Here is a 60,948-nt window from a genome sequence, read left to right on the forward strand (position 1 = left end):
CCCTGAGCTTCCTCAGCCCTCTCTGACTCTTAAGAATGTCATCTTTCAAATGTCATCTCATCCAAACAATGTACATTCCACTACAAAAACATTGGTGAGTAAAATCATTTTTGACTGAAGGTTCATGGGAGAGAAAAGAGGGGGTTATGCAATACCACTAGCAGCAGCTTCCAAAAACCTGCTTGAAGTATTTCTCTCTCCCTAAAGTGTCTCACCTTAAGCAGCAGGCTCACTTCTTTCTCTCTCATCTGTTTGGCTTCTCTCCCCATCTCCGACACACACTCTTCCTCTCTTCCTCCTCCCCCTTCTCTTTTTCCCCATGATCTTTCCCTTTAGGTCTGTTTTCTGTTCTGATGTGGAACATGTGGTCCTCTTTTGGCTTCTTCAATTTGCACCCCTACCTACTCAGTAGGTACTCTGAAGAACAGCTTTTCTTCAGGGGACATGATTAACAGAATATGGGAGAGAGGGAGGAATGACAAATCACTAATCATTTTTCTTTTTACATATTCCTTCTGTCCAAAATTGCATTGGGGGAGGGGTGGTACGGTAATTGAGTGTGCAGTATAGTAGAGAATACACCAAAATGTGGAGCCTGCACCCAAGGGGTCTGCAGGGACAGTCCTTTGTACTTAGATTGTCCATTTGTACTTATATGAATAGATTTGCCTTGGCTTTTGTACTTCATTAGTGCCAAAATGGCTAGTTACAAGTCATTAACAACTCAACTGGTTAAGGCCTCTCTGTGTGACTTCTAAAAGAATGTATTGCAAGTACCCTCTGTGTGATTTTTAACTCACTTAATGCTCACTTGTTTAAGGTGTCTTTTATTGTCTTCCAGATGTAGCCTTTATCCATTAAAAAAAAAAAAGATGTATTGCTAAATCTTCCACTGGATCAGTAAATGCTCAAGATGCAATAGGGCTCCCGCAGGCCTTCCTTTTGCCAACGTGGGCTGCCACTTATATAAATATAGGTTTAAGGGTGCTGGAGAAGGAATTTCCAGCATTACACCATTCAAGCAAGTGTTCAGTGTCCAGCCAAATAGCAAATTCTATATGGGACAGAAATAGATGGAAATGTGTTATTTGTGGTTCAGCTTGCTTTTTTTGACTGAGCAAAGAACTGATTTCATTTTTATAGCTTGCTCTATTCTCCACAGTGAATTAAAAACACAGTATAGAAACTTTAAAAATAAAATTTGTTATTCTCAGTGGCCCCAAAATGAATATTTAAAAGAGCCTAAAAGCGACATATAATGCAATTCACTGTAGTGCTGCTTTTAGTATAATTTGGGTCTTTTTTAAAAAAAGAAACACAGTGCTTATTTACTGATTACAAAAGTAATATGTTTATTTAAAAAAATTGTTAATGCATGAAATAAAAATTATTTGTAATCCCCAAACCCAAAGATAATCACTATTTATATATTGATTTCCTTTTTTTTCTTTTTTTGGGCAGCCAGCCAGTATCAGGATCTGAACCCACAACCGTGGTGTACTATTGATATATTGGGATATTTTCTTTTAGTTTCGTTTCGTTTTGTTTTTCCTGCAAATAGGACGAGTTTCAAGGGCATATGACCTATGTAGTCACACAGGGCCCACTTTCAGGAGGGTCCCACACTGTTTGAGGCTCTACTGTTGCTCTCTTGGAATTCTTAATAATTTCTGAAAAAGGGGTATTGCATTTTTATTTTGCACTGTGTCCTACAAATTATGTAGCCAGTTCTGTCTACAGGCATTGATGAAACACACATACTTATTATATTTATTATAAATATATTTACAAAGAATTTTAATGACACAGATTATATATATATAAAATTCTTTGTAGGGGCTGGCTGGTTAGCTCAATTGGTTAGAGCATGGTGTTATAACCCCAAGGCCAAGGGTTCAGATTCCTGTACCAGCCAGCATTTCCCCACCAAAAAAGTGCTCTGTAAATGTTAATATTTGTATAATATTTTATTACATGGGAACATAATCACTTATTTAACTATGTCCCTATCTTCGGCATCTATGTTGTTAAAATTTTTATTCTGTTATAAATTTTAAAAATATATTTCTTACTCTTTCCTTAAACTAACATCCCAGAAATAAAATTGAAGAGATTAAGGGATGTAACCATTTTTGATCTTTGTATTTAAATCACCAAATACCTTTCCAGAAAGATTAATAACATCAGCAGAGTGTAAGAAAGTCTCTCTTTATACCCTCAGCAGCAAAGAATATTATAATTTTAAAATATTTGGTAATTGAATAAGTTAAAATATTATCCAATCATTTTGATTTCCATTTCTTTGACTATTAGTAAAAGGGCTTTTAAAAATTTATTTATTAGTCATTTTCATTTTTTCTTGGAATTGCCCTCAGAGCCCAAACTTCTCGACATGGTTTTTAAGGCTTTGGTGGCCCCCCACGGTAGCTTTATCTCCCACCACTCCTCTCCTTCCCCCACCCTATTCTAAGCTACAACCATATAGAATTTTATTCAGTTCCTAGAATTTGTCATGCTTCTTGCTTCTGGCACCTTAAACATCTTTTCCTATGTGTCTTGTCTGATTAACTTCTATTTGAACTTCAGTCCTCAGCTCAAACATCACTGCCCCTGAAAGCCTTTCCTGACCCCCAGATTAGATTGGGTGCCACTGCCAGGGGCTCTCAAAAACAACAACAACTTCTTCAACTTTTTATTTTGGAGTAATTTTAGCTTTACAGAAGTGCTGCAAAGATAGTACAGAGAGTTCCCATAATACCCTTCACCCAGCTTCCCCAATGTGACATCTTACATAACCATGGTACTTTTGTCAAAACTAAGACATGAACATAGGTACAATACTATTAACTAACCACAGACTATATTCGGATTTCACTAATTTTTCCGCTAATGTCCTTTTTCTGTTCCAGAATCCAATTCAGGATACCAGACTGCATTTAGTTATCATGTCTTCTTAGTCTCCTGTACTTCAAATCTTACAATACTTATTGCATTTCATTCTAATTGCCTCCCGTTCTAGAATATGAGCTCTGTGAGAGCAGGGACTGTGTATTTTTCACCGTTGCATCCCCGGTTCTCGGTGTCCACAGCAAGCAGATGGTTTATACGATCAAATACAAAGCAAGATTTTTCTGTAAAGAATGTCTTAAAAATGGGGGCACCACCTTCCATGTAGGTTCTTATGAAATCTCTTACAGTGTGGTGCACTTTCTCAATTATTTAATTTAGAGCAATAAAGTACTATTCAAGGAACACACGTTAGCCTGAAATGACCTCATTGAATGCCTGGATGCTTATAGAGAGCATCTGTTGGAATCTGTAAGAATAGAGACAAAGACACTTTAAAACATTTAGTAATCTGTGTTTTGGAGTCTGTGACCTAACAATAGTAAGGACTAGATGTCCTTGTAAACAGGCTTTTAAAAGTAGATGTGGGATAAAAAGGGGATGGAGACAGAGGGACAAGGCTTATTATAAAGTTCACTTTAAAAAGCAATTCAGCTATTCAGGGAAGGAAGTGGAGCACCTCCCTGGTCAAAGCTACAGTCACCTCTTGCCTGGAACTGCTGCAATCACCTCGTAAATGATGTCTCTGAACCTCTCTTGTCTATCTCTAATCTGCCCTCCACCAACATAAAGTGAGCTTTTCAAAATTCAAAATCACCACGGCTGGCCAGTTAGCTCCCTCAGTTAGAGCACAGTGATGATAACACCGAGGGCAAAGGTTTGGATCCCCTAACTGGTTTCTACTTAAAAACCTACAATAGCTTTCCAGTTGATCTTTGAATAAAGATCAAAATCACCAGTGACCTACAAATCCTTGAATGCTCAGTGTCCTGCCTACCTTTCCAGCCTCAGACTGCAAATATCAGTCCAGGCCTTACTAACCCCACTGTGCATGTCCTCCGGGTATATGATGTCAGCAAACAACTGAGCCTTTCTTAACAACCCTTGTTAGAGTTAAAGTTATAGCTATAAAGTCTATCAGGGCAAATCCCGTGTCAATTTTTGCTTCCCTTTGTATTTCCAATAGCTAGCAAAGTACCTGGCACAGGCAATTTGTAAGTACTTGTAATTATTTTAATACATGAGTGAATGAGTCCCTTCAGCAGAGAGTGAATTATCTAACCAGCAGTCTGTCAGAGTAACCTTTAATATTTGTACTTTTCGGCTTCTGGGACCCAAACTTTAGTTTGAGTTCTGGTGTCATGAGAATTGGTCATCCAATTTGGCTAAGACTGTTCAGCTTTACCATTCTGGGATCAAAAATCTATCCAGCTTAAGTGATGCCTTATTTGGAGATCCTCCATTCTAGATATCTACATCAAGCTGGTCATCAATAACCAACATCTACCATCTGAAACTCTGAAAAAGTCCTTCATCTCCACCTAATTTTAACCTGATATTTACCCCATGAGAATTCTCCCCCTCAGCTCTCTTGGCCACCAACGAAATGAGTCCTTTGTAGGTTTCCCAAGTTCTTCCAGTGGTTAAAGGGATTCCAGCCGCCTTGCTTGGAAAGGAGGGCTCAGTTTTCAGTATGTGTATCTCACATAGAGAAGGAACGTAAAACTTGGTGCAGCATATACTTAAAGAAATTTGCAGAATAGTGTTGCTTCTCTGTATCTCATTCCAGTTCTGTAGTTTGTGCCCCTCATGTTGTAAGCATGAAGAGTGATTTGGAGTTACCAGGCAGCTGCATCCGTTATATAGAAGGAACTGCCAGCTCTCTGTAATGTGTACTTCATATAATCTGTTTGTGGAGGAAAACTGAGTTAACAGCAATTATATCTCCCAGGGATATAATGCTCTGTGTAATGTGTCCTGCCTATTACTTGCTTAGAGAAAGTTGTTATTAGAAGTTTTCTCTTGAACAGAGAAGCCATGATGCTTTACATTTCCCATGCTATTTCCTTATTCCCTTACACTAAACCATAGCCATATCTTAGAATATAAATCATTCTCTCACGTGCCTTGCTTTAAAAAACTGTTTCTACTTCAAAATAGTTAAAATTATTAATATCTAGCAAAAGCCAAATAACCATAAAGTGAAAAATTGGTAAAACTTCAAGTAAAGACTGAAAGACTCAGAGATGAGTTATTCTAGTCAGAAAGATCCGTGTAAGATCCATTCATTCATTTGACAAAGTGCTGATCTAGGTGCTGGAGACACACAGTGAACAAGACATATTGGGCCCCTCTCCAAGGAATTTAAACATTACTGGAGAAAATTTAAAAATTAAGAAAAAAAGGGAAGACAAATGATAAACAAATAAATAATTTTTTTTTTTTTTTGGTGTCTGGCCAGTAACAAATAAGTACTTAATATTATGTCAGATAGTAATCAGTCATATGATGACAAATAATGAAGAGGGGATACATAGAGAGTGATGAGATACTCTTCTAGGTGGCATGGTTGGGAAAGGCCTCTCTGCAATGGAAGCCTAAGCAGATAGCAGAATGAAAAGAGGTTTCCACGTAGATGTCTGAGGAATAGCATTCTGCCATGCATATTCAGGTTGTTTGTTAGATCAGCTTTGAACTGAGAATAAATAAATAGAACAAGGGAAGAAGAAAAGTTTTTGCCTTTCTTTCTTTCTTTTTTTTTTCAATCTCAAAAATATGTAAGCCTGGACCTCTCCTAAATTCCTTTTCATGGTTAGTTGTGTTTTTTACATTAATCCACTTAGTCAGTGTTGAAGGTACGTCCTCCTTCTTGAATGCAAAATTATCTCGAATCTTATTTTAGTGCTACACTTTGGTATTATTGTCATTTATTTATGCATCTCATATCCATTTAATATGCTTTGAAAACAAAGTCTATGTATTTTCAGCATTGTATTCCTTGAAATATCTAGCATAGTTCCTGTTACAGAGTAAGCAAATTATTTGTGGAATATAAATTTTTATTTTTATTACCATAGATAATTTTTGAACAAAATTATCTGACTGTTCAAAATTCCTAAACCAACAAGTAAGTGTTTTGTTTGGCCTCTTTGAAATTATTTCTATGGATGCATTGATTTTTTTAAAAAGAAAATATCTGGTCTTAGACAAGTTTACCTAACCTCCCAGAGCCTCAGCATAAAACTGTTAGTTCTGTAAAAAACAGGAATAACAATTCTTATTTGACAGTACTCATTGATGCAAGGATTTTTTTTTTATTAAATTTTTATCTTGTCGATATACAATGTGGTTGGTTATTGTGGCCCATCACCGAAACCTCCCTCCCACCCAACAATGTCCTTTCTGTTTGCTTGTCGTATCAACTTCAAGGAATTGTAGTTGTTGTTATATCTTCTTCCCCCCCCGCCCGCCCCCGGTTTTTTTGTGTGTGTGTTTGTGTGATTTTATTTATTTATTTTTAGCTCCCACCAATAAGTGAGAACATGTGGTATTTCTCTTTCTGTGATGCAAGGATTTTTACTTTTATTTCTCTATTTATGTTTTGGTGGCTGGCTGTTATTTTCTTTTCTTTTATTATTATTTTTTTGGCAGCTGGCCAGTATGGGGATCTGAACCCTAAGAATTTTTAAAAGAACATAAATCATCTGGTACAGGACCAGACATGTAGTAGGATTTAATAAATTGTTGGTCATTCAGTCAAGAAATTAGGAATTTTCAAGGTTGGTCTAAAACCAGGTTATTTGTTTTTGTAAAGAATGTGCTAGTTATTTGTTGATGGCATTTGTTCTATTTCGTACAAGGAAACCATAATATCATTACAATATCTTTTTCTCAATTGGCTTTATTGAGGTATAATTTACATGTAATAAAACTCACCAACTTTCAGTGTGTCATTTTTGACAAATGCATATGGTAACCACCACTGAAATCAATATGTAGAACATTTCCTTCACTATAAAATTTCCCTTATACTTATTTGAAGTCAATTCCCTCCTTCCACTCCCAGCCCCTGACAACCACTGACTTGTTCTCTGCAAAGTATCATTTTTATTTATTAAACAAATATTTATGAGAGCCTTCTATTCGGAAGTCCTTGAGCAAGATATTTCATAGAATACAAAGGTAAGTAATACTAAGTTTGTGTTCTTAAATATCTAAAAATCTAGTCTAGTATTATGTAATTTTGAGATTACTGTCTACATATAATATGGGACTGAATTTCAAAATGAATTATGCCCACTGAAGAAGAATAAGGAAGAAAAAATATTACAAATGTTTCCTGAACTTTTACAACTCTGAACAAAATCATGTACCTTCTTGAATGCCATGAATTATGATTTCTTTTTAAAAAGGCACAAATTTATGATTGCAGGATGTTCCTGATAATTTTTTTTAAAGTAAACTCTTTTAAAAATTAAGTAACATACATACAGAGAAAAAAGTGCCGAAATCATAAATGTATAGCTTGATTTTTCCAGATTATTTAATGTCAACCTAGAGAAGCTCTCTGACCAGTACGGCAAAAAGGCAACATCCTCAAGTCTTTTTATTTAGACAGAATAATTACACTATTGAAAGAAAGAAAGAGATAGGAGAATTATGTTCTGCAAAGGCTCACAAAGAATTGTGGGAACAAGTACTGAAAAAATGGATGTCACATTAAAATTCATGAGGAAATGCCATTTAAGTTCCATGAATAACAAAGTGATTATTATGCAGGATCAGGTTTTTCTTTCATCATTACAGAAAGGCACAAAATCATTATCACGATGTGCCGTGTGTTTTTCCTTTGTTATTAGATGCTGGGACAGGCCTATTAAATGTTCTGTGTTACCCAGGGGAATGGTCACATGGTGAGTAATGGTGGTCATGATGCATGTGGCTTTCCATGGTCTTTGTAAGTGCATTTAGACCACAGGAAAGGAACAAATTTAAAAGGAGGGCAGAGTGTCTTGGTGGGCATTTTCTTGTGATTACAGAGAACTGAGTCTACCCTTAACCTTACTGCCCCTTGCTTCATGCCTTACACCTGCCATTTCCAGAACGGGTAAAGCTGGTACTTGAGTTCAGAGACTTTTTGGTCGATACAATGGGGACTATGGTTAATTTCAAAAGGGGTGATACATGCTAATTGAGGAAAGGCATTAACAGCAGGAGAAAAAATATAATATGGAAAAATAATCCTATAAAATTGTGTATGGGGGGGTCAAAAATTTACCCACATTATAATTCCAATATGCAAAGAAAATGTTTTTTATTTTCTGTAATGGACCTAATTTTCCTTGCAAGCTTCCACCTTGCTCCATAGTGGGAAGGAAAAAACCAACCCAGACTTTAAACCTATCAATTCAAGATAACAACATTTTTTTAGTTTAAATAAATAGTTGCTTTTGAATAATACATATTCTTTTGAGTAAGTGCAAAATCTTTCGCATTTCTTCTCTCTTACCCCTGCTGCTTTTCAAAATAATGTCTAGTTGTACAGAAGGATTTGTGATCTCATGGTGGCAAGGAGAGGAGGGGCCTCAGCTCCATGTGGGGGTCTCAGGATCAAATTTGTCTTTGCAGCAGAGTGGTGTGTTTGTGGACTGGTGTCCTTTGAGGACCACTTTGAGGTGTAGCAAGTATTACCTGGCCTTTGAGCAGTGTTCTGATGTCATCACTGGGATCTATGGTTTGGGCCATCTGCTCTACACATTGTAGCTTCTTCATTTCCACTAGACTCTTCCACATTTCTGTGCTCTCTCACTGTGATCCCCTGTAAGTTTACGTAGTCTGAAGAGCCAGGGTCACTGCCTCAGGCTCATCTATCCATCCACTTCTGTCACTGCTGAAATCTCTGTACTGGATGTTGGATCAAGTCAAATGGAAGCAGGGCATGAACCCTTTTACTTTCAGCTGTCTCCTCATGCTATCTAACATATCTTCCTTCTCTGAACAGTTGCCCTGCAGAAGGGCACTCAATACATAGAGGTCTAACTCCTCTTTTCTCTTTCAGGACCACCCTCCACCCTCTTTTTCTCTTTGGATAGGGCTTCCTCTATATTCTCTTGCCTCACTGGAAGGAAGTGGGCATTGAAAGGCTCAAACTTAATGGTAGGGAATTTTTTGTGCACAAGGGAAGAATCTATTAGGAGTGGTTCCTGATAGAGTAGCTATAAGACAGCTGGGAACTAGGGTTTACAAAATATTTTTTTATTCTCCCTGAATATTGTTCCAGTTTCTTTTGGGTGGAGCATGGTAAAACACTATTTATATATGCCATGGTATTCAAAAATTGTAACCAGCAAGGAGAGAAAAATGAAATTTGTGATTTAACTTGGATTCAATTTCCAAGCCAGTAGAGGTGGGGTAAAAACAGATTAGTAATTCAAGAGAAGGCAGGAAAGTATAAAAAAGGAAGTAAAGAAAAAGCATGGTAAGGGCAGGCTCGTGGCTCACTTGGTAGAGTGTGGTACTGATAAAACCAAGGCCATGGGATTGGATCCCTATATAGGGATGGCCGGTTAGCTCACTTGGGAGAGCGTGGTGCTGACAACACCAAGTCAAGGGTTAAGATCCCCTTATCAGTCATCTTTAAAAAGAGAAAAAGAAAAAAGAAAAAAGAAAGAAAAAGAAAAAGCACGGTAAATAGAAAACATAGTCTTAGTAAAATCTCAGCATTTTAGTAATCCCTAGTGTCTAGGCTGTTTCCCTTGTGTGTGTCTGTGTGTTTACTTTGTGATGAGATTGTAAACCCCGTGGCACTGGATAAAGCTTACAGGTATTTTGTAAGAAACAAGTTTAACTTTGCTTTGTTGAACTTCATGTACTAGAAGAAAAAGCACTTTAAAGGAGATTTTTTATAAAAGCCTACTATTGAAGCAATTATCTATATTTAATAAATAGAAATAAAGTTAGTAACAAATTCAATAAAAAGGCCACAAACAGTTGGTGGAAAGAGCAATGGCTTAGCGATTAAGAAAGCTATACTTGACTTTGCTCTGGCCTCATCTACTTGAATGACCTTGGGCAAGCCACTGAAGTCTTAAAGTCTCAGTTTCCTCATCTCTACAAAGAGGAATAGCACTCTCTACAGTTTAAAATTGGATAATTCTAGATAGTGCAGAAATAGACAGTGTCATTTGAAAATGCCTCAAAATCCTGACACTGCTAAATGGAATAAAATGAGAGATATAAGAACCAAGACACAATTGTTCTTTTTTAATATGGTGTAATATTTGAAAAATAAAGTGAAAATACCTAAAAAAAAAAAAGTTGAAGAAACTCTCAAACAAAATCTATCCCAGATTTTAACTCTTAAGTTCAGGGCTGGCCAGTTAGCTCAATTGGTTAGAGTGTGATGCTGATAAAACCAAGGTCCAGGGTTCAATCCCTGTATCTGCCAGCTGCCAAAAGAAAAAAAAAAAAAAGATAAAATTTAAAAGTGTAAGTTCCTTCCTTGGCTAAATTCTTCACCTATGAAAAAATGGTGATGGAACAATTGGACATATATTTAAAAAAATAATTTTGGCCCATACCTTGTAGATATTAAAAATCAACTCAAGATAGATTATAGACCTAAGTGTAAAACCTAGAACTATAAAATCACTAGAAGAAAACATATGAGAAAATCTTTGGGACTTTGGATTAGGCAAAGATTTCTAAGATACCACATCAAAAGCACAATCTACAAAGTAAAAAAATTGACAAATTGGATTTCATCAAAATTAAGAATGTCTCTTTGAAACACACAATTAAGAAAATTAAAAGACGAGACACAGACAAGGCCAATATATTTGAAAGGTACATATCTGAAAAAGAACTTGTGTCCAGAATGTATAAGGAACTATCAAAATTCTTTAATAAGTTAATAAGCAACATTTTCCCCCTACAAACAAGGGGGCGAAAGATTTAAACAGACACTTTACCAAGAAAGATATATGGACTACAAATAAATACATAAAAAGATGTTCAACATCATTGTCATAGGGATATGCAAATTGAAACTATTATGAGATTCCACTATCACCTATTAGAATGGCTAAAACAAAGAAACTGACAATACCAAGTGCTAGCAAAGATATAGAGCAACTGAAATTTTCATACAGAGCTAGCAGAAGTGCAAAATAGTTCAGCCACTTTGGATAAAACAGTTTGGTAGGGTTTTTTTTGTTGTTTATTTATTTATTAATATTATTTTTTTACATTCTATGATGTTGTTGCAGAGCAGTTGATGGGGAGGGGGAGAGGGGAAGTGGAAGGGAATATGGTGGGAGAAGGAGGAAGGAGGAGGGGCATGGTTGAGGCCTCTGGCAGCCCCCTCATTCCTGCAAGGGAGACCAGAGGACTTCCAGCAGTGGCTTAGTCGTTGCTGGGCTGGGTGCAGATGTCAGGGGGGTGTGGCTGAAGCCCTCGCCCCCCTACCACCCCAGCTCAGGAGCCTGGGGAGCTTCTTGCATCCCAGGCTTGGTGGTCATTGCTGGGCTGGTTGTGGGTGTTGGGGGCATGGCTGGGGCTCTCAGCCCTTCCCCCTCCTTGGCTTGGAAGCCTGGGGGACTTCCGGTCCTTTTAGGTTTTATAGGCGTTCTTTGGTGTTGTGAGACCTTTACTAGTTAATATCAAACTTTGTCTTTGGTCTGTGGGTATTTTGTTTTTTCTTCTAGTTCTGTGTTGTGTTATTTGCTGTTCCTACCACTTAAACTCTGCACTGGAACTAATTTGCTGTCCTTTGCTTGCTTCTAAAATGGGGGAACTTCCTGTGGGGACCAGCACTTGAGCTCTGTGGTTGAGCTAAACTCGCTTTCCTGCTGATTTCCTGGGGAAGGCTATTTGTGCAGCTCAGGTTTTAATGGTTGACTTTATAGATACTTCCAGGTCTTGTGAGATCCAGTATACCTGGGTTGTGTAGAAACTCTGGTCTGGGCCTGAGTCTTTTCAGCAAACTGCACCCTACACAGTTCTATATTCCTGACCAGTCTCCCCTGAGTGGTCCTAAGCTGATTGGGGGACAGATCAACTGTCCTTGCTGTGCCCCAGTGTTCTCCCAGTGGGCTTGTCTCCCCTACTGCCCATGCTCCAAACACTTCCCATGGGACAGGCCATGTGCTGGTCCCTTGCAATGACTCATTGGTCTCTTAGTGGCTCCTTTTTTCAGTTGTTGTGGCTCCTTGCTCCTATGCGGGTCCACAGGAACCCTGTTTGTAGTCTCGCTGGTCTGGGGGCCACCAAGGCCCTCTTCTCCCCTGCTGCCTCCAAGTAACTCCACCCAAAGGGCACAGCTGTGGCTTTTGCCAGCTCCTGCTCTGTGCGCTCACCAGCTCTGGCCTTGAAGTGGCCGGGACTCAAAACAGGCAGAGCAGTTCTTTCTTTCTCTCATCGTGGCTTTTCCTGCCTTCATGCACTCCATAGGTCTCTCCTCCTCTTCCCCTGATCTCTAGCATCCCCAGCTTGGCTGTCACTGCTTTTTAATAGTTGTAAATTGGTTGATTTGTGGGAGAGAATGATGCTGGGGACCGTCTATTCCTCCATCTTGACCGGAAGCTCTGTTTGGTAGTTTCTTATAAACATATTTATCATTCGACCTAGCAATTCCACTCCTAGGTATTTACCCAAGAGAAATGAAAACTTATGGTCACTCAAAAACCTGTATGTGAATGTTTATAGTGACAATATGCATAATCATCAAAAACTAGAAACAATATAAACATCTCTCAACTAATGAAATGATAAATAAATTGTGGTTCATCCATCAATGGACTATTACTCAATAATAAAAAGGATTAAGCTATTGATACACACTACGCCACGGGTTAATCTCAAAGCAATTATGCTGAATGAAAGAAGCCAGACCAAAAAAAATACATACTATACAATTCCATTCATACAACATTTTAGGAGGGGCAAAGCTATAGAGACAGAAAACAGATCAGCTGTTGCCAGGGTCTGGAGGTGAAGGAAGGGGTTGACCAAAAAGGGGTTCAAGATAATTTGTTGGAGTGATGAAACAGTTTTATATCCTAATTATAGTGGTGGTTACACAACCGTATGCACTTGTCAAAATTCATAAAACTCATAAAACTATACACTTAAACTATACCATTTGGAAATTATGCCTCAATAAACCTAACCCCCCCAAAAGACTTTTCACAATACTTATTACAGATTGAATGGTAACACTTAAAATTGTAAGCTCCTTTTTTTCTTCTATGAAAAAATTATAACTGAGAAACCAATAAGAACAATAAAAATTAAGATATTAAAATGAAAAGCACTTGCAATACAAAATCTATGTGGCTTAAGAGAAGTAATACTAAATATGTACAGTATTTCAATGATAACTTATGCTTTGATCTTTTTCTTTTTGATTTTATTTTGATTTTAAATGTAAACAGAATTTTATTTTTCAGAGAAATAGTACTGTTTCATTTTTCTTTCAAATAATGTTGACGCTGAAGTTTCTCTGATAAACCCAGCTTGCCACCTTCAGGCAACTGAAAGATTTACAGAGACCACAGCCAGAGATATAGCATTAATTTTGCATCTTTCTCAATAATCCATAATCAATATCTTGATCACTGTATTAGTGACTCTGTGAAATTCACTCTATATAGAATCTTTCTGTAGCATTTACTGGAGTCTTCCCAACTTCCAAAGCTCAGTTCGAATGATACTAACTTCAAGAAGCCTCTGATTACTCTAGCTAGTTTTCCTCCACTAAATATTTTACGTACTTGATTACATGTAATCTCATTAATAGCAATGACTATATCTTACATATATTATTATGCCTCTGTATGGCTATTAAAAAGGGTGCATATAATAGTTGTGCATTCTAATATTTACCAAATGAATACATGAATGAATAAATAGTAAGCAAGAGTAAAAATTGAGCTTTAATTTAGAAGAGGCCCTATTTTACTAGCAAATTAAGGGGAATTTCACGAATATGTTGAATATTATATGTGTACAGATAAAGCATCAATTTTCATTGACAATAACTAGAAATGTCTCAATCTCTATTAAACTCTCAATCAAATAATATCATTGATGAATGATTTAAAGACTGCTTGGTAAGTGGCCCTGTGATAATTACTCAAATTTTAATATCTGGACACCTGAAATATAATATTAAAAAGAAAGTGAAGAAAGTATGATGACGATATCTTTTACTTTTGGACTGAAAGGTAGATACTTCTTTAAGTTCTATGATATGGCCATCTAATTATTTTCCTCCAAATCCCCAAGTTGCTAACATTCTTTGGGCATGTTAATAGAATATGTACCAGTGGCATGCCGTGCACTACTGTCAACTCAGAAAAATTCCCAATTTTTTTCTGTCTAGTTCTATCTGGTTTAGGAAGTAAGGTACTTTTTTTTTTTTTTCCTTTAAAGATGACCGGTAAGGGGATCTTAACCCTTGACTTGGTGTTGTCAGCACCACACTCTCCCAAGTGAGCTAACCGGCCATCCCTATATAGGGATCCGAACCTGTGGCCTTGGTGTTATCAGCACCACACTCTCCCAAGTGAGCCATGGGCTGGCCCTAGGAAGTAGGGTTCTTCTTCATGCTTACATTCTCTCAGGAATGTACCAGCTCCCACCTGTCTTTTTCAAGGTCTACATGTATCCAGGACTGCTAAATGACAAACTGGTTATAGGTTTTTGTTTTTTTAATATTTTTAAGGGGAAGGAGTGGCCCACACTTGAGGATGGCTCGTCTTCTTGAATCTCTTCCATTAGAACTTTTTTTTAAAGTTTATTTATTATTATTATTTTTTCACATTCTAAGATGTTGTTGCAGAGCAGTTGAAGGGGCCGGGTAGAGGGGAAGAGGTAAGGAAATAGGGTGGGAGGAGGATGGGGGAGCATGGTTGAGGCCCAAGGTACCCCCCTCATTCCTGCAGGGGAGACCAGGAAGTTTCCAGCAGTGGCGTGGTCATTGCTGGGCTGGATGCAGATGTCATGGCTTGGGAGCCCAGGGCACTTCTTGTGGTGGCATGATGGTTGTCACTGGGCTGGTTGTGGGTGTTGGGGGCCATTAGAACTTTCTAACAAAAGATCTTCTTTCTGCCCACTTTGAGGGCTCTTTATTTCTTCTTTCAATCCTTCCTTTCTCATTTCATTCTCCCTTCTCCCTGCCCTCTCCATGGGCCCAGCCTTATCCATCTGAAAGAGGAAATAACTAGTACTTTGAGGAGGCTCTGGTTTTGGCCCTTAGGTCAGCAGTGTCCTTGGATTTTTGTTTCTGCTTTGGTGAGGGCCAGTGAGAAAGAAAGACCCTTGGTTTACTAGCAAGATAGAAAAAGGGGAGAAAAATACAGAAAAACAATCAAACTTAGGGATACAAATCTGCCACAAATGAAAATTTATAATACCAGTATTTGTGTGTGTGAGTGTATGTGTGTGCATGTGTGTATTTGGTGGCTGTCTGATACGGGGATCCCAATCCATGACCTTGGTGTTATAACATCGCACTCTAACCAATTAAGCTAACCGGCCAGCCCCATATAATCCCAACCTTAACTAAAAGTTTGTTCTTTCTCCTCCAGTTCTACACCCTTTCTCAAGATTTGAACTTGCTATTTCTCTCTTATCACTACCTCTCTTTCAACTCTCTTAAATGCCTCTTTTAATTGTACCCCAATAATTTCATCGACCAAATCTTTTCTTTTCATTTTTTTGGCAGCTGGCAGGTACAGAGATCTGAACCCTTGACCTTGGCGTTATCAGCACCACGCTCTAACCAAGTGAGCTAACTGGCAAGCCCTCAAGTCTTTTCTTAATCATCACATATACACTGCAGCAGGGGCATCTTTTTCCAGCTATTCCTTTCTCTTCCTTTCACTTACCTTAGTTGATTCTAACCAAACATCTCCAAATGAATTAAGTACATTTTCAGTTTATTCTCTAATTCTCTTCTTATCCTCTTATAATCTGGCTTCTGTCTGCTTCTCTTTATGGAAACAATTCTTGTTTTGGTCAAATTAATGAGTTTTTAAAAAATCCATGTATTTTGATACCTTCACTCATTCTCTTTCTGTGAGCAGTTAGGGTCTTTTATTATTAGGTTTCTACATATCACCATTTGTCTATTGTTTCAAACTTTCTGGTTGTTATTGTTCTACTTATTCCTTTTAACCATCACAACAGTAGTCCTATACTTTCCTTTCTTTCCTGAAGATAATTTTAAAGTTCTGTTGGTTAGCTGGTTAGCTCAGTTGATTAGAGCAGTGTTATAACACCAAGGTCAAGGGTTCAGATCTGCAAACCAGCCAGCCATCAAGAAAATTTTTTTAAAAAAATTCTATTCCATTTTTGTAAATCTTTAATATTGACTCTCCTTCCTGTCTCTTTTAGATGCTCAGAAACAGATTGCTTGGTTTCAAGAGCATTTTGAAAGACTACTTTATAAAGCAATAGCAGCAGGGTGCAATTCACACTTCTTTAAATATCATTTCTTTTAGGTTTTTCTTGTGACCTAGAGATAACAAGAAATAGATTCAATGTTGTTGGGGACACTGACCTTTCTTCCCACACTCATCCCATGTATTTTCTATTTTTACTCTATATTTGTGTCTTGTTTGCCATTGTAATTTGTAAACTCACTGGGCAGGAAATAATTGTTGATCTTTCAATCTGGAATAGCCCGAAGCACATGGTTATTAATGGTAACACATTTTAATGTCCTTGGTTGTAAAGTGAACAATGTTAAATAGCTTCGTGTTTTTCACTTTTATTTTTTCTTCATTCTTGGCATGCGGGTTTTATTCTGGATATTCTCATCAGGTGGTTCTCATAAGAATGTAGGCAGTTTCATAAGTTACGAACATTGGAAGAAAATACATTATTTAGGCATCAAGATCTAGATATTTCCATTTCCCATTATACTACACATAGTGGTTATTAGTGTGACTTTGAATCCTGGCCCTCTTAGCTCTATGTTTTTTCACCATGGGCAAGTTTCTGAGCCTTGATTCTAACATGTGAAAATTAGGGTAGTAATAACCTACCTCTCTTTTGTGAAGACTAAACGAAATAATTTATATTAAGTGTTTGACTTCTAAGTGCTCAATTTATTAAGTGTAAATTGTAACTATCATTGGTCTGAAATGATTCTACTTATTTTCTTAGAATGTGACTTTATTATTTCATTTATATAGTTGCCCTGTACTGAAATAATTATTGAGGTCATCACTACCATGCCAGTACTACAAATGTGTTTACTTTTTGCTTTTCTGATTTGTAATTTTATTTTAATTTTTTTGTGTGTGTGGCTGGCTAGTTTGGGGATCTGAACCCTTGACCTTGGTGTTATGACACCATGCTCTAACCAGCTGAACTAACGGGCCTGCCATAATTTACAATATTTTGAATTCCAAAATCCAGAAGGTTGGGAGAAACCCTTAATAGACAAGAGAAACCCGGGATGTTCTATTACCAGATCTATTCCTGTAGTACCTAGGTTTTCAGATATAAAGTTGTAACTCACTTGGTGTCATTCAAAATCTGATAGCCTTGTGAGATAGGAGATGCTCAGTTTCCATGGGTTCGGGTTTCAGGACACACCTCTGGGTTTGAAGCCACTCCGCAAGGTCTTAAGCCCCTACTTTAGGCCCTCCCCTAGGGGAGAGCTACTGTTACTTGTTGAACCTACTTTTGATACCACTACAGAGAGATTGAGACCACAAGGGGTGGATTTATGAAAATCCAGTGGCTGAGCATGCTCCGTAGAAAGGAGTTATATAACTCTAGTAGCTGAGCATGCTCAGTAAAAGGAATTTATACAGTCTTATATAAGACTGAACATGCTCAGTGTAAGGGAGTTTATCCTTTGAATGACTTTCCAGTGGTGTTGCTGAAGAGCACTGAATATTCTTGAATGTCTGGTGCATGTGATAGAATTTGACCAATGAACATGACCTGACAGGAGACCAACTGACCATGTGTAAGACTAGGTTACACAACTGGGAACTACCTCCTTAGTTGGATATTCATTAGATAGCATGAATATGTATTAGATAGCGAAACTATGAAAGTGGAATCTCAGCAGAAGGTGGGGTTGTTGCTCATTTTCCTGGGGCCAACCGGCACTTTGCCTGCTGAGGTGTGTATGGTTTACTTTTGTGTAGGGCTTACTGTTAGCAGGTGGCTGCTCACTCTCTAAGCCAGCCTGAACTCTGTACTAAACTTTAAATGTGTATTTCTTACTTTTGTGTTAAACCTGGTGTGGGCCCTGCTCAGTCTCTGGGGCTAGGCTGCACTCTCTCTGTGAAATGCGTATCTCTTATTTTGTTACATTAAACCTGTTCTCACTTTCTACTGTGACTCTGCTCTTGAATTCTTTCCTGTGGCCGAGTCAAGAACCTGGTAAGAGAAAAGGTTGGGTTGAGGCTGACTATCGGGCCTCCCCAGAACTTCTCCTCCAGTATCACTTGCATTTTAGGAGTTGCTGATCAGTCCCATTTAAAAGGAGTTGGGCGTGGGGGAGAAGGAGTTGGTGTAAGAACATTGTAAATAAGCACAGAAAAATATTGAGTTCCAACAAACTTATCTTTTGAAGTCTGGTTAAAGGGAAGGAGCCTTTAGTTGATGGTGAAGTGATAGCTGTGAGTTGTCTTCTCTGGTAGTTAAGTGTTGGTTAATTCTAATAGCAGGAAAGGTTGAAAAAGTCCAAGAAACAGTCTTCTTCACATTCCGTTGATTCTGTTACACTTGACATTATTTTAAAAATCAGCAAGTTCTGGGCTGACCCCGTGGCTCACTCGGGTGAGTGCGGCGCTGGGAGCGCAGCAGTGCTCCCGCCCCGGGTTTGGATCCTATATAGGGATGGCCAGTGCCTCACTGGCTGAGCGCGCTGCGGGCGACACCAAGCCAAGGGTTCCGATCCCCTTACCGGTCACAAAAAAAAAAAAAAAAAAAGAAAGAAAGAAAGAAAGAAAGAAAAAAGAAAAGAAAAGAAAAAGAAAAAAAAAATTGGCAAGTTCTATAACAGAAAGACCTGCCCCTCAAAGTACCTTTACTGAAAAAGTCACCCCACCTCAGATGTTGTATATCTGATGAACTTTTCAGCTATTGTGGTTTCCAAGGAGTGCACATTTATTAAAAGTGAGTTTAATCTCCAAGGAGATCATTATTCATTCAGCCATCCAGCAAATTCAACAAATATTGACAGCCCACCTTTAACTACTGAGCTGGGCACTGGGTGTGCAGAGGTATTCTGAAGCTCCAGCTCTTGTGTGGCTTTACTGTTCAGTTGCGGGAGGGGAAAACATGCAAATAAATTAAAACGCAGAGCCCTACAAAGGAAATGAACGGAGTTGGGGGCTTAAGTTTTGGAAACTACAAAATTATAAGTCCCGCTCCACAACTCAGTCGCTGTGTGCCCTGAAGAGGTCACTTCAGATCGGGAAAGGTGAGAACGAGTTGCAGATCTCCGAACTCTAGGCTGGTTCCAGCTCCTTGCAAAGGGTCATATGATGTCAGGTGTGTGAACGCAGAATAGGATGCAGTCATCACAGTGGCAGAGAAAAGGGATGTCGCTTTGGCACACAAGTGAAGAAACAGGAGGTGGCCTTCAGGCCTCGGGGATGGCTTCGCGGCCGGAAGTGGAGCTCACGTGGCTGTTGGCGGGAAACCCCTGGGTGCGGGGCCTCGGCTCGCGGTTCAGCCGCGCTGGTCTGGGAGCTTTCGGGCCGCCTGGCGCCGCGTCATCTAGAAGCCCCCCCTCCCCTTGCTACGAGTCGCACGCGCGGAAGTAAACACCTCGACGTCATCAGGGAGCGTCTTCGCCTTTCCCCTCCCATCTCCCCAGATCGGTGGACGTGCTCACCTCCGCTCTGGGCCGGGTCTATGTCCCGGTTTCCCGCCGTCGCGGGCAGGGCGCCAAGGCGGCAGGAGGAGGGTGAGCGGTCTCGAGACCTCCAGGAAGAGCGGCCCTCGGCCGTTTCCATCGCTGATAGAGGTGCGGTCCGCGGGACGCTGCTGAAGCCAGCGGGAGTTGCAGCGTGGGGGTTTTCGGGGATGAAAGTACGCCTGTGGCCGGCCGAGAAGAGTGGGGAGGAAGGCGCGGCGTTCTCCTGGCCCTCCAAGTCCGAGGCCAACTTTGCGTCCAGTGAGCACTTTGGCTTAGAGGGGGGCGGTCCCAAACCCAAGTTGGGTGAGAACCTTGCTAGGAGTCAAAAAGTGAGCCCCAACGGCCAAGTGCATTCCGCTCTTAAACAGGCTTATAAAGCCTTTGTTCTCTACCCAGTCATCGCCCCCGCCCCCCTTCGTCGGGCCGCCAGCCTGTCTTTGGGTACAGTATGAAGGGAGCCAGTTTCCAGGAGCCAGTTTCCATGGTTACCCACCACTTGGCCTTCTGGGATATCAGTCACACTCTGAACAGGGACCTAACTTGAACCGTGAATCAGAAGCAAACACGTGTGGCTTCTAATTCAGCTGAGAGTTATCTGCCCTATTCCAGTTTTTGGTCTATTGTTTAATAAAATTGGGTTTTGTGCTTCTGTGTAGGTATGCGTGTATATATGTTGCCTTGTGCTAGGTCTACTTTGTTAGGTACTTTGGGTTATGCGTTAACAAATGCTCAAGTGGTTAGATTTTACTAAAAATTTGTCCTGGGCTTATAACTCTCACTTATGAATTGTACATAATGTGATGTAACTGAGAAGTCATGGACTGATCCCTTCCAGCCTAAAGTTCTATTGCTTTTCTCTTCTCAGTTCTGAGAAATTGAGTCAGAGATCTTTACAGGCTTTTTAATTGCACAATTGTTTTTCCTTTTACTACAGAAGAGAAAGGATGCACCTCACAGGAGGGAGGAACTACTCCAACTTTTCCTATTCAGAAACAAAGAAAAAAGCTTATTCAAGCTGTAAGGGACAATTCGTTCCTTATTGTTACTGGAAATACAGGAAGTGGTAAAACAACTCAACTCCCCAAATACCTATATGAAGCAGGTAATTTTATTCTGGGATAATATTGGGAGTATTTTTTAAATATTCTTTTCTTAAAGGCTTCTGTACTGTATAAATGCCCACTATTTGTTTTACAGTCCCACTTCTTCTCTTGGCACACCTCCCTGTGTCTCCCTTGATTCTTTATGGTCTTATTTCAGATTTAGGAATTAGTGTGGATGGCAATTTTTTTTTCATTTTTCATTACTATAATAATTCCAAATAGAAGAGTTACAGGTAGCTATTAATTTTTTCTATAGAATTAGGTCATCTTGCTATATCAACCATTGGAGATGGAAATAATTTTGAGGTAGAAGGGATATGTTGCTGTACGTTGCTGACATTAGTATTTCTTGGTTCTTTCTCCAGAGCATTATCAGGTAAATATTTTATTCCCTGACTGCCAGCACCAAGCCAGCTAACAAAGTGTCTTTCCTTTTAGTATGAAAAAACTTTCTATTATAAGGGTGGTGAAGAGCAAAGTTATATTTGATATGATCCACATAAAAAATAAAACCTCCAAATTACTTTACTTTTATATTAACTTATTCTAATGTATCAAATCTAAGATGCCATCTATTAAGACTTGCCAGTGTTTTATATGCTGTTAAGAAGGAAAAAGTGCCATCAGTTGTAAGATGCATTTCCAGAGATTTTAAGATGGTGTGAAATGCCTATAGAATCTATGAAAGATTGGTATATTTAAATCCAGTTTTACTTCTGTGGCAAAGGTAAATTTATTTAAGGAAGACTGTGGAGCTTTACGGATTCCTAGGTTTTAAAATTATGGCTTACTGTTTAGAGTAAGTCATTAGACAGAAATTGAAAAAAAAAAAAGTCAAACCTAATTAAAACATGTACATTTTGAATGGTTATTAATATGTATTCTTAATACTTAAATTTCCATGGTGTAAATGTAACATAGTATGTTGTTAATTTGCAGGGTTTTCTTTTGGAAAGATTCAAACAGTTTGTAGAAATAATTTAGCTTTAGTAAGAAGAAGTAATTGCTAACATTGTGTTTTTTTATCTCTGGTTTTAATAGGGTTTTCACAACATGGTATGATTGGTGTGACTCAGCCACGAAAAGTAGCTGCCATATCAGTTGCTCAGAGGGTTGCCGAGGAAATGAAATGCACTTTGGGATCCAAAGTAGGATACCAAGTTCGTTTTGATGATTGCAGCTCTAAGGTACAAAAGTTTTGTTGGTTTTCATTTAGGTACTGTAATCTTACAGAAAGAGTAGAGAAAGTGCCGAAAGATTTTTAACTTCAAAATTCCATATATATTTTAGAGAAACAAACCCTCAGATTAGAATTAATTCTTGTTGTGCATTTCTAATGCTTTAGCTCTGAGTGTCTGATATTTGTCTCATTTTCTTCCTTCTCAATTAGTTTATTAGTGACAATTATGTTTATTTTTCTTAGGATTCTCTCATGTATTTTTAGCTGTAAAGATCCTTGACATGTAGGTTACCTTTATATTGTTTAAAATTTTTATTGTAGTAAAATATACATAACATAAAATTTGCCACTTTAACCATTTTTAGGTGTGCAATTAAGTGGTGTCAAGTACGTTCACAATGCTGTGTAACAATCACCTCTATTTTCAGAAAGTTTTCATTATCCCAAACAGAAACTCTATATCTACTAAACAGTAGATTAAACACCCTGTTTCCCTCTTCCCCAGCCTCTGGTAACCTCTGTTCTACTTTCTGTTTCTACGCATTTGCCTATCCTAGGTACCTCATAAAAGTGGAATCACAAAGTATTTTGTATGTTGTGCCTTCCTTATTTCACTTAACATGTTTTCAAGGTTCATTGAAATTGTTTGTATTCTTGAAGTCAATGGAAATCTGACAACTTAATTAACAAAGTTAGCAAGTATTAAGCATTTTCTATATGCATGCACCAACAAATTTCAAATGTTTTTTCTTAATAGTTAATACTTACAGTTTACATTTTCTCAGGATTTCTTAATCCTGCAGTAGATACAAAATAATCCCTGATTTTCATACGGTCTGTAAATATCAAATATGGCGCAGAGTGACTTTCCCCAAAATACTATCTTTGCCTTCCTAGTGGTCACTGCCAGAGAATTTCTCCTCCTTTTTTTCTTCCCTTGTTTTATGGATATCACTGTTGTTACTTCTAGACTTTGGACATTATTCTCACCTTGTTTGAATGCTAGTCGAATGACACTATTTTTTTAATAGAAGAATGGATAGGGAAAAGGAGAGAGTGAATGGGAAGTGTGCATTTACATTTCTTCTACCTTTTCCCCTGAATCCTCTAAAATAGGGACTGAGGCAGGGAGTTGAATCCCAGTTTACTGTTGTTTCCCCGGCTTGCTCACCTGGAGCCATTGCATTATCTTGCCACTTTCCAATGACTTCATTGTATCTCCTTATTCATGACTTTTGTTCTTTATTCCAGGACACCCATCTTAGTTCTTTGTCTCTGTATAGATCACCTTTTGTAATTTATCATCGTTGTTAAACTATTTTATGAACTCTTTTATCCAGTCAGATTAGTTTGATCATTTATTTTAGGGGAATTTTTTTTATTTTTGCCTTTTTTGGGTTTTTTTTGCAGCCAGCCAGAATGGGGATCTGAACCCTTGACCTTGGTTATTTGGGGGAAAAATTTAGTTGGAGAAGTAGTGGTGAATTTCTGTGATACCATAAGCTGATATACTCTGCTGTTTTAATGTTAGGAAACAGCAATCAAATACATGACTGATGGATGTTTACTGAAACATATTCTGGGAGATCCAAATCTTAACAAATTCAGTGTCATTATTTTGGATGAAGCCCATGAGAGAACTCTAACTACAGTGAGTATTTTCATATATTGATTTTTTTTATTAGCAAGTAGTTTACTTGTTTGGGATAGATTTTTACTGTATAGAAAATTGCCTCCTCTTATATTTTAATCTACTGAAATAGGAACTTCTTAGTCAGGATAATAATATACTTAAAGTAGGTTGGCTGTTAGGTGCACTTGTGACTTATTAGAAATTTACTTTTTTTTCAGGATATCTTATTTGGTTTATTGAAGAAGCTATTTCAGGAGAAGTCTCCTAATAGGAAGGAACATTTGAAGGTGGTGATAATGTCAGCAACTATGGAATTAGCCAAGCTCTCTGCGTTTTTTGGAAATTGTCCAATATTCGATATACCCGGAAGGCTTTATCCAGTCAGAGAGAAATTCTGCAATTTGATTGGCCCACGAGACAGAGAAAATACTGCATATATTCAAGCGGTATTGCCTGGCATTCTTTTTATGTCTTTTTTTAATATCTGTGAATCTCGTTAACTGGGTAGTTTGATAATTCATTTGTCCCCTACTATTTTAATAACGGCTCTCTTGGGTCCTAGGACTTTTGAGAACCAAATTTAATTTTTACGTGGAGCAAGGGGAGGTGGTGATGGGGAATGTCTGTATTTCCACTAGCATATTATGCTTGTGTTTCTTGCTTTAGATTGTTAAAGTGACTATGGATATCCATTTGAATGAAATGGCTGGAGACATCTTGGTTTTTTTGACTGGTGAGCATTCAGTATCAGATTTTAAAATGTTTACTGTTTGTAAGCAAGAAATGTGACACCAGGATAGAGTACTGCCTCTTTTGGGAAATCTGGGCTCTTCTAAACTGTTGCCCTCACTTTTTACGATTATCTGGATAGTTTTTAAATTTATTTGTTTATTTATTTATTTAATTATTTGCCAGCTGGCTGGTATGGGGGATCCAAACCTGTGAATAGTTTCAAATAAAAGATATATAAAACATTAGGTTTGTTAGTAAATATATGTAAAACACACTAACCTTTTAGTAGAAAGAAATTAGGTGGTGAAGTTATTATTTTTATTGGTCTGTTTTATATAGAGCTGTAATCTGACTAAACAATCCTGGGTATGAATGATTAATTCCATCTTAAAAGACATCCCACCAGCTCCTTTCTTATTTGGATGGTGGGATGGTACTGTGTGATAGCAGTATATAAGGTGTGGAACCCAAGTATCATAGACAAGCCTGTGGCATTTTTTGCTCAAAAATAGAACAGTTAAATCCCAGACCAGGGTAACTTTTTAAGTAGCAACACCCTACTGACAGGAATGAATCATTTCATTGCTCATTTTCTACTCTGCTTTGTACTAGTGACAGAAGTGAGACATTGTAACAATCTCTTTGCATTTTGGAGGATACTTAAGTATTTTGAAATATACCTAATGCAGCATCTCCTGGACTTGCTTTCCTGTGTTAACGATTTAGTGAGTCTTCCTCAAATACTGTGTTAATAAGATGAAAGGCTTGAACGTGATAAGAGTTTTATTCCTAGGGTGCTGGCTGGTTAGCTCAGTTGGTTAGAGCATGGTGCCAATACCAAGATCCAGGGCTCAATCCCTGTACTGGCTAGCTGCCAAAAAAAAAAAAAAAAGATTTTTATTCCTTTAGAGACTTAAATTTCTTGGAAACTGGTATTTCTTCTACTTAGAATTTTATTATTGAGATTTAGTACAATTTATGTGTTCATCTTCTTTAGATCAAATAAGAGATTTAAAATAATTATTAGGCAAAACTAATTTTAACCTGAAGTTTTTTTATTCTTAAATTGATCGTTCTATTCAGTTGCTGAAGTTATTTTTCCTTCCCATTTCAGGCCAGTTTGAAATCGAAAAGAGTTGTGAGTTACTTTTTCAGATGGCAGAGTCTGTTGATTATGATTACGATGTTCAAGATACCACGCTAGATGGCTTGTTAATATTGCCGTGTTATGGATCTATGACAACAGGTAATTCCTTACTAGAACAGAAAATTTGACTGATTTTTTAACAACTTTTTATTGAATAATCACATATATATGGAAACATGCACAGATCTTGAGGATTTAGGTCAATAAATTTCACACATTGACCTCACCTTAGTAACCAATACCCAGATCATGAAACAAAACATTAATAGAACCAGTATCCCTTGAGAGAAGTGATTTTTGCTTGAAGTCTTTTCTCATTCACTTTTTCAAGAACCTTGGGTATTCCCCTTGGTATTATTAAGAGTGGGCTATGTCCTCTCCCATCAGAACGAAAATATTGGTGGGAATTATTTGAAATGAGGATTACAGTTTCTTGATAGTAGTACCATAAATCAAACCTAATTTGTCATTGCCACAGAATTTCTAGAAGTCATATATATATATATAGATATATATATAGATATATCTAAGACTAAACACAGTGGATTGTTTTAAGTAGCCATGCATTAGTCTGCTTTTCAAGAATGATTCTGGTTTTTTGTGAATTCAAGCAGCAAATGCAAACTTTTATTCTGATATTTGGTCATTATAAATATTGTTGAGTGAGGTTTAGAACTTGTTTTGTAAAACTTTTATTATAGAATTTGACTAGTAAAATTAAAGGGCAGTTAACATTAGTCTCCCATTTGGAGTTTGACTGGGATTATCATTTAAATGTTTCTGTATTTTATGTGTATTATCTTTTTTGTTGAGTAGGCGATTCTTACCTTTATATTAATAAAAAAAAGTTTTGAAATATATATGTCAGTAAAGAACCACATGCTATTTTGGAAATCTCTTTTATGATGATATTAGTCCTTGCTCTCAATATTAAAGCACAGGTTTCTATTTTAGATTTTTTTTATAAATTCAAGAGAATTCTTAGGGTCATTATTGGAGATTTAAGGTTCTTATTGTTTTGTGGAGATTTGATCCACTGAACCTTTTATAATTTACTTTGTAACTGATAAATTTAAAACCCAGTATGGTTACTTTGTTATTAACTATTAACTAAATATGTATATGCATTTTTTTCTGTATAAAGTAAATAATTTCATTATTCTTTCTGCCACATGGAAAATTATGTTCTGTATCTGCTGTTGTCTCTTGTTTAACTTCCTGAAATCTGATTTTTATACTATTAAAGGTTGCTATTGACTTCCTGTTTCTCAAATCTTTGGCTTTTTTCAAATATTACTCTGTATTTTGATTTTTTGATATGAATGATATTATCCTCCTTCTTGAAATGCTGTCCTCTGGTATCATCTTTAATTATCTGGTTCTCCTGATTACTCTTTCTCGGAGGCTGTTGTTAGCCTTCACTACACTCCCCACTTTTGGTTCACCCTAAATGTGACTCTGTTTTCTTAGAATTCTCTGTTTTGGAGAAGTTGGCTCCTATGTCTCATCTGTCACTTCTGTGGATGACTTGTGAGACCTTTCTCTAGTTCAGTCTCACTCCTGTGCTCAAGAAATCCTGCGTCTCCTCATTGGGCTTTTTGTACATCATATCATCCCAGATCATTCAATCCAAGCAAGTGGCAACTTCCTACTCGTTTTCTTTTACCTTCGCCTCGTCCAGATCATTCATTTTTCTTTTTCACTTATTGCTAGAGTTGGGATCCTCAGTTTGCTTTCCTGAGTTCTTTATATAGCCTGTTTTCCCTCATTTAATTTACCATCCTACCTGCAGTGGTAAGTGTAATTTTCCAAAAGCACAACTCTGATTGTGTTAGTCCTCTGTGCATACCTTCAGCCATTCCCTACTGCCAACTGAATTAAAATACCAATTTAATAACCTGTTGTTTATTATCCTTTTAGCCTGACTTCAACCTGCTTTCAGCTTTAATTCCCAGAGTATGTGGTTTTCTGTGTTGGCGTATGTGTATAAAGGGTAAAGACATGTGACTGGATGAGAGTAGAGCTATTGCTGAAGGGTTTTGTTTGTTTTAGTTTCCCTTCTGATTCCAAGGACACTATGAAGGGTGAACTATTGATGATCCATTATGAGCATAATATTTATCGTAGCATTTTATGACAGTACAAAGAGGTATTCAGATGGAGCTGATGACATGCTGAGTAATGGCTGAGGTGGAGCTGGATGAAGTAGGGAGAGAGTGGCAGGTGCCTGGGAGCTTAGGCTTTCTTTTTAGCCTCGCTAATACAACACAGCACTTATTTTCCTTATTGTTGCTACTTTGGGTGATGGGGAGAGACACTTATAATGTTATTTCCTTTATTTTGTAATATGCTTCAGAGACAGAAAACCACACTTGGGAGTCAGGAGAGGGAAGAAAGTTTTCCCTGCCTGTTGCCTGTAGTAAAGGGCGTTCAAAAATGACCTATATCTAGGTTTAGTGAGTAGGTAGAAATTGTGAGGTGGATATTTTATATTTGCTGTTATTTCTAGGCTAGCCATGAGGGTGGCTGCCTGTTTGAAAAGGGCATCTTAAAATATCTCCCTAATTGGGCCGGCCCGTGGCTCACTCGGGAGAGTGCGGTGTTGAGAACACGAAGGCCCCGGGTTCGGATCCCATATAGGGATGGCCGGTTGGCTCGCTGGCTGAGCGTGGTGCTGACAACACTAAGTCAAGGGTTAAGATCCCCTTACCGGTCATCTTTTAAAAAAAAAAAAAAAAATCTCCCTAATTGACATCCAAAAATTATCATCTGTCAAATGTAGAGATGTGCTATAGAATCCCTTCTGCCAAGGTTATATGATCCTGTTTCCTGGGGCTGGAGTGCCCCTAACCCCCATGCTTTGTGATGTTCTCTCAAGCTCAAAATGTTGGAGTTATTTTTTATTTCTTTTCCTCCTCACCTTTTTTGTGACTCTGTGTTTGCTATTTCCTTAACCTGAACTCTTCTTTTCCCTTTTATTCTCCCCTGACTGGCTGAAATCCTTATATTTCATTTCACTAGTGTAGCCAACTCCATAAAAACCTTTCCTGATTTCTGTCCTCACCACTGGCTTTGATCTCTTCCCCATTAGAAACTCTCTGTGCTTTGCTGTGCCTCTGTGGCACATAACACATTCTACCTTGTGTTATAGTTGTCTCATCCCCTCTACAAGATAATGAACTTCTTGAGGGCAAGTACTATATATTGAGAACATCCTGATTAAATATTTGTTAAACCGAGTTTCCGATTTACTTTCCACTGACATTCTTTTAATGTCTTACATCAAATGCTGTATCTAAAACTTTGTTCTTGCTTCTGTCATACCATCTTTCTCTTCTTACTTCCCTGTTTTTGTTCAAGGTATTGATTGCAGTTTGTGTATCTTGTCATGCACCTAGGGAAAGTTGAACCCCACAAAAATTTAAGAACTGAAATATACCAGTTATTTTATAAATGACAAATATGTGCATGGAATTAGAGAATTTTAGCACTGGAAGTAATTATCTAATTTAGTACTTCTTTGCCTTTTTTGAAGACTTAAATTTTCTTTTAAACGGTAATGAAAACCATGGCTTTTTTCCTCTAGAAAAATGCACATATACCCACATATGTTTTTGCATAATCAGACTTCTTTATTTTACAGATAGAAGCTATGTGATGTTCCTGTGATCACATGGCAAATCTGCACTTAATAACTGGTTATTTATTCAGCAAAGGGGGATAAAACAGTATGTGTTTTTCCAGAATACGTGAAGAAAAGGAAAGGAGCTCTAGCTTGGATTAGTGTACAACATTTTAAAAGAGAAAGACTGCTCATTTAGATAATTACATAAATCCTCAAATAGTTTTTTTTTCTTTCTTTTGTCTGCAAAACAAAACATTACCTCGATATGGCAAGTACCTAGAATTTGACTTTGTCTGTGGTAGTTTCCTTGGATATAAACATTAAAGATGTGGAAAAATAAGGCTAGTGAACTTCACATATAAACTTTTACTTTGTCTGGAGTCTCTGCAAATGGTAAAATTTTATTTCGTCTTATAAAGAAATATGTAATTCATACTTATTTTTTACAAAATCAGCAAATTAAGGAAAATAATTTAAATCACCCAGATCCCACCAACACTAAGTGATAATCACTATTAACAATTTGAAGTATATCATCCTGAACTTTTTTTTACATATTTAAATATATATTGTTTAGTTTTATTTTTTAACAAAAAATGGTGTTATGTTTTATATGCTATTTTATGAGGGGTTTTTTTTGTTTGTTTTTGTTTTTTCTTTTTCAGAAATTTATTATTTTTTTGGTGGCTGGATGGTACAGGGATTGAAACTTAGACTTTGGTGTTTTCAGCATCATGCTCCCACATCTAACCAACTGAGCTAACTGGCCAACCCAAATTTTGCAGAAATTTTAAAAGTGTAGAAAAGTACAAAAGAAATCCATTTCCCACTGTTCAGAATTAACACACTTAGTGTCTCAACATATTTGCTCTAGTTTTCTTTAAGAAAAATTACTTAACTAAGGAAAAAATAATGCTATTTCAACATAAACAGTTCAAAGAGTGTGCAGAATTAAAAAGGTAAAAGTAATCACCTGAAATTCCTCTATTCAGAAGTAACTATCAAGAAAAACATTATTCAGAATCTGTATGTGTGCATGTATGTGTGTGTACACATATAGGATAAGTAGGTAGGTAGATTGATAGAAATACTTTTTATAAGTGAGATTATAGTACTAGTTGTTTTTTAAAAAGTGTTTACTTTTGAATTTACTTGAAGGAATTGTTAAACTTCAAGTAAATTGTTCTTTACCACGTGACATAGTATTTTATAAAAGATTGCTTTAAGGATTAAAAAGCTGAAAAATATTAAGAAGTTGAAGTCAGTATTTTCTTTTTAGACCATATTTGATTGGAAATCTTATCTGTCGACTCCCTGATTTGAAAGATGAGGACCTAAGCACTTTTACTCTTCTATATACTCCCCTTCTGATGTTTGTTAGTTATTTTTATATTGTTCAGATGTATTCATTGTTCACCATCAGTTCTTTTACTATGGTTTTCCCATTCCTAAGTTACTTGTTTGTTAATTTTAGATTGGCTGGATTTTTTTTTTTTTTTAATAGAAGGGCTCATGAGTGCTATATTATTTTTAGTTCTTTAATGTTTGAGAATGTCTGGCTTTTGCCTTTATACTTGAACTACATCTTGGCTGGGTTTTATGTTCTTGGGTCACACTTTCTTTTCCTTAGAACTTGGTAGACGTTGTCCAGTTGTCTTCAGGCATTGAATGTTGCTGCAGAGAAGTCTGAGGCCAGCCTGATTTTTTTTCCCATCCTTGTAAGTGATTTGCTTTTTCTGATTGCCTGAAAATTTCTATTTTTATCCTCAAAGCTCAGTAGTTTTAATTAGGATTTTTTTGATGTTGAGTGTTTATTAAAATTTTCTGGAATTTGATGTGCTCTTTTAAAAAATCAACTTTATTGAGGTATAATTTACATAAAATAAAATATGCCTGTTTTAAGTGTACTGTTCATTGAGTTTTGATACTGTATAAACTTGTGTTACCATCACCACCACAAGCATGATGAAGAGCATTTATGATGTGCTCTTTTAATCTATATATTCAGTTCTTCATTTCAGGGAAATTCTCTTGTGTTGTATCTTTGAATATAGCTTATATCCCATTTGTTAGTTTCTGTACTTTAGGGACACCAGTTCTTCTTATGTTGGATTGTTTCTGTCTTCCATATTTTTAGTTACCTTTTAGTTCGTTTATCTTTTCAGCTGCATTTACTTATTATCTCAAGCCTTCTCAGGGTCAGGAGTTTGATTTTCAGCTGTGTTAATGAGAATTCTCAAGGTATTTTTGACTCACCCAAGTGACTTCTTGAGTTGGGTCAGAGTAAGTTTAGCTTAGCAGCATTGTACCTCTTTGATCTATTCTAGAAACATCTTTTTCCCCCCTTTGATTAACATTTTTTGAAGTTTACTTTTATATCTTTTATTTTTGTTAATTTTTATTTTTTAGAGTATTTTCGATCCACTCAGTTTTTTAAGTTTATTTCACTAACCTATATTCCCTTTATTCACACACAGACACATTTCTGTTTTGGGCTTTTTGGGGCAGTAATTTGGGACAAGAAATTCTCTGAGGAAGACTCAGTTGGCCTTAACATATATTATATACATCTTTCTTAGGAGCTTTACTCCATTCAGAGTGTTGAATGGTCTTTCCTTAATAAGCTTATTTCTTGGTAGACTTTGGAAAATTTTCTGCCTCTACACCAATTTTTCCCCTCCTTGTTAATAACTTCCTAGTACCTTACCAGGTACTAGGATAGGAAGGATGAGGTGTATCAGGATCATTCATAGGTAAGAAAATCAGGGAATAGAGGTAATCAGGAGAATTGCAGTGTTTTAATAAAAGTATTCAATTTTCCCTTTTCTTCCTAGAGAGAGAGAATTTGCTTTAGGAATATAAGTATTTAACTTTTTCCCAACCCTTTATAAGCAAGCATAAAACTTCACGTGTTTATAACAATGTAATATGGTGGTAAAGTGTGTGGGTTGAAATGTACAATATGAAATAAATGCGAGTCTTGTCAAAATAGCCATTTCAGGACTTTTTAATTGATTACAGGAAACCAAATTGTAAGTGAATCAGAAATTTTGCTTGAACTAAAGGCCAAAACAAATTAGGGACTTTTATTTTATTTTATTTTATTTTATTTTATTTTTTTAAAAAGATGACCGGTAAGGGGATCTCAACCCTTGGCTTGGTGTTGTCAGCACCACACTCAGCCAGTGAACTAACCGGCCATCCCTATATGGGATCCGAACCCGTGGCCTTGGTGTTATCAGCACCACACTCTCCCGAGTGAGCCACGGGCCGGCCCAAATTAGGGACTTTTAGAAATGGGTTGATTGAAAAACAGACTTGATTATGAGTAAATATGTTCAGAAAGAACATTTCTAATTAATGTAGAATTTTAGGGTAAAGTGGGATTTTGAACACAGAAGGATCTTAATTTATTATTTATATAATGCATTTTTAATTCATCAATTTATTCAACAACGATTTATTGAGCACTTACTCTGAGCCAGGCATTGATCTGAGTACTGTGGATATGCCTTAAATGAAAGAAAGCCCTTGTCCTTGTGGAGCTACATTATAGTAAATAGGTAATAAATAAATGTGTAAACATATAATTTGAACTAGAAAGTAGTATGTTACTCATATGAACCATCTAGAAGAAATGAACTACCTAAATATATGAAATGCCTAAAAAATAATATTAACCCTTATCCTTTTCATCAGTCTTCAAATATGAAATAAATAGGTTTTTTAGATTTATATCAAAATACTCTACAGTTATCTTTTATGAGGTACCTATTCTAGTACTTTTTTACTTGAGAAATTAATTTCTCAGTAATATGGAGGAATAACAACATTGCTTAACTTTGTTTTAAATTTACCTGTCTCTATGGAAATCTTGGGCCAACCACTTGAGCTTTTTGGGCTTTAGTTTTCTCATCTATAAAATGAGATGGTTGGCCAAGTTCCATTAATTTAAAACCATACTCAACTATGCTACTCTTTTTCTCCCTCATATTAGTTCAACTTTGGTCTGGTTTATATATTAGGGGCTGGCCAGTTAGCTCAGTTGATTAGAACATGGTGTTGTAACACCAAGGTCAAGGGTTTGAATCCCCACACCAACCAGTTGACAAAAAAAAAAAGAGAAATATATATTGGGAGTAATGGATCTTTGTAAGATTTTATTTGAAAACAGATTTTTACTTCATTTTCAATAGGTTTTCTTGGCTGCTGGAAAGAAAACAACTCGAGATTGTTCATGTACAAAAAGTGAATTTTCTAAACTAATATGTGCATATGTTCTGGAAATCAAATGACTATCAGGCCTTTAAAAAATATAAAGTATATGTATGTACTACTTTACTAATATATAATAGTAAACACATTTAAAATAAAACATTTAAAAGGATGCTATGAAATATATAGATGGAAATGCTAAGAGTTTCTTTTCATATCCCAGGAGCTTGGCTTGTGTACTCCCTGGAATGATTATTCATAATTTTTGGATATCATTGACAGAGATGATCCACCAAACTCTCTTGCTTTGAAGGTCATCAGTCTTTTTCTTCATCCGACCTCAGCCACCCATTGAAATGCTTACATCATAGAATTTGTTATTACCATCATTTCTGAATCTCAATTTTAGACATTTGCTCTCTGATGATTACTTACCCTTTTTCTGCCAACTCACTTACTCTGTTGTTCCTAACTCAGCAATTTACAGAATGCACTGAGACTTGTCTTTCACCAGTCTTCACTTATCTCCTTTCTCCCATACTGCAATAATTTCCTTGCACACATTCTTATTTCTTTTGCCCTGTTTTCTGCTTAACCTGGCAGGAGAGCAAGAGTGACCAGAAAAAAACCCATCTTTCTATTTATTTCACAGTCATGACTGTTAAGGCCTGGGAGGTGCCAGGAACCTAGAAATACTCTTGTCTGTGCTCATGGCTGATTCATTCTTTTCTCTTTTTTTTTTTTGGGGGGGGGGGTGTTGGTTGGCCAGTAATAAGGATCTGAACCCTTCACCTTGGTATTATAATACCCAGATATAAAGGATTGAGCTAACCAGCTGGCCTCACACTTTTCTCTTTTTAGGCTAGCTTTCTCTTTTTCATGTACATTAGTTACTTCCATATGGGTCACAAATTTATTTTCCTCTTTGCAAGAGACTAGCCTAATCAAATTGAACATCTCTTGGACCTTATTCCAAATTCACCAGAGAATCAGATTGGCCTTGCTTAGGGGAAATGTTTATCCTTGATGGTATAAACTATGTCCAGAGGAGCAAGGTACCATACTACAAGCATGGCTGCTGGGGCTCACTGTTTGGAATGTGTGGGTAGTAGAAATGAGTGTGGTGTTACTTCTTTTGAGAAGTAGTCATGAGTTAGGCAGACACCTTCAAAAATAAAAATTGCTTATCTAATCAGTTTTTAAGGCAGAGTCCATGGATGGGCTTCAGAGAGTCTCTGAATACCCTGAAATTGTTTGAAATTTCTTTATGTGTGTATATATGTGCCTTTTAATGGAGAGGAAGTCCATGGTTTTTCTATATATCCTCAAAGGGAGCTATGACCTAAATAAAGGACTCTGCTGTAGGAGTTCTTTTAGCAATAATAACCTGTGATTGCATGGATTTAGAAATCTTAGCAATGAAAAGTAAAGAAAAAATAGTTTTTGCTATTATATTTTGTTTTTTTAAAAGATGACTGGTAAGGGGATCTTAACCCTTAACTTGGTGTTGTCAGCACCACGCTCAGCCAGTGAGCTAACCAGCCATCCCTATATGGGATCCGAACCCGTGGCCTTGGTGTTATCAGCACCGCACTCTCCCGAGTGAGCCACAGGCCGGCCCTTGCTATTATATTTTGAATTTAAGTTTTTTTTAAATCTAATATTATTGAAGAGGTGAAGAAAACAAACTTTTAATGAAAGAAATCAGTTCTTCAAAACTTGAGTTTGACAAATGCATGTTGTAAATTAGTATTTTCACTTACCTATATTTTAGATCAACAGAGGAGAATATTTTTGCCACCTCCACCTGGAATTAGAAAATGTGTCATATCCACCAATATCTCTGCAACATCTTTGACAATAGATGGAATCAGGTACAACTTTTGATATTCTCTTAAAGTCAAGGAAGCCAGTTGGCTAATTATAAAACAATACTGAGTTTGCTTCTCTGTGTCCTCCACTAATTCTCTCCTCACCTACTTTTTAATATTCTTAATTTATAATCACCTATCATTTTTTGTAATTATTGATTGCTTTGAACAGGAAATGGAGTAGATGGTGCACACTATATTTGTTTACACTTTTTAACTACTTGGCAACTTGAAGCTTTCTCTTCCCAAATTTAAGCTTTTGTGTAATGCTTCATGGGTTTCACTAAGTAGGACACCAAACCTATTTTTGTACATTACCATTACCAGCATATACCTTAGATGATCTGTCTGATGTTCCCTTCTATCTTGCAGCCCTACTTGGTAGAGTAACTTTGTTCTTCTAATGTTTTTGTGCTGGTATTGTCTCTCACTTTTCCCCTTTTTGTGAAAATGAACTATGATGCAAGTCCCTTATCTTTTTTGGGGTGCAATCAGTGATGCCATCAAATTTTTGAGTAAAATTAGTAGAGAAAAACTTGGAAACTTTTTTGGAGGGGAGGGGGTGGGTCTGTTGGCTGGCTGGTACAGGTTTCGAACCCCTGACCTTGGTGTTACCAGCACCACACTCTAACCAACTGAGTTAACCAGCCAGTCCAAGAAACACTGGGAAATTTTAAGTCTGGACTGGTAGTTCGTGTGAAATTCTTTCAGACTGTTGAACCACATCCCTTTTGGATATTTATCATTTACCCAATATATTTTATGTCCTTAGCTAAGTCTTACTCTCTGCCACAGGAAGTCTGGACCTGAATCCCAAAGATCCTCTATATTTTTTTTAAGTAAAATGGTCATCCAGATCTGAGAGGAAGTCTGATTGCCTCTGCTTTTCTCCTTCGCTTTAAAAATAGTGGTTTCATAAGGGATTAGGGGAGCAGCTCTCCTGAGTAAATTGAAATTTGTAATTTTCTGTTTCCAGCACAGGCAAAAGCCATTAAATAGCATGTCTTAGTGAATGATAGATTTACTGCTATTCCTTAGTTCCTTACCTGACTTGTCCTCCTTTTAATTGGCTTAAAATGGTATGTTAAAAGCTAGTTGGAATTAGATTCTGAACCTGTTAGGACAGTCTAGAGCTGACTTTCAAATTTGTTTATTTTTTTATTGAGGTGATATTTACATAACAAAATCAATCATTTAAAAGTGACCAATTAAGTGGTATTTTGCACAATATGGTATTGTGCAACCACTACCTCTATCTAGTTCTAAAACATTTTATTACCCCAAAATAAACCCTACACTCATTGAGTAGATACTCCACATTCCTCTCTCCTCCCCTGCCCCTGGCAACCACCAGTCTGCTTTCTGTTTCTATGTATTTCTTTTTCTGGATATGTCATAGAAATAAAATCGTATAATATGTGACTTTTTGTGTCTGGTTTCTTTGATTTAGCATAATGGGGTTTTTTTGTGTGTGTATGTGTGTGTTATTTTGAAAGTTTATTATACAATCCCAGATATTTTTTTTCTGGTTTCTAAAGTTTACAGGGGAGGGGAAAAAAGAAAAAAGCCCAGGATAGCTTTTGCCCCACAATATTAGCTGCCTTTTATTTTAATATTAGAAATAGAAACTTCTTTAGAATTTTCATATTTTAGAAAAGCAGTTTCACCATGCTTTCATTAACACAATAAGAAATTTTGAGAGCATTGGTCTAAATGAAGACATTTGAGGGGTTACTTTGAATTCTAGAAGTTGGTAATAGCTGGATAGCCTACTCATTCCTTACTTATAAAAATTTGTATGTCAAGTGAATTGAAAGATATTAAAATATTTTTTCCATATGAATAAAGCAAAATATCTCCATGTACCAATTGAATAACTAATGAAACACAAGAAACATTCTTGGAAAGTGGTTTATAAATCTTTTAAATAACCTCACCTGTAAATATTATATAGTTTAGATTGCTTTCCAGTATCTGATATGACAGTGAAGGTAGGTTTTTTCTCTTTTTGAGTAATTGTATGTTGAATATGTGCACATACCTACCAAAATAAAATCATGGCCTCAATTGGTAGTTTACTGTAGGTTTCCAGGCAGATAGTCCAAAAAAGCAGTTTACACCTAAATGTAGTATGACTGGTTAAATAAAGTGAACCTCCCTCTTCCAACTGTAGAGGATGAGGAAGAGCATGTAGTGAGCATTAGCCAGGCAATAAAGCCTGTTGTAAATAAAAGCCTATGAAGCTAAATAGCTTTACAACAGCTCTTTTTGACAGTGCTGTGCTGGATATCATAATTTGCTTTAGAGGTCAAGGTCAGATGTAAGGCTTTCAGAAAAAAAAAAAATTTGACCCCAAATAAATATGATTAGCATTCTTTGCCCCGTTGAATAGAGCTGAGATTTGAAAGGAGTTGAGGTTCAGAAATGAATAAAAAGGTACCTGGTTCCTGACCCCCTCATTCATGAGTGCATGACCCTGGACACTCAGGGACATATCCAGGTACTCAGCATGGAGAAGTAGGTTGCCCTGGGGCTAAGCCTTGGCCCTGGGAATGGACTTTATTGGGCCTTTGTTCTATGGGGCTTTTAGCATAATGTTTTTGAGGTTCATCCATGTTGTAGCGTGTGTCAATACTTCATTCCTTTTTATGACCCAAATAATATTTCATTGTATATATACTGTAAATTATTCTTCTGTTAAAGACATTGAGGTTGTTTTACCTTTTGGCTATTGTTAATGATGCTACTATGAATGTTTGCCTACAAGTATTGCTTTGAGTACTTGTTTTCATTTCTTTTGGGTGTCTACATAGGAATGGAATTGTTGGGTCCTGTGGTAATTCTGTGTTTAGCTTTTTGAGAAACTGCTAAACTGCTTTCCATGTTGAACCATTTTACATTCTCACAAGCAATATATGAGGGTCCCAATTTCTTGACTTTCATAAATGGCATTGCATTGTGTGGTCGTTAATTTGGTAGAAAAGGAGAACCCAAAGTGGATAAAAAGGAACAAGTCTTCCCTTATTTTCTAGAAACTTAACTTGCTTTCCTTCTCCTTAGATATGTGGTAGATGGTGGCTTTGTGAAGCAATTAAATCACAACCCCAGATTAGGGTTGGACATCCTGGAGGTGGTTCCAATTTCAAAGTAAGTCTCTATGTTCAGCCTTTTTGTTCGAAGAATAGTTGATTAGATAATTTCTGGTTGGTTTGGGGATAGGAAGTAAATTACTTGGGAAACTCACAAAACATTTTGGAGACTTTTGTTTTTTTCTTCTGTAGGAGTGAGGCATTACAGCGAAGTGGCCGAGCTGGCAGGACTTCCTCAGGAAAATGCTTCCGGATCTATAGTAAAGATTTCTGGAACCAGTGCATGCCTGACCATGTGATCCCTGAGATTAAGAGAACTAGTTTGACATCTGTAGTTCTGACCTTAAAGTGCCTTGCCATACACGATGTCATAAGGTATGTGGACCACTTGTAAAAAAGAAAAATTTGTTATGGTGGAGGCAGGCTATTCCTCAAAAATTCTTTTGCAGTATTTGACTCATATATCCCTGAGAGTTGAGACTAACCTATTTTCAAGGTTGGTTTTCATACTGGATGCTTTTCTACTAAACCCAAATAAAAGCCTTCCTCGCATTACTTTATTGGGATTTGATCCCTTGCTCATGTTTTAGGCTTGGCTTAATAGGGGGCCTTGTACAGATATTTATTTGGATTAATTAGTGACTACTGTTTATTTGTAATGAAAGATGTATAATGACCCTAATTCTAGTCAGAAACTATTTTTTTGTAGCTTCTTTTGTATGGCAGAATTTAATGATGATTTCTAATAACGAATATGAATTAAAATGGTTCACAATGAATATGTCATTACAGACCATTTCATTTTCAGTTAGAGGGTAGGACCATCCGCATAACGGGTATTCCGTAAGAGTTTATTGAATGATAACCTAATATCTTTTGTTTTCAACACAGTATTGAACAAGATTGCATTTGATAACTTTGTGAATAAGGAAATAATCTAGAGATGATAGTACTGAATAGGGTATTGTTGTCAAATAGCCAAATCCAAAAAGTATCAATTAATTGCTTAGTTTAGTCTAGATGGAGGTTTTAGTGGTAGTGCACTGAACTTAGCTCTTTCCTGATAAGCATTTTTAATGAAGATGTTGAATGAAGGTATTGAAGTTATGAGTATCAGATTTCTGGAAAGTGTCTTAATATCTAATTGGTAGGTGATTAAAACAAAGCTTTAGAATGATCACAACAGGCCAGAACCTTGGGCAAAAATCAACAAGGAAAAAAAAAAAAATAGAAATTTGGGCTGACTGGTTAGCTCAGTTGGTTAGAGCTCAGCCTTGAAACACCAAGGTCAAGGGATCAGATCCCTGTACTGGCCAGCGCCCTCCCCATAAACGCCCCTCAAAAATAAAAAAAGTCTGAAAGGATACATCTTATATCTGGTGTTTTGGATGTACAGTAAGGAAATTCATGAGGGAAAGATCTGCAATTAGGCTTTCCATTTAGTTCAGTTGGTTAGAGCGTAACTTTATAACACCAGAGTCAGAGGTTTGAATCCCCTTACCAGTCAGCCGCCAAAAAAAAGAAAAAAGATCTGAAATTATCAGATCACCGCAAACCAATATCAACTTGCAGTTATGATTCTGTTTAAAAAAATATTTTTTAAAATCCCACTGGTTTTTTGGCTATAAACTTTGGTTATATCAATAAACTAATGTCTAGATGACAGGGAATTATAGCACTCCTGTTCTGTGTCGGTTACTCAGCATTTGGAGTTCAGTTTTGGATATCATCAAATTTTATGGGAAGTTTGACAACCTAGAGTGTTTCTAGAAGATGGTAATTAGCTATGGTGAGTCTCTTAGAAATGAAATAATTTATAATAAGTGCTTGACAGAATTGGTAATTGGTGGGATCAAGGGAGAAAAATAATTTCACTTTTTACAGATCTGATAATACTATTATATAGAAGAGGAAGCTAATTAGTTTGGTAGTGCTCTAGTACAAGGGCTGAAAACCACAGTCAAACCTTGCTGACCGTTTTTGTAAATAAAGTTTTATTGGAACTCAGCCATGCCCATTCATTTACATATGGCTGCTTTTGCTACAACAGCAGAGTTTAGTAATTATGACAAAGACCATATGGCATGCTAGCCTAAACTTTGTACTATATAGTCCTTTATAGAAAATGTTTACCAACTCTAGCTCTAGAAGCTACTGTGACCTGTTGGTACAAGTTGTAGGAAAGCTAACAGTAGAACAGTCTAAGAGATTTTTGTGTGTTTTTAAATAGAGCTGTCAGGAGGGTGTAGGGGAGGAGAAGTTGTGGACTAACAAGTACAAAACTGTGCTATCTACCCTAAGTGAATCACTGTGTAGTATATGCATTTTTTCCCCCCCAGCCACTGGCTGGTTTGGGGATCTAAACCCATGACCTTGGTGTTATAAGAATAAGACTGTGCTCTAACCAACTGAGCTAACTAGCAAGCCCAGTAAATGCATGTATTGAAACAACACACTGTACTCCACAAAAATAAACAAAATTGAAAAAAATAGTTAAAAAAATAAATTAATAAAATACAGCTGTCAGTTTGGAGTGGACATTTATGTAAGGTATTGGATTTTTTGTTCTTTATTGGACCTTTTTCAAGGCGAGAAATTGGAATAGATGATTTTTCGTCTTAAGACTTAAGGTAGGCTGCCTGGTTTGCTCAGTTGGTTGGAGTGCAGTGTTATAACACCAAGGTCAAGGGTTAGAATCCCTGTACTGGCCAGCCTCCCCTCCAAAACAACACTAGGGCCGGCCCGTGGCTCACTCGGGAGAGTGTGGTGCTGATAACACCAAGGCCGTGGGTTCGGATCCCATATAGGGATGGCCGGTTTGCTCACTGGCTGAGCGTGGTGCTGACAACACCAAGTCAAGGGTTAAGATCCCCTGACTGGTCATCTTTAAAAAAAAAAACAACAACAACACTAAAGGTAGAAAAATAATTCAGTGCAGATGATATTAAGTAATTATCATTCCTATTTTTAAAAAAATATATATTCACACTTGGTTATATGCCACTCTGCTATCCTTTGTGAATATTATTCTTAATTTTTTGGTTAATTTTCTTATGTTCATTAATGGTATCATGGTAATGTAAGAGAATGCTCTTATTTCCAGGAGATGCATGCTAAAGTGTTTTGGGAGTGAAGCAGCCTTGTATTTGTAATTTGTTTTCAGATAGTTCAGCAGAAAATAAGTACATATAAATGTATACATATGTAATGCAAATATGGCAAAGTTAATTGAATATACTTCTTTCATCTAAAAGCATTTGTGGTACTATTAAACAATGTGTAATTTTTGGCCACTTTCAATTAATTTTTCTCCACTTTCATAAAAATTTAGTAAAAAAACAATTGTGGACTTCAGAAGAGAGTAAACTTGACATTGGCTGTGAAGGATGTGGCAGAAATAAGATAAGGAGAATGGAATGGTGAGAGTATTCTAGCTAACAGGAATCAAAAGTGCTTCTTGAATTAGCGGAGTATGGTTCATAAGAAATTATTTCCTCTTATGCTGAATGCTAATCGTGATCATATTATGTTTAAAAAAAGAAGAGGACTTGAAAAATAGGAGAAGTAAAACCTTTAAGAACATTTTCATCATGTGTATAAAATCCTGCTCTGTTCAAAGAATGGCCTTTCATTTCATGTTTCATTTAAATACACAGGTTTCCCTATTTGGATCCACCTAATGAGAGACTTATTTTGGAAGCTCTTAAACAACTTTACCAGTGTGATGCTATTGACAGGTAAAAAAAACCCAACCAAAACAGACATTGATCTCTTTTTAAACAGGGCTCTAAATACCTTTCTTTATCAGTAGAAAATGATTTGTTTAAATGGAATGGATTGTTTTACTTGAAATTAGAATTTGTCCTCAGTCTTTCTTCACAATTCTGATTTAAAAACTGCTATAAAACCATTTTCATTTAATATTGGTATTACTTAACAAGTAATTTCTGAGTACTATTTTAGTGCCAAGTGTTATGCTGGGTACATAAACACAATAAGAGAGCCAGCCTTGTTCTCATAATTGTGTGTGATGGGGGAGGGTTTGATTATTCTTCTCTCATTTTTTCAAGGACTTCCTCTATGCTTCTGTAGCATGTTTGTATCTTTTTTTATACTATTTTATTCTGCCTCGTTATTTAGTTTTTCGAATGTATTAAGGCTCTTGACAGGGGATTTATCATTTTTATGTTCCTCTTATCAATTACAACAGGGTTTTATTTTCTTATATTGAATTGAATTTCTGGAGGCGATTTAAGATTATCTAGATTATATCTGATTTATTCTGAATGATGAAGATTACATTTGGATTCTCCCAAATGTAAGAACTCTTTCTTTCTATTAAGGAGTGGCCATGTGACCAGACTGGGTTTGTCGATGGTGGAGTTTCCTCTCCCTCCACATCTGACATGTGCAGTAATAAAGGCTGCCTCGCTGGATTGTGAAGATCTACTACTTCCAATAGCAGCAATGTTGTCTGTGGAAAATGTCTTCATTAGACCCGGTAAGAAGCTTATTGATAAGTTTTTTTGTTTGTTTTTTCTAATTAATAGACTTTACTTTTTAAAGGAGTTTTAGGTTTACAAAAAAATTGAGTGGGAGATACAGAGGGTTCACATTTACCTCCTCAATCCCCTATAGACACACAGTTTCTCCTATTGTGAGGGTACTTCAGAAAGTTCATGAAAAAATTTGTATTACCTTTGAATTCTGTTTTTCTATGAACTTTTTGAAGTGCCCTCGTATTAATATATTTCATTTGCATGGTATATTTGTTACAATTGAACCAATATTAATACATTATTAACTAAAGGGATCACTCTTTGTGTTGTATATTCTATGAGTTTTGACAAATGTGTGATGACACATATCCACCGTTACAGTATCATACTTAATAGTTTTATTGCCTTAAATTTCCCCTGTGCTTCACCTATTCATCCCTACATTCCTTCCCATAACCCTCTGGAAACCACTGATCTTTTTACTGTCTCCATAGTTTTGCCTTTTACAGAATGCCATATAATTGGAATCATACAGTACTTAACCTTTTCCAATTGCCTTCTTTCACTCTGCAATATGCATTTAAGTTTCCTCCATGTCTTCTTGTGACATGATAGATAATTTCTTTTGACCTCTGAATAGTATTCCACTGTATGGAATTTGTTTGTTTACTCATTCATCTATCGAAGGATATGTTGGCTGCTTTTTCATGTTTTGGCAATTATGAATAAAGCTGCTATAAATATCCATGTTAAGGTTTTTGTGTGAACATAGGCTTTCAACTCATTGCTGGATCATATGGTAAGAGTTTGTTTAGTTTTGTAAGAAACTGCCAAGCTGTCTTCCAAAGTAGCTGTACTGTTTTGTATTCCCACCAGCAGTGAACCTGAGAGTTCCTGTTGCTTCACATCCTGGTGGTATTAGTGTTTTGGATATTGGCCATTCTGGTAGGTGTGTAGTGGTACCTCATTGTTTTATTAATTTGCAGTTCCCTGATAACATAAGATGTCGAGCATCTTTTTATATGTGTATTTGCCTTCCACGTATCTTCTTTGGTGAGATGTATGTTCAGGTTTTTTTTAATTGGGTTGTTTGTTTTCTCATTGTTCAGTTTAAAGAGCTCTTTGCATATTTGGGATAATAGTTCTTTATCAGAAATATCTTTTGTAAATATTTCCTCTAAGTCTGTGACTTATCTTCTCATCATCTTGATGTCACCTTTCACAGAGCAGGAGTGTTTTTTAATGAAATCCAGCTTATCAATTATTTCTTTCGTAAATCGTGCCTTTGGTCCTGTATCTAAAAAGTCATTGCTATATCCAAGGTCATCTAGGTTTTGTCCTATATTGTCTTTTAGTAGTTGGATGTCTGGTTGTTTTAGCACCGTTTGTTCAAAATTCTGTCCTCTCTATTGAAATGCCTTTGCTCCTTTGTCAAAGATCAATTGACTGTATTTGTATGGATCTGTTTCTGAGCTCTGTATTCTGTTCCATTGATCTGTCTATTCTGCCAGTACTACACTGTCTTGGTTATTGGAGATTTATAGTAACTCTTAAAGTTAGGTAGGGTCAATTCTCTGACTTTTTTTTTTTTTTTTTTTTTTTTTTTGGTGGCTGGCTGGTTCAGGAATCAAACCCTGGACCTTGGTGTTGTCAGCACCACCCTCTAATCAGGTGACCTCATCGGCCAGTCCTAATTCTCTTTGTTCTTTCCCTTCAACGTTGTTTTGGCTGTTCTAGGTATTTTTCATTTCCACATAAACTTAAACCCAGTTTGTTGAAATCACAAAGTAACTTGCTGGGATTTTAGTAGGGATTGTGTTGAATCTATAGATCAATTTGGGAAGAAGTAACGCCTTGACAGTATTGAAATCTTCCTATCCATCTGTCCATTTTTTTTAGATCTCCAGTAATTCACTGAGCATTTGTTGAAGATTTACCATATGCCCAGTCCTGGAACAGGAAACTAAGAATAAACACTTTTTATGTTTTGTTATCCTTAAACTTAGTTGTTTGGCATAGGGAATATATAATGTTCCTGGCTGAGAGTTAATATCCTTTCACTGGTAAAGGAGGATAACAGGGTGGACCTTTGTTCTTTTATAGTACATTAGTAATATATTAACCTTTTTTTCTAGAATCAAAAGAAAAGATTGTTCAGCCTTTATATCCTTAAAGAATTCTTTTAAAGTTTCCGTGTAAACTTCTGTTTACTTCTTTTTTGGTGTGTTAGTATGGGATACAACTTGATTTGATACATGTCAGCTTAGCTTTCATCTAATGGGGTAATTTTTTTTCAGGAAGCTCATGAGCAGATAATACACTTTGTCTGTAGACTAACAATAGACTAGTGTGTGCTGTCTTACTGGCCTTATCCATTTATAGGCTGTGAGTGTTGGGTTCAGAATGGTTTATCATTGTCATGATTATAATGGAGAATGCATTTTTCTATAAAAATACTCTGTAAATTAATCAGTGTGCTGCCTACCCCAAATATGAGTAGATTGCCGTGTTAAGTGTCAGAATCTTGATTCTAGTAATACTGTTAATTCCAAGTATTTTTTCCTAGTAAAATACTACGTACAATAAATAATGTTGACTGGTTTTCATTAGGTAGTATCAAAGCTGAAAATACTCTAAAAACTATTACAGAGTATTGAAGTGGTAGTCAAGAGTGTAGGTTTCTGTCCAACTCCACTGCTACCTAATTATGTGACTATGGGCTTACCTCGCTTTCCTAGACTTGATTTTTTCATTTGTAAAACCAGGGAGTTAGATTAAGGTGATACAACTCTCCTAGTCTTTTAAGGATATAAAAAGAAAATGTTTTTTTCCTTATTGGAATATTTAAATAGACAAAACCAGTCTAATGTTAGCTTTTTTCTTTTTTTTGGTAACATTTTATTATAATTTCAAACTTGAAAAGAAACGTTGCAAGAATAGTAAAAGAACTCCTTTATACCTTCTATCCAGTTTCAGCAGTTTTTAACATTTCACCTCCTTTGCTTTATTATTCTCTGTCTCTCTCTGTCTGTATCTCTCTGTATATGTATATACACACACAAAGGGTCTTCAAAAAGTTCATGGAAAGATTCATATTATCTTTTAATTTTTCCACAGACTTTTTGAAGTATCCATATATATGTATATACATACATACATATGCTTTTTTTCTTTTTCTGAATCATTTAAGAGTAAATTGAAAACATTGTGCTTCCTTATTACAAAATACTCATATTTACTAAGAACAAGAGCAATCTCTTATTTAACCATAGTACATTTATCAAAATTAGGAAATGTAACATTGATATAATATTAGTGTCTAATCCAGAGTCCATATTCAAATTGTTCATTTTCCCTAGAATATGTAAAAAGTAGTTTCAAATTGCTAAGCTATAACACTGTAAAAGGCAACACTATATAACTAGAGTTCAATATTTGTTTATAGTTTTTTTAAGGTAAAATTTACATAGAAAGAAATGTATGAATCTTAAGTGTATCATTCAATAAAATTTCTGAAATGCATACACCTAGATAACCCACATCCCTCTCAAGAAATAGAACATTTTTATCACTCCAGAAAGTTCCCTTATTGCCACTTCCCAGTCAAATATCACTCCACCTCTCCCCAATCAGTCACTTTTCTGATATATTTTTTTGGGTGGGGGGAATCTTCACCTATTCTGAAACTTCGTATAAGTAGAGTTATACAATATGTACTTTTTTGTGTCTAGCCTTTTTTGGTCGACATAGTGTATGTGAGATTCATCCATATTGTTGTATGTATCAGTGCTTTGTTCTTTTTACTGTTGAGTTGTATTCCATTGAATGAACATACTACATTTGGTTTACCCCTTATCCAGTTGATAGGTGTTTGTATTGTTTTTGTTTAGTGCTATTTATGAGTAAAACTTTTGAACATTCTTGTGTATCTTTTATAGCTCTATACAAGTTGAGTATCCCTTACCTGAAATGCTTGGGACCAGAAGTTTCTGATTTCAGATTTTTTTGGATTTTGGAATATTTGCAGAATACGTAGTGGCTGAGCATCCCTACTTTGAAAATATGAAATCTGACATGCTCCACCAAGCATTTCCTTTGTACATCTTGTCAGTACTCAGAAAATTTCAGATTTTGGAGCATTTCAGATTTTTGGATTAAGGATGCTCAACCTGTATTTTTATTTCTCTTAGGTAAGGTAAATGCCTAGGAAAGAAATTGCTGTGCTATTGAATAGGTGTATGTTTAACTTTAAGACCTGCCAAATCTTTTCCCAAAGTAGTTGTTCCATTTTAAAATCTCACCAGCAATGTTCAAGAGTGCAGCTTGCGCTACGTCTTCTTTAGCATTTGGTATTGTCAGTCATTTTCATTTTAAACATTCTATCATGTACCTCTTTGTGGTTTTAATTTGCATTTTCCGGATGATTAATAATGTTGAGCACTTTTTCATGTGCCTGTTGACCATTTATCTGTCTTCCTTTGTGAAGTATCTGTTAAAATATTTTGCCCATGTCTTAAATTTTAAAAAAATAATAATAATTTGGTGATTCTTTGTTCTGCCAGCCCGGGTCTATGGTTGAGCCCTTCTACTTTTAATTTTGTTTATTGTACTTGTCAGCTCCAGTGGTCAGCTGATGATTGGTTGGAGGTTATACCTAAGCCACTTAAGCCAGTGGTGATTTCACCTTTTACTGTTGGATCTGTGTTGTGTGGTTTGGAGACTACTTTCATGGTTGATGGAGTTTATGAGTTTGTCCTTTGTTCAGCCAAGGACCAGTTCCCCTCTCCCTTTGCTCCTCAGAAGACATAACTATGGGCATGTGCACAGTCTTCAGAACACGGATGACTATGGTTTTATTAGGTTTCTCTGAGTCTTCTTTACTGATTTGTTAAATTTTTGGTTGGTCTGCCTCTATTGGTATCAAACCAAGTTGTTAGTCTCCACTGATTGCTAACTGATTGCTCTATTATTTCTGACAGTGCATAAATTGCTCCATATTCTGATCCAAATAAAATTGAGCACCTTGGCAGAGGCAAGATATTACAGATCTTTGACAATGCTTGTGCCCATCCTCCCTTGGGAATAATCTCTTTGCTATGGAGCCGGAGTTGGTGGGTAAATGGAGGCCTGCTCTTCACTGGCTGCCCCACCTGGATCCTCTCTATAGAGCAGAAGCTTGGGATTGGGGGGTGGTAGGAACTGGTGCTGCGGCTACCACCACTGCATCTTCCCCAGTACAAAGCCTGATGAGATGCCATCTCTGGATGTTCACTGGCTGCAAACAAACAAAATAACAAACCAACCTGGGAGCTGGTAGTAGTGGGAGCTACCACTCAGCCCTAAACCCACTGTAACAGCTCTTCTGCAATGCAAAGCTGTGGGGGAATAGGGGATGGCATTCTTCATTAGCTTCCCTACAGAACAGGCACTGGTAGTGAGGGAAAGAGTGCCACTTTCAGGCTGCCAAGCCCTCTGGAATAACTCTTCCACACACAGAGCTGTGAGGGGACGGGGCATGCTTCTTCTTCCTACTGAATTCCATAGATTTTTTGTAAGCCCTTTGATCAGTCTCCAGAGACTTCAAGTGATTTTCTTTGGTAATTTTGTCTAGTTTAATGGATGTCTCTCTGGGAGAGAGGTTTTGCCTAATTACTAAACCACCATTCTATATATGTGTGTATAGTCAAAAATTCAAACACTACAAAAGAATTTAAGTGAAAAGTAAGTCTCCCTCTTAAACTTATCCCCAGGTCTGAGTCCTAGAGGCAGCAACTGCTACCAACTTTTTATTTATGCTTGAAAAGATAAGCCTGCTAGATACATAAATTACCTAGGCTTTTAAACTTGGGTAATCAAGAACTTCAGCTGCTGGAAAGTGCAGCTTCAGTTTTTGAGCATGTGATTTGTTGAGATCTTGTCACACCCCAAATGTGCTGCATTGGCTTTTCACCTGCTTTGAAGTGCACTTAAAGTCTTTATAGGTTAAGCAATCCTTTCTGGCTTGGGTCTTAGTTGTTGTAGATCACCTACTTCAGTTTATTTATACTTATCATTGGTAAAACTGGCTAGTGTTCTCAGATCTGAACATTGAGTTAAGATTTTAAACATCAGAACAATGATTCTTTCAACATGTATAGTAATCTTTCTCTTTTGCCGTAGTAAACTGTGTAGAAATATCTGCTAGAATATCTATTGCTTTACAAGGCAGACAATGGAATGAGGGCTGTTAAATATTTTTTAGGTGGCAAACAGCATTGCCTTATAATAGAACAAATTTAAAATAACATTTAAAATTTTTATTTTAAATGTTTTCATTGTTATATTTTTAGAAACAAAGGCTACATCATGTGTGTGTGGCACTTAGCCTTGTTCCTCTGCTTCAACTCTGAGGACTGTTATTATTGAAATCTTTTTTGTGTAATAGTTTTGTTTTCTGATTGATTATTGTATAGAAAAGTACTGAATTATCTTCCCAAGGGAAGAAGTTCAGCTGGTATTGCCTTGTTTTGCTGCTTCAGCTTCTTACTTATAGTTGTTGCCTATGTGACATCTACCTCTTTGATGAGGTAAAACTGATAATGGACTCTCATCTGGGGAAAGTTAATAAACTAAAGAAAATGTCAAGTCTACTGAGAAAACAATCAACAATGGATAAACTATCATTTAATCAGAGGATAAACTTTCTGAGATTTATCAACTGTATGTAATGTGGGTTTAGACTTTCCTATACCTACCCTGAATTTATGGTGGGACTTCGTGCGAGTTTTAATTTTAATTAATTAGGTTATATTTGAGGGAAGAGGTAGGAAAAAGGAACAAGAATATGCTCTGTCTTTTCTTTTAACTTTGAAAATAATGGTGGGGAGATATACAGACACAGAGAGAGACAGAGACAGACACAGAGGAGAAACAGAGAGAAGGTAGTAATGTACAATGGAGAGCCAAGAAGCTCTCTAAATTTTTTAAAGTTTAAGCAGGCAGCCACTCTAAACAACAACTGACCATAGAGAGTTAATCTTCATAAAACATGAGCTGAGTTTAAAATTATAATCCACTAAAATTTGTTGCAAAGTTATTCTGACATCCTAAGAGATGATGACCCATCTATGTAAATTACTGTAGTAGGTATTACAGCCAAATTGAAGGTTTCTAGGGTTAGGTGGAGGCAAGAAGGGAAGAACTGGACCCTGGCTAGAAGCATCTCTGAGGCTTCATAACCCAGGGGAACCAGGCAGCTGGGGCTCTGCATTTCTGTAGCAGGGAACACCATGATTCAAGTATTCCAGGAGTGCCTGGCTCATAAGCTTGTCTCCTAGTGTTGGAAGCCAGGATGGAGTTGATGCTGGAGTCTGTGAAATTTGACTTTTGGCATAATACCTTCTGGGGAATGGTAGTTGGGTGCTTGAAATGAGATGACTTGGGTTAAGAATCAGTATCCTTGAGCAGTTCGATAGCAGAGCCATTTGTATGGTCTGAGATAAATTGTATTCTCCTTTTGTCTCTAGCTGTTACCTAGGTAACATAGTTGGAAGCTACTTAAAGACTGGGATGAAAGACTTTATACGTTCATGAATATTAATCAGGTTGCTTTCCTCCTAATTGCCGCTGTGCAGATTCACATTGGAGAAAAAACAAACAAGGTGAGTGTAGGCATTTAATGTAAAGTAGAGCTAAATTGCTTCTCTAATTCTCCTTTTAGTTGATCCAGAGTACCAAAAGGAAGCAGAACAGAGACATCGAGAATTGGCAGCTAAAGCTGGAGGATTTAATGACTTTGCAACATTAGCTGTCATCTTTGAACAATGCAAATCAAGGTATGTGAGGTACTCTTTTGTACTGGAAAATGTCAGTTTGTTATATATCTCCAATATGTACTTACTGTGTCACTTTAGACAGTAAGATTCAATGGGAATGATATTGACCTCAAGGTATTTTGAACATCAGTGAGATTATCTATATGACTGTTACTTAGTAGGCATTTCGTGTATAATATTGGTTTTCTTTTTTCTTTCCCCAAACCTTTCCTGGAAATGTCCTTATAGAATTTTGCTTCTATATAGATAGGATAGATGAGAAAATGAGTAGATGTTTGTTAATGTGTGAATATGTATATATGTATATATAAATAAGTCCATTTACAAATTATTTTTTAATTTAGTCAGAGGCAGTTAACATTAATTTGTTTTTTTCAAATTTCCTAAAGTAGATTTTTAGTACTTAGACAGGTCTCATAAAAGAGCTGACAGTTTTCACTTAAGGGTTTCTACTTTTGTAATAGAGATGAGAAGGTTAAGACCGTTTTTCACTTATAGAAAATTTTTTTTTCCTTTCTTTTTTTATATAGACATAATTGATTATACAAATTCGTGGGGTATAAAATTGACTAGAGAAGATATTTTCATTATACCATTATTTTTGTTTTGCAGTGGAGCTCCAGCTTCATGGTGCCAAAAACATTGGATTCATTGGAGGTGCTTATTTTCTGCATTTCGTGTGGAAGCTCAACTTCGAGAACTAATTAGGAAGCTTAAACAGGTGATTACTATAATGGATTCTTTCTTGAGTAGCATTTTAGACCTGTGTATTTTACATTGAGTTTTCATTGATATACTTTTTACCACCTTTTCTACTCTACTACCCTCCCTTTCTACTTGCTTCTCTGTACAACCAACTCCTGATCTCATAAAAGACTCCGAGTAGTGATAAAGGAATTTTACCTGTAGAAATGGGGATATTATTTAAAGACAGCTTTACTGATGTATAATTTCATGTGCAATAAACTGCACATATTTAAGATATATAATTTGATGAGTTTGATGTCTGCATAAACCCATGAAACCATTACACAGTCAAGATAATAAACCTATCTGTCACCTCCCAGAGTTTTCTGATACCCTTTTGTAATCCATCCATCACGCCTCCCAGGTCCCCCTGCTCTTACCATGCAACCACTGATCTGCTTTCTGTCACAATACATAAGTTTGTATTTCCAAGCACTTTATGTAAATGGAATTGTATAGTATGTCTTCCTTTTTGTCTGGCATTTACTCAGCATAGTTATTTTTTCAATTCCATATTTTTTTTTATTGTGGTAAAATACAATTAACATAAAATTTACCATTTTTAAGTACACAAGTCAGTGGCATTAAGTATTTACAGTGCTGTGCAACCCTTACCACTCTGCATCTCCAGAACTTTTTATCATCCTGTACTGAAAGTATACCCATTAAACAAGAACTTCTCATTCCCTTCTCCCCTCAGCCCCCAGTAACCACTATTCTACTTTCTCTCTGTTTCATTTTGAATGTTTTCTATTTGCTTTGTCTTCAAGTTCACTGATCTTTTCTTCCATAATGTCTGTTCTGCCATTAATTCCATCCAGTATATTTTTCACCTCAGGTGATCTGATTTTCATCTCTAGATGTTGGATTTGAGTCTTTAAAAAATTATTTTTTATTTTCCAGGTCACTACTTAACTTTTTGAATATATGTAATCCAATTATAATATACATATAATTAGAATACAAATATAATATAATTAATGTCTGTGCCAGTTCTGGGTTGGTTTTGATTCACTGATTTATAAACTCACTATGGGTTGTATTTTCCTGCCTTTTTTTTTTTTTTTTTAAGGGTTTTCCTTTTATTAGAACTCATATCTTTTTGGTATGGGGATCTGAACCCTTGACCTTGGTGTTAAGGCTATGTTCTAACCGACTGACAGCTAACTGGCCAGCCCTGCCTTTTTTTTTTTTTCTTCCCCTGTGTGTTTTTTGTTTTTGTTTTTGTTTTCCCTGCCTGTTTGCATGGTTGGTAATTTTTGAATGGATGTCAAGCACTGTGAATTTTACCTTGCTTGGTTCTAGATATTTTGGTATTCCAGTTACTTAGAAACTATGTGATCCTTTTGGGTCTTGCTTATAAGATTTGTTAGACTCTTCTGAGTACTTTTCCCAAAACTGTGTGAATTATGAGGTATTCTAGTCTGGCGTATAGGAACAGGCACCATTCCTAGCCCTATGTGAACACCAAGTACTGTTACCTCTTATCCTTCTGGGAGTTTCTTTTCCTGGGCCATTAGTTTCTTCACATTCATGAGCAAGTCAGTACTCAGCTGAACACTTAAGGAGGACCTTCTGCAGATCTCTGGAGTTCTCTTTCTGTAGTTCTCTCCTGAACTCTGTCCTGTGAATTCTAGCCACCTTGGTCTTCCTGGACTCTCAGCTCTTTCTCCTTAACTCAGGGAGTTCTCTGGATCCCATTCGGGTTTTTCCTCACTGCACTTTGGTCTGGAATCTCTCTCAGGGCTGTAAGCTGGGACAGTTGTTAGGCTTACTTCATTTATTTTCTGTCTCTTGGAGTCACTGATCATTGTTGCCTGATATACAGTGTTTTAGAAATCATCATTTCATATATTTTGTCCATCTTTTGGTTGTTTCAGGTTGAAGGGTAAATCTGATCCCTCTTACTCCATATTGGCCAGAAGCAGAAGTCTTTATAAATGTGGACTTTTCAAAATAAAAGATTATTTCAAATTGTTCTGTGAGATTTACCACCGTGTATATATTCTTTCTACAGCAAAGTGATTTCCCAAGAGAGACTTTTGAAGGCCCTAAACATGAAGTACTACGAAGATGCCTTTGTGCAGGCTATTTCAAAAATGTAGCTCGAAGGTAAGCAATATGAGATTGAGATATGCATCAAGAAATACTATTGTATTTGACTACAATATTGAACTATTGCTTTTTTTTTTTTTTTTTTTTTTTTGAGGCTGGCCAGTATGGGGATCCGATACAATACTGAACTATTTACTGTTAAAGATTGAAGGTTTGATTTAAGCTCTTTGATGGTGATGACATCAGTTACAGTTAATTTTTTCATTTGTGCAGGTTGGGGGTATTGCTGCAGTGGCTCAGAGGGGGTATTGAAGCTCAAGCAGGGTAGGAGGGGAGTGTATGTAGGGCAATTGTCCAGCATGGATTATTATCACCTAAGGCAAGGGACAAGGGTTTTCTTGCAGATGGGTGGCCCTTTGTGGAGTCTGAAAGCCACACAGGTTGAGGATGGCATCTTTGAGGAAGGATTGCTTGGTTTTGAGTGTCAGAGGTCAAGCTGGGTGGGGAGAGTGTCTTTGAAGGAAAAGGATAACAATGGTGGTGACTGGAGATTTATTATATACAGAGGAATTAATCGTGTAACTAAATATGTTAAGGATGGGCTGAGCCGGTGGCGCACTCGGGAGAGTGCAGCGCTGGGAGTGCAGTAACACACTCCCGCCGCGGGTTCGGATCCTATATAGGACTGGCCAGTGCACTCACTGGCTGAGTGCCGGTCACGAAAAGGACAAAAAAATAAATAAATAAATAAATAAATATGTTAAGGAAATAGTGAAGCGTGTTAGAAATACTGAAAGGGAGAAAATGAGAATTATCTCTGTAGAGCTGGATTGGAATTTCAGTGTATTATCATGAAGTTATGATTTTTAATATAGATGGTAAATGGATATAGGAATAAAAATATATATTAATGTCTGTATATATAATATGTACTTGTATGTATGTAAATATTTAATATGTAAATATACATATATATCCTGGCTCTCAGAGGAACTGGGAGAAGTGACATCATAATTGCAATGCATACATGTAGTACCCAGATCTTACTTGGAACAAACATCTGCCACTTAAAGGAATCAGGGCTCTTTGGAGAAATGGGGCTGGTAAAGTACAAGGTGAGCCCAGAACATCTTATTTTGCCATCAAGCAGAGAAGGGATTAATGAAGGTTGAGGCCATGTCAGAAGTACATAGGAGCCAGCTTGAAGAGGTCCCATCTGATCAAATATGGGACATTTTGAGCATCAAAATAAAGACTGATAGTAGTGGATTATAACATACTTAATAAAATGTGAAATAATGGGTCTATAATGATATAAATTAATAAATGAATAAATTAAAAGTTTAATGAGGAATGGAGTTATTTACATAGTTAAGCACCTCTTTACAAAATTCTCATTAATTACAAAGGAAAAAAACTAAATTTACAGTGGAGAAGCCTGGCAGATGCTACCTAAATCAAATCAATCAAAGAGAACATCATCAGTAGTGAAACAAATCAAAATCTTCCTTTTGATAGGATACAGTGAGAAAAACACAGTATCACTTCTGTGATGTTTCTGCCAGAGATGCATAACTTGAATCTTAGCATCCTGAAACAGACAAACTCAAATTGAGTGGATTAAACACAAATAACTAGCCTATAATCTTTAATGGTGTTAAGATCATGAAAGTCAAAGAAAGACTGAGGAAGTAAGTATTCCAGAATGAAGGAGACTAAAGGGACATAAAGAGTAAAGGCAATGCATGGTTCTGGACTGGATCCTTTTTCTGTAAAGGATGTTAGTAGCACATTTGGTGAAATATCAGTGGGGTCAGAGGATTAGCTCTTAGTAATGTATCAGTGTTAATTTCCTGGTTTTCATGGTTGTATCATAGTTATGTAGGAGAATGTCCTTGACTATAGGGAATACACACACTCAAATATTTGGAAGTGATGGGGCATCAAGTTGGCAACTTATCCTCAAATGATTCAGGTAAAAAAGATTTTTGTACTAGCAACTTTTCTGTAAATTTAGATTGTTTCAGAATGTTAAATATATGGTATGTCTTGGTTACCTGCTATGTGCCAATAGAGCATTTGATTGCAGAATGGTACAGTCCTGACACTTTTTTTTGAAGTCGAGGCGGGGGGGTTGGGGATCTGCACTCTAACCAACTGAGTTAACTGCTGGCTAGCCCCCCAACATCATTCTTGATGATACCTAAGTGTAGTGGATGATATGGATATGTAAATGAATAATTATAATGCAGTCTGATCTGGGCTATAAAAAGAGTATACATAGATAAAATACTATAGGAAATCAATTGTAGTGACTATTGAAGTAGGGCTATTATTCTGACAAGTTTTTTGTAGTATAGGGAAGTATAGAAGAGGAAGAATTTGAAGTTAAGGACATGAATTAGAAAAATGATATATGAAATTTTCTAATTGTTAGATTATAGAATACCCCCAAATCACTTATTCCTTTAAAAAGAGATGTAGCATGATATAAAGAACACTGTATTTCATGGGCCAGCCTGTGGCTTACCTGGGAGAGTGCGGTGCTGATAACACCAAGGCCATGGGTTTGGATCCCTATATAGGGATGGCCGGTTAGCTCACTTGGAAGTGCATGGTGCTGACAACACCAAGTCAAGGGTTAAGATCCCCTTACTTGTCATTAAAAAAAAAAAAGAACACTGTATTTCAGTCAGAAGATTTATGTTTAGGACTTGGTTTCACCATGTGTGATCTTGAGAAGGCTAGCTAATTTATTTGAGTCTCAGTTTTGACCTTTTAATAAAGTGCCTGGCTCTCAAAGCTCATAGGTTGTTTTCAGGCTTTGTTATGAAAGCATTTTGGAAACTCTAAAGCATTGATATTACTAATTATTGACCAGAAATGCTTATACTTAACTGAAATGACTGTTTAGCTTTTGTCATTAATTTAAAATGAATTGATAGAGAGGTTATAGTGACGAATAAATTTAAACCTCTGCTTACAGCACTCTTTATAGTAAAACTTACTGTAATTGTTCATGTTGGACTTAATGCTCTACTTCATTGTTTTACTGTTCTTTTTTTTTTTAAAGATGAGTGGTAAGGGGATCTTAACCCTTGACTTGGTGTTGTCAGCATCGCACTTTCCCAAGTGAGCTAACTGGCCATCCCTATATAGGGATTTGAACCTGTGGCCTTGGTGTTATCAGCACCACACTCTCCCAAGTGAGCCACGGGCTGGACCTGCATTGTTTTACTTTTCTGGTCTTTATCATTTTTTTTGTTTATAGATCTGTTGGTAGAACATTTTGCACAATGGATGGTCGTGGAAGCCCAGTTCACATTCATCCTTCCTCAGCAGTAAGTACCTTATTTTTAATAAAGGGAAGAAACTTATAAAGGTGTAGGAATAAGTAATATACAAATGTCTTCTACTTTTCTCTTTGAGATTAAATTTACATATATCTATTTTACATAGAGCTGTAAGGGTATTGGTTGGCCCATGCCTCCTGTGTGATTAATAAAGATAGAAATTAATTTGGAAGGGTTTGGGCTATTATTTGATTGGTCTGGTATGTAATAGGGTAGGTTATTTAGTTACCTGTCAAAATGAATTCTTTTGAATAGCTTCATGAACAGGAAACCAAACTTGAATGGATCATTTTTCATGAAGTATTAGTTACCACCAAAGTCTACGCAAGAATTGTGTGTCCAATCCGTTACGAATGGGTGAGAGACTTGTTACCCAAGTTGCATGAATTTAACGCACATGATTTGAGTAGTGTGGCTCGACGTGAAGTAAGAGAAGATGCACGAAGGAGATGGACAAATAAGGAAAATGTAAAGCAGCTAAAGGGTGAGTGAATCATTTGTTCTACTCTTTATCACTATGCCATACTGCTTCCTAGTAGTACTTTACTATTTTTCTTTAGTTTATAAAGTTTTGTGAATTACTACCTCAGAACTTCCTTTTTTCCAAGGGGCTTTTTCCATGAAATGTTAGGTGTCTCGTTGAGAGGCATACATAGTTGTGGTACTGAACTGGGACAGAAAGCTTAATTATCAGTTTACATATACAAAAGGCTATTAGGTAAAGCTTTTTGAAACTTTTGAATGATGGAGCATATTGTATTATCTTTATTTAAGATCACTGGGAAATACTCATAGCAAAGATTCTACCCAAGAAATCTGAGTTTTTAGAAATATTAGCCACTGGGTGTTTTGTTTCAGTGTTATAACACTGTATCACATGCTTGAATTAGGGTTAATTTTTCTGACTTAGCCTCCATGTTCTTATTTTTTAACCGTACATAGATGACATAATTTCTTTTGAAAGGACAAAATTTTAATTTCTCTTTATTCTTTTTCCTTTCTTTAAAAAAAATTTTTTTTTTTAATTAATTTTTTTGGCAGCTGGGCAGTATGGGGATCTGAACCCTCGACACTGGTGTTACAACACCGTGCTCTAACCAACTGAGCTAACCAGCCAGCCTTATTCTTTTTCTTTTCTTAACACTGAAAAATCAGAGCATCTCTTTCTTTTAACACTTAAAGTATGGAATCTCAAAACTAAGTTTTATTGGATTAATTTGTAATGTTTTCAGATGGAATATCAAAAGAAGTCCTAAAGAAAATGCAAAGAAGAAATGATGACAAATCCATATCAGATGCACGGGCTCGTTTCCTTGAGAGAAAGCAGCAGAGGACCCAGGACCACAGTGACACACTGAAGGAAACAGGCTAAGCAGTAAACCCTCCAATTCAGGAAGTAGGAAGAGCAGCCAGGAAATATGCTTCTACTTTGCCAGTTATGTCAGACAGCACTGCCAAGAGGAAGTGGTCAGCAGCTATTATTAGCCTATGAGCTAAAAGCAAATCAAAGCTCATCAATACCAATAAATGGAATTTTCAAAGAAAAGGTTGGGTTGCAGTAGTCATAGGCAATGTTACATGAAATCAGTGAAAGACAGTACATGTAATATTTTCCTCACTTCAATTTTGCTGGCCTTAACTGGTATCAAACGCTGTCATTGAGATATTTTCAAAGAACAGTGAATTGTATTTAATCAGCGTGTATTCCATTTGCATTGAAGCATTAAAAATTATTTTCCTTAAATCTCTTTAAGGCCTTCTTGTTGCTATTAGAATAGTGTTATATCAGGTATGTGACCATTTCCTTCAGAAGGCTGAACTTAAGAGGTTTTTACTCAGCAATACTTAGATGTCTGTTTAATTGCTACAGAGCTTTATAGATAGAGAAAAGGCTTAATCAGTTAGTAAATAAAATTGCCTATGGCAGGATTCTTTCTTGAATTAATATTAATCCTTAAATTGATTTTTCTGGGATTATACAAATTCCTTTTTATATAAAGTATATTGTTTAAAACCGTAGCTATAGCCATTAACCAAAGGACAGATGATATATATATATATATATGTTCTTTTTAGCTGTACCTACATACTTGTATCAGCACCATGTATGTGGGTATGACAGTGCTTTCAAATAGCCCCTCCACCTGGCCTACTCTCTTGCCTCCAGCTGCTTGGGTAGGACCATTTAAACATCTATTATGTCGATCTTGAGACAGGATTTTCAAAGCAGCCAACACTACTTAACCAGTGTTTCAAATTGGAACCTTCAGGCTAGTTCATATCACACTCAGGCCACACTCAGCACTTGCCCACTCTTGTTTACTGCCTTGTATTCTAATTATCTGTGTATTTGTCTGTCTCTCTCACTAGATTATACGCTCCTTGTGGGCAGGGACTATGTCTTTTTCATCTTTGTGTCTGTCATGGCACCTAGCATAGTGTTTTGCACATAGTCACTCGATGTTTGTTAAATAAAGCTATTAGTGTCATTAAAACTCAAAAGACAGTATAATGTGTGTTTTTAGATATTTTATGTAAAAATTAAGAATCTCAGTTTTTTGTAGGTAACTAACTCTTTGTTATTTCCTTTGGAATCTAAACAGTTTTATGTTTCAATATTTGAAACTTGAAGCCTTTATTGAAAGATCCCGAGGACCCAAATTGATGTGTTTGTCCTAGAAATAAGGGGAATGGTGATGATTTCTCTGAACCTTTCCAGCATTGTTAATTTGTTCATTTTTATCTTTAGTGCTCTAGACACTATTTTAGCATATTAGTCATTTAGTCCTGTCAGTTTCTCTTCTCAAGTTTATGTATCAGTGCATTTCCTTAGATGTGGTGGGGTGTGTGTGGATTCTTGGAATGAAAACTCTTTTAATTCAGGAATTAAAATTTATTAAGCACACTTTCTAAATCTACAGTCCATGCTCAGATGTCCTTTATAGAATTTTTCTCCAGTTTAGGATTTAGTCGAGGATCATGTATTGTATGTAGTCTCCTTTAATCTGGAAAAGGTCCTCAGTCTTTCTTTGTTTTTCATAGCATTAAAATTTTAAAATACAGGCTAGCTATTTTATAGAATGTCCTCAGTTTGAGTTTGTTTCCTGATGATAATGCAATTTTGACTGGAATACTGCATGAGCGATCCAATATTTTTCCTACTGTGTCATATCTGGAGGTGCATGGCATCTGCCCATTATTGGTGATATTAATTTTGATTACTTGGTTAGGTGTTTGTTTTTATTTCTTCAACCTAGTTATTCTTAAAATTCATAAGTAATTGAGGGGGGAGGAGGAATACTTTGAGATTAGTTAAAATACCTTATTCCTCATAAACTATGACTCTTTAGATCATCAATCAATTGCTGCTTTTTGCCTGAATCAGTTTTATTCTTATGGTTGCAAAATAGTGATTTCTTTCTGATTATTTTCTATATTTATATAGTGGCATTATAAGGAGGAGCTTTCCTTGAAAGATGAAGTTCTGATAAATAGATGGGTGCTAGGAACAGCATGGATCAAGACAGAGAATTAGAAAGCCCAAGGGGTATTTGAGAGAGGTGGCAAACAGTCCAGTTTACTTGGTGCATAGAGTATATTTAGGAGAGTAGCAGGCTGAAAATGTTGGTTGAGGTCCTATTATGGAAAGTTTTGAAAGCCAACCTATGGAATTTGGAATTATTTTGTGGGATATATAGATTTGTTAGAGGGAATGACATCATTACAGCTTTGAGATAATTGTGACAAAGGTATTAATAAGAAAAATTTCCATTTATCCATTGAGAGGGCTGTGAGAGTAGTATCAGGGGAATACTGGGTTTAGTTAGGCAAAAAGGTGGAAGGAGCCTTGGAGGAAAGTGGTGGTTATGGAGGAGTTTGTTCTTAAAAGAATGAGAATTCACCTCCACATTACTAAACAGAAAGAAACAAAGACATGTTATAACAGAAAAGTGGGCAAAGGACTTGGTCATTCATTTCATGAAAGAAGATACATGGTATTGACCACCTGTCAAAAAAAAAAGAAACATGAATGGTCAATAAATAAGGAAAGATGATTGAATCTTACTGGTAATCAAGGAGATGCCATTCATTCCCATCAGTTTGGCAACAGTTGATATGCCTTAAAAGTATTGGCATAGAAAAA

General features: G+C 36.5%; 1 protein-coding gene and 1 non-coding gene across 3 annotated transcripts; one reads left to right on the forward strand and one right to left on the reverse strand.

Moving 5' to 3' along the window:
* The first annotated feature begins 19,685 nt into the window (after nucleotides 1-19,685).
* DHX40 (DEAH-box helicase 40) lies at nucleotides 19,686-59,306 on the forward strand. Of its 2 annotated transcripts, none has more exons than XM_063110441.1 (18): nucleotides 19,686-19,849; nucleotides 20,676-20,843; nucleotides 21,886-22,031; nucleotides 23,556-23,675; nucleotides 23,876-24,103; nucleotides 24,324-24,390; nucleotides 25,504-25,635; nucleotides 35,151-35,250; nucleotides 38,308-38,394; nucleotides 38,529-38,711; nucleotides 41,993-42,073; nucleotides 42,680-42,837; nucleotides 50,535-50,649; nucleotides 51,262-51,370; nucleotides 53,414-53,508; nucleotides 56,723-56,792; nucleotides 57,060-57,288; nucleotides 58,037-59,306. In XM_063110441.1, exons 1-18 carry the CDS (start codon nucleotides 19,738-19,740, stop codon nucleotides 58,174-58,176), a joined length of 2,340 nt encoding a protein of 779 aa, XP_062966511.1. In that variant the 5' UTR covers nucleotides 19,686-19,737; the 3' UTR covers nucleotides 58,177-59,306. The 2 variants fall into 2 exon arrangements, with proteins under 2 accessions (XP_062966511.1, XP_062966512.1); XM_063110442.1 differs by lacking the exon at nucleotides 19,686-19,849 and adding an exon at nucleotides 19,859-19,999.
* Nucleotides 35,824-35,897, reverse strand: TRNAT-GGU (transfer RNA threonine (anticodon GGU)). The gene has a single exon. It is a non-coding gene; the product is annotated as a tRNA-Thr (tRNA).
* Nucleotides 59,307-60,948: the final 1,642 nt, after the last annotated feature.

The sequence above is a fragment of the Cynocephalus volans genome, chromosome 10 (genome assembly GCF_027409185.1).
Source record: "Cynocephalus volans isolate mCynVol1 chromosome 10, mCynVol1.pri, whole genome shotgun sequence".
NCBI lineage: Eukaryota > Metazoa > Chordata > Mammalia > Dermoptera > Cynocephalidae > Cynocephalus > Cynocephalus volans.

Excerpts from the sequence above, each read along its gene's own strand:
- DHX40 (XM_063110441.1), top strand. The coding sequence starts at position 19,738 with ATGTCCCGGTTTCCCGCCGTCGCGGGCAGGGCGCCAAGGCGGCAGGAG. Across the intron at positions 22,032-23,555 it reads TTGATGATTGCAGCTCTAAG|GAAACAGCAATCAAATACAT; the intron begins GTACAAAAGTTT and ends TTTTAATGTTAG. Across the intron at positions 56,793-57,059 it reads ACATTCATCCTTCCTCAGCA|CTTCATGAACAGGAAACCAA; the intron begins GTAAGTACCTTA and ends TCTTTTGAATAG.